At 36.4% G+C, this 72089-nt stretch overlaps 3 protein-coding genes across 7 annotated transcripts; all 3 read left to right on the top strand.

The window, feature by feature from the left end:
* The first annotated feature begins 44204 nt into the window (after positions 1-44204).
* On the top strand, positions 44205-53170 carry LOC120772897 (early boundary activity protein 1-like). 4 transcript variants are annotated; one of them, XM_040101776.1, is made up of 3 exons: positions 44207-44236; positions 49201-50146; positions 51447-53170. In XM_040101776.1, exons 2-3 carry the CDS (start codon positions 49273-49275, stop codon positions 51461-51463), a joined length of 891 nt encoding a protein of 296 aa, XP_039957710.1. In that variant the 5' UTR covers positions 44207-44236; positions 49201-49272; the 3' UTR covers positions 51464-53170. The 4 variants fall into 4 exon arrangements, with proteins under 4 accessions (XP_039957708.1, XP_039957710.1, XP_039957707.1 ...); XM_040101774.1 differs by lacking the exon at positions 49201-50146 and having other exon boundaries at positions 44205-44236; XM_040101773.1 differs by lacking the exon at positions 51447-53170 and having other exon boundaries at positions 49201-50468.
* Positions 53171-55575: 2405 nt separating this feature from the next.
* LOC120772898 (uncharacterized protein PB18E9.04c-like) lies at positions 55576-57002 on the top strand. Of its 2 annotated transcripts, XM_040101778.1 has the most exons (2): positions 55576-56212; positions 56441-57002. In XM_040101778.1, exons 1-2 carry the CDS (start codon positions 55808-55810, stop codon positions 56921-56923), a joined length of 888 nt encoding a protein of 295 aa, XP_039957712.1. In that variant the 5' UTR covers positions 55576-55807; the 3' UTR covers positions 56924-57002. The 2 variants fall into 2 exon arrangements, with proteins under 2 accessions (XP_039957712.1, XP_039957711.1); XM_040101777.1 differs by having other exon boundaries at positions 55578-57002.
* A 2890-nt stretch (positions 57003-59892) lies between these two features.
* On the top strand, positions 59893-61571 carry LOC120772896. Its single transcript, XM_040101772.1, has one exon. It carries the CDS (start codon positions 60080-60082, stop codon positions 61511-61513), a length of 1434 nt encoding a protein of 477 aa, XP_039957706.1. The 5' UTR covers positions 59893-60079; the 3' UTR covers positions 61514-61571.
* The last annotated feature ends 10518 nt before the right edge of the window (positions 61572-72089 follow it).

The following is a 72089-nucleotide window of genomic DNA, read 5'->3' as shown; positions in this document are numbered from 1 at the left end:
AAGTAAATGAAAATCAACTCTCGCCGAAATGAGTGAAAATACCTTAAGCTGCTAAGCTAATAAATCCACGTATTGAATAGCGAAAAGTTTCCTTATAAATAACTTTGATATACCGAATACAGCTTTTAACCTTTTCTCCCCACCTGTAAGCAGTGCGAAACTTTACTATTGTCACCATATGCCATTCAACTAAATGTCAACGCAAGGCACACACATCACAGCAGGTAATAAAATCGTGTCAAAAGAATAAACAACTAACCAAGTAGTATCAACAAAGGCAAGTCAAAGATGAAGCGCAACTGAGAAAGATGAAGCTGAGGTACGTATAAAGGAGAGGAAGTGTGCCTAAGGAGAAAAATGCGGCGTAGAGGGTAAACTATTTACCGTAGGCAAAACTAAATGATAAATTATATCGAATACAGCACTGAATGATACTTGCAGAATTGGTGTGCGGAGCAAATTTAAGATATCTTATGACCTACTTTTTCAGATATGAATATATATATGTTATAAACGATGATTTTTATTTCAATTATTTATAGACTTATTTACAGATACTCACGAATAAATCTCTTGATTTCAGCAACTACTTTCTTGGACTAAAATTTCCTAAACGGCTGCTAAAGCACGAAAAAACTCACGCAGCTCACAAAAAAAAAAAGAAAGCCAGACTACACTTTGTTTGCTTTTGCACTTTGAACTCGTCTAACGTTCATTCATTTATCCATTGTGTCAAGCGGCGGATTGCGTGGCAAGCCGCAAACATGCGTGCTCCTTAGATAATGCGCGCGAGAGGAAAAAAATCTAAAGAAAGGCAACAGAAAAAATTGTATTGGCAAATAGAGCGAGTCGTTGAAGAATGAGTGAGCAAAAGCAGCCGTGCAGAATGAAGCGTCGGAATACCAGCGAGTGGGTGCATTGTCTACAAGGTCTGTATGCAGTGTGGCTCAAAGACAGGCAATCACACATGAAATGGGAAGAAAGCGAATAACAGCGAGCGAGCGGAGATTGATGATATCAAGATGCAAGGAATTTGCAAGGCGAAATGTTTGCGCGCAAGAAAAATGTGTTAGCGCTAGCCAAATATATTTGGAGCACTTTGTGGAAGCGACGATATGCAAACAACGCCGTATATGCATGCATGTGTGTTAGTGAGAGCGATGCCGTACCTCGTCTTATGGGGCGGGAGCAGGGAGCGCGCCAAACTTCATTACAGCAATGACGCATCGAATTACCAAATGCAACCAATTGCTACTCAGCGTGCTTGTATATATGTATGTATGTGTGTGCAGCAGTCAAAAAGCAAAGCGCCCAGCCACACTTTGACTGAGGCAAAATCATTGCAAACTTCAGCGGTTGCATAACTTTCCCAGCTTCTTCGCTTTTGTTATTTGCGTTTTCATGCATTTCGGCGTGAAGTTCATTTTGCCACCGCCGCCACCGATGCACGGCACAGCAGCCGTCAGCCATCTTTCAAGTTGATTTAATTTGCTTGCAGACAGTATAAAATATTTTTTGCAAATTAGTTTAATTAATGTTGGCGAATGTCACCACGTGCAGCAGACAACATCAGCGTTGGTTGTTGCTTTTGTTGTTCGTGTTGTTTGTGTTGTTGTTGTCAACACTTTGCATAATAGCTGTCAGAGTTTTGTGCATAATTTAGCATCATAATTAAGTGCAAGGGAATCTGGAAATACGCGCACACAAACATACACACAAAAGCATACGCACCTTCGTGGCGCAAACAAATTTCGCTCATTTTCGAGTGAAATACGAATTAACTTCGAAAGTGACTTTTCCCAATTTGTTCTAAGGCATGCTCAGGTTCAAATGTGTGCATCTGTTGTGCGCTTGCAACTTGACGCGGGGCAAATCTTCTAAGTATGTATTATATTTTCAACTACGGAGCTTGTACTCCTAGCTATTTTAAGTAATTTGCTAAAATATTTAATTTAAATTTATTTGCTTGCGCTGTTTTGTGGTAGCAAGCTGCTGCTGATGACATTGTTGCATCGCAAAGTGTTGAGAGACTGCTGTCAGCTGTCAAATATTTTTAGAAAATGAGCAATTGGCGCTTAAATTGGCAAAAGCATTAAAATTGTATCCAAAAACTTTTAAACTGAAATATTTCAGAGTTAAAATATATCTTAAATATTCCAGAGGGCGATTGTAACCTTCTGATGTTCGACACATCTTTTGTAATATTGTGTTGAATTTTAATTTTTTCGAGAGGTGAAAACTCCGAACATATATTTGAGTGAAATGCTTCTTAAATACTACATATACTATTGTGCCCAAAAAACAATAATACATTTGAATTTAAACTGCGCGCGTCGAAGGATTTGGAGAACTATTTTGTTTTTAGGTTGGTAGTACTGTCAGTCACATTTGTGTCAAATTTCATGTCAAAATATTCATTAGTGTTTGAGATACGTGTCGTTTTGTGAGCTGCTAAAAGTGAGTTTTTCGTTTTTTGCGATGTCGAAATTTGTTGAGCAAAGAATTTGCATTAAATTTTGTTTTCGGAATCAAATTTCTGCTGCGAATACGTTGGAGATGGTGCAGAAAGCCTTTGGTGATGAGGTTATGTAAAAAAAAATGTTTACAAGTGGTATAGAGAGTTCCAAGCCGGCCGTGAACGTGTCGAAGACGAAGAGCGTCCAGGGCGACCATCAACCTCAACCGACGAAGCTCACGTTCAACAAATCAAAGATTTGGTGTTGAAAAACCAACAATAACAATTAGAGACCTTGCTGATGAAGTTGGCATAGAATTGACATGAAGAAATGCTCATCCAATACCATTTTGAAGGATGTTTTGGGCGGCCTCAAGCGCGTCAAATCTCGAACATTTTATTAGTACTATGTGGCATATTAATAGTATGTAGTATTGATAAAAAAAAAATAAAGTCGTGTCGATATTATCCCAACTGCATGTATAATGATTTTCGTTTTTCGAATAAGCATTTTGTCGAATATATAGATCTGTATATACATTGTTCGGGTAATTGGAGGAAATTTGTAAGAAATTTTACTGATGTTGCCACTTCGCGGTTATCCCTAACCAATAGAAATCAAATTTCTTACAATTTTCTTCACATAACTCGAAGTTTCTCTAAGTTGAAGTTTTTTTTTTTTTGATTATGGTGATTCGAGTTTTGGAAACGAAGTTCAAATGTATATATAATTGCTTGAATTCCGATCCCCTGGTTTACTTTTTGCACCTTAAGATATTTCCATGGTTCAGATTCTTGCAAGTTGCGAGAGCATGAAATGTCCGTTTACAACAGATCTCAGCCCTTCCTGACTTGTTTATTTTTAACTTTTACAAAAAAAACTTTTTTTCAATTACGAATTTTGCTGTAAATTTATCTTTTAGATCTGAAACACACTGATTTTCTTTGTTTGATTTAAAGTATTTTTTTTCTCACTTTATTTTGGCTAACATATTATCGAATTAACGAGAAAGACTCTTATATTCAATCGAAAGTTCTTACATTAGAATATCTACTTATTTTTCAGTTTTCGTTTTTATCTACTTTTTTCTTTTAATCAGTAGACTTTTTCTTTGCTAAAATCTGTACTTTCTAATGGAGAAGGGAAGTAAACAATGCTATTAAATCTTTAGTCAAAAACGACCTAACGATTGAGAGCTACATTTTTATTTTATGTATTTTCCTGTCCACTGAAGCAGCGAATTTGGACACACATTAACACATTCGTAGTAAAAATATGTATAATGTTAGTCCCACGCATAGTTTATATAATGCACCGGTGCGTATGAGTTACATTTTTGTTAAGGAATAACAGTTGCTGGAAACGCCAAATAAACTATTTTATTAGCTCATTTAGCACCACATACAAAAACAGTCTGAGTAGGCATATATGGCGAAAGTGCCCACATTAGATTCAGTTTACTATAATAAAAATGCACTTACATGAGCGTTTTAGGCGCACTAAACAGATATCTTAGCAATAAGCTCGGACGGTAACTGTTATGAAAACGCAGTTTACGAAAAATGGTAAACTTGACAAATAATTTACTAGGGATTTTATGATAGGAATGTGCTTCTTTAATATGTGGTTTCCTTAGGACGTTGATATAACTCAGGGTCCTTATTTTTTAAATTTTTTAGAAATCTTTACACACAGTTTGTGACATGTGGCTTAATTTTAATACTAAAATCTAGGAATTAACAAGTCTTGGAAATGCCTCCGAATGTTGAAATAACATAAATAGGAATTAACGAGTTTCGAAGTTGCCTATGAACGCTGGCATTACTTCATGCAACAAATTTTCAAAATTGAAAGACAATCCAAGGTTTTACCAAACACTACTTGATGAGTTTTCCAAGAAAAGTTCGCCTACAATTTCAAATTTTAAATTTTGCAGCAAAAAGAACACAATTAATATAGTATATTTCCTTCAGGTAGTCATTATTTTGCAAATTGTTGTTAAGTGAACAGCAAAATGCAGCCAATTACCAGGTAACAATATCCGGAGTGCAATCCATAATTAGCCAATAACTGGAAGGTAAACAAGGAGCCAGCAATCAACAAAAGGCAATCGGAAGCTGCTCATAAACACGAGATGAAAGCTTTTCAGAGAAACGTACACCAACACACAGAAGACACACAGACACCAGGCAGTAAGTTATTGGCAAACAGATCGATGCAAAATGCATAGATCCAATGCAATAGCTCGTGGCCAATTTTAATAATTACTTTTACATAGCAATAAACTCACACACACACGCACACTTGCTAATACTTGTATTTGCAATATAATAAAGTATTTATGCGCCAATTGTGGATGGTGAATGAAATGTGCAAATATCCTGTTGCGGTGAGCGTGCAAACCGTTCACCAGCAATCTATGCAGCACATAGCAACCTAAACCATTCCATTAGCGCATATGTGTCTGGGTATATGTGTGTGCCTGTGTGAGTGCTGCCAAAATACCGACCGACATCCGCCATCCGCTTAGTGGGCGGTCAGTGACCACACCAAGCAGCAGCAAGTGCAAGCAGTTAAAGCCAACCAAAAACAATAAAAGCTCTACAATAACAGAACAACAACAAATACAGCAACAGCAACAAACACACGCCGTAAATTTGCAATTTCGCGCTGCATTTGCACTGCTGCATTGCGGCTTCAGCTGCGGCTGCGGCCGAAGCTCCGCAGCCCCAAAGCCGGCGTCGACGTCGCCGCTAACACAGGCCACGCTACGATAACAGCGGCGCTTGCGATGCCAGCGGGCGCAGCACTAACGGCAGCTGGATGCAGCAAAGTAAGCAATAACTTTAGAATCACCGCAAGCAATTTGCATTTTACAACCAAAGCAAGCGAAATAAAAAAGCGTTGCATTAACAAAAAGCTGGCGAAAATGTGAATAAATAAAAATAAATAAAACGCTTTGCAGTAACGGGCGAATAACGGTAGTGAAACGCAGGCAAAGGACTGTGGAAGTGCAAATGGCGGCGTGGAAGGCGGCGGCGCCGGCAACTGCTAAAGAAGCCAAGAAAACGGCACGAGATATAAATGAAAATAGTTGACACCATTCTGGCGTAATCAATTTCCTGCTTGCGGCCAGCAGTGCAATGCCAATAACTGCAATAACAACAACTACGTTGTGGATAAAAGGTTAGCGCGAAGAGCAAGCCACCGGTTTCCATGCAAACCAGCCTGTTCTTGAACGTGGTATTGAGTCACAGCGTTCGAAGGCTTTCTGGCTATTTTATAGATTTGTAAAAACAACAACTTCACTTATATGGTTTTGCATAAAATTGCTCGATTTATTGCGTGGGTTTTGTGTTTCGCAATTATTTGAAGCAGCAGTGAAAGTAAATTTGAGAATTGATTGCCTTCTGGAAAACACATAAAAACAGTAAATTTTAAAGATGTCTGTATTATTTGCATTCAATGCCAGTTTATTTTTTTAAGAAAAACACCTTTTATGATTTCTACTTGTATAATGCATTTTATTCATGATGGACACACGATATTCGATTTAATGAATATTCGTGAAATATGAAAATTTATGGCATTGTTCATTAAAAAATTCTCAATAAAATACATTTATACGAGATGAGCACAACAAGTAAGACCATTTTTATACCCTGAACAGGGTAAAATAAGTTTGTCACGAAGCTTGTAACACCCAGTAGGAAGCGTTGGAGACACTATAAAGTATATATATAAATGATCAGTATGTTGAGCTGAGTCGATTTCGGCATGTCCGTCTGTCTGTCTGTTCGTTCGTCTGTCTGTATATATACGAACAAGTCTCTCAGTTTTTAAGATATCGTTTTGAAATTTTGCAAACGTCATTTTCTCTTCAAGCAGCTGCTCTTTTGTCGGAACTGCCGATATCGGACCAATATAACATATAGCTGTCATACAAATTAAACGATCGAAATCAAGTTCTTGTATGGAGAGCTTTCACATTTGACAATGTATCTTCACAAAAGTTGGCACAGGTGAAGGGTATATCAGCTTCGGTGCAGCCGAAGTTAACGTTTTTTCTTGTTTTTGTTTTTTAATTCATTTAGGTACATGCACTAGTTGCTACAGAGTATTACAGTTTTGTTCACATAACGGCTATACGTATTCCCGTCTATCTGTACGCGTAAGGTGTAACTAGAGTTGAAATTGATATATCTGGTTGAACTCGGCTCACATATTCCTAGGCAAAAGGTAAGGTGGAGATCATAGATAAGCGTAATCAAACCTCTGCTACGCCCAGAAATCGTCCTTAACCGAAATTGTTAAAGTGCCTAACTAAGCATTAAATTACGCTATAGCACTGTGGATCATTCTAATAAGAACTTTTGTCGGCAGTATGAAAATGAATGAAAACGGAAGATAACCCTTCTCTCTCCCCATGTACTGTTAAAAACTACTAAATCAATAACTAAACACGCTATAGACATAAGTTCTTACACTCGAGTTGGTATGAGAGGCATCATCAGGAGCCGGATAAAAACTGAACTATATCGCGCCGTTAGACTTGTTCCTAAGGGGATATGTAAAATCTAAAGTCTATGCGGACAATCCAGCTTCGATTCAGGCCTTATAGCAAAACATCACGCGTGTCTTTCGATGGTTACCAGTCGAAGTGCTCGAACGAATCATCGAAAATTGGACTTAACGGATAGACCATCTGAGAAAATTGCCAATCAATTATTTGTAAAAATGGAATTTAGTAATCAATAATACATTAACTGTTAATAATTTCACACCTTCTAATTTTTTAATCTGAGAGTAGGTTAAAGAAATGCTTCGCTCTGATAATTTCAGAATGCCTAGAGCGATAGAAAATGTTGAAAGAGTCAGGCATTTAGTAGCGAATTTTCTGTAGAGGACTTTCCGATGATGAAAGCTTCAATAAATTCGAAAGTTTTGAAGCAGCTGTGCATTTTAAAATTTGTGATTAGCAAAAACAGTTTTGTGAAGAAAAAGACTTCTGACCAAAATACCTTTCGCTCCAGCAATGTGATGAACTAAGTCGCTCACCACCCAAGCTGCAGACTCATAAAAGTGTAAAATATAATGGTAACCTAAAGTTTTCAAATAAACCAAGGCATTTTGTTGTAACACTTACTTAAATTTGGTTAAAGGTGTGAGTGATAAAATTACGACAGAAAAGTAAGAATGTAATAAGTTTAGTAAGAATGCGTTTGAAAGTAATCACTAAGTCAGGTTTTATAATGTTTTCAGTAAAAAAAAGTTGCCTACAATTTGGCGCAACTTTTCTGTATAAGCCAAGTTCCCCACCTTATGTGAAAAAAGCGCGACTTCAGAAAAATTTTATCAGTTCGATCACAAATTCTTATAATAGCGCACGTGTCAGCTTCAAGGTGTACACTGTTAGCGGTTTTGAAGTTGTAAAAATCGAATTAATTCGTGATAGCTCTGAGAAAACAGAATCCGCTTCAGAAACTGACACTGGTGAAGAAGCAACCATTAACAAGAATCAACTGTGAATCCTAAGTAGAAAAAGTCTACTGGGTAAATGCCACTTTTGAAAAACATCCAGATTTCAAGACAAACTATTAAGGTAAATCTCAATGTACGACAAAAATTTTACTTCACGTTTCCCATCACTGCTTTACTTGTTTCAAACTTTTCGCAATCTCTCCTCATATAACTAGGACGAACCAGAGATTAATTGTTATTAATATTCGCTTGAATTCAAATCAAAAGCTCAGAAATGCTGATGAAGTTTTATAGCGGGATTCTGTAACCAGTCTCTATTTAAGAAATTTTGAGGTAAAGTCTCAATTTGTGACTAGTTACTATTCACTAAACAATCTCTAGAGTTAGTCTCAAAATATTGCCTCAAATTTGAGACCTGATAGCTAGCAGGTCACAAAACTAAAAAGAACTCATGTCTGTCATTTTGAATGTACTGAATAGAGATCATTATAGATATTAATCGATTGTCGTTTTTTTATATTTTGTAAGCAACTCAAACACAAAAGGGTTAAAAATAAATAAATTTTACATAAACTACATAAATATTATGAAACAAAGTGAACATATATTTTTATTTTTATTGATAATTATGTTTTTTGACTATGTTATAGAAAATTTAATATTTGTTATTGACATATTTATTTTCATTCAAGTGTAAAAACATCTCTGAATAAAGAAATGTAATAGATTTTGTGACTGTCACTTACAGAATAGCAAAATCGTCTCAAGTCTCAAAAATTGTCTCTAACTTAAAATCTCAAATTTAGAGACTTGATACTGTATCACAGTACAGAATCGCACGGTTAATCTTTCTTGGCATACACACTGGTATACAAGTAAAATTAAATAAAATGCCATTACTAAGGACCGAATTCGAGGTCTGTTACCAGCATCAAAGCTATATTTTAACGACAGCCAAATGGCAACAATGAGACTAAAGACTATGGCTAATATTTTACGTTTCTTCAAATGCACATTTCATTTCATTTTCGTAACGATAATCCTTTTCAGGCTATTAAAGCTTAAAACAGTGAATGCTAATGCAGCTGGAATAAAAGGATGATTTCAGGATTTTCAACTAAATACATTTTTTTTAGAAAATTTAAATTTTACAGAATATGAATTAAATGGCGAATGACACCTTTTTCAAGGTGCCTCACACAGCAGACTAAAAATAAACCAACATTTTTATAAAGAATATGAAAATGTGTTAAATACACCAGACAAAGAATTTTTCGCAAGAAACTCATAAATTTTGCAATTCAATTCGTCGCGCCCATCTCCCCAGTGGCTGTTCTCTGCATTGAACTGAAATTTAGAACTCCTCCTGAGCGACATGCGAAAGTTAAATTTTCAGCCAGACAATACTTGTCGCATTCATTATTGAGTGATTCAGAAATTGCGACACTTTCAATGACAATTGCTACAAACACACACACATATACACAGATTGAAAGTTGCCGACGATTTATGTCAGTAATAAAAGAAACTATGCCGTCTATGAATATTAAACATAACTGTATTAACGCCATGTTTTTCAGCAAGTATGTGGCTGTTTTCAACAGTTTTCAGACGAATTTTGTGGAGTTTTATGCCAGAATGTGGCAACGAATAAAAATCCTATGAATTTGTGAGCTGGTACATGCTTATGTAAATAAATAATGCAAGACGTTGTTAATTGCTTCTAAAATGGGATTGGCGGGAGTTTATCTGTATGAAATATTCAAATTAGAACAATATACGAATATAATATTGCTTAACTCTCAATGCATCATAAAAAGGGCTGTTTAAGGTTGATTGCTACTTAAGTCAAAAAATGGGCGATTATTCTCCTCCTAGGTGGCACTTTCGGATCAAAATTGCTATTTGATAAAAAGCAATAAAATCTTGTAATTATGTTAACATCAAATTTGGAATATGGAAGTCTTGAATTTTCCTTATTTAGAAATAGAGTTGCCACCTATTAGCGAAAAAATATAAACAAGTATCTGTGAAACATGAGATATTTAAGTCAATTTCGGAAATTATACAAGACGCACATAATTTATATATTGCTAAATAGAGTTGCCACCTATTGAAATTAAAAAATATATATTAAATTGTTAAAATTGAGCGACAAACATAAGGACTTAAACAAATTATTCCAGTAAACACACGCATATACTTTATTTTTTAAGTATTTCCAAATAGAGTTGCCACTTTTACAAATATAACAGCGTGAAAATTTCTAAAAAATTCCTGCCAAACGTAGGTCGTTTGAAAATAAATCGTACGAGACGCATTTAATTTATATATTACTAAATGTGGTTGCCACCTGTTAAAATTTAATAAGGAAATCTATAACAATTATTAAAATAGAGCGACACACATAAAAACTTAAAGAAATTATTCCCCTAAATATACGCACATATTTTATTTTTTATTTATTACCAAATAGAGTTGCCACTTTTACAAAAATGATTCCTAGTAAATTTCTTAAAAATTCCTGCCAAACGTAGGTCGTTTAAAAAAAATTATACGAGACTAATTTAATATATATTTATTGCTAAATATAGTTGCCACCTATTAAAATTGTTAAAAATTATTAGAAGTAAAAAGTCCGAAAAATTTTAAATAACTTGATGAAAATCAAGCATTTTAAGTCACGCTTAAAATATTTATACACTGAACAGGGTATATTAAGTTTGGCACGATGGTTTAACACACAAAAGTAAACTTCAGAGACCTGTTACCTGTTAGACCTGTATATACATATGCCATATAGTCACTCAGTGTTTGAGATATCGAGCTGAAAATTTGAACTGCACTTTTTTCACCAAGAAGCTGCTCATTTGTCGGAGCGGTCGATTTGTATATGTAGGACCAGTATAGCTATAGCTGCCATACAAACTGAACAATGTAAATCAAGTCTGGTATGGACAACTTTTTCATTTAACGAGATGTCCTCAAAAAATTTGTCATGGATTACTGTTTATAGCAATGCAACAATCTCCGAATAAATCGCTTAGAAACCTACCGATCAAAGTCTAGTACTTTTATGGAATCTTTCGTATTTGAGAAGATATCTTTACAAAATTTAGTGTGGATTATTATTCGAGATAACGGCACACTCTCCTCAGAAATTTTTCAGATCGGACCACTCTAGCAAATACCTGCCATACAAACTGTACTAACGGAATCGAGTACTATTTAGGAATATTTTTCGTTTGTGAAGGGTATCAATGTATATTATTTATCTTACTAATACTTTTCTTTTTTTAGACTTTAGTAAGAAAACGTCCAATCTCTCAGAGAATAAGTGTAAAGTATTTACTTTGCTTTTGCTTTTGAGCGAATGAGCCACGCCTAAGTTCTTGACATTGATTTTAACCAATCAGTGTTGTATGAGGTATATTCTGCAAATATTTAAATGGTGAATTCACCACAATCACACACATTCAGAATTCTTTAATAAATTTATAATACCCATTTTCTGCCATATGTCCTTTACATCAATGAACCGCAGCTTGTAATCGCGTAAATAGAGAAAATTGCATTAAAACTCATTTCGAATGTCACACACACACACACATACATGTATATATGGGATTATATTTTGGGCTTTATTGAGCATTCGCGTGTCACCAGGCCCAACGTTATAAAAGCTCTTGTACCACAAAGCGATTGCGTGGGTCAAACGACTTGCCGTGACACTCACTTAAATGGCGAAATTCATGCGATTTCGACAAGGGCCAATTGTCGTTTTTTCCACTTGTCAAAGGCGATTTCCAAATGAATAAAAAATGTGTGTCTTAAACTCACAGTGCTGAAGAATTGCTGCTGTGTGGGTGTGCGAGAATGGGAAGCACGGGGAGCAGGCATTGTGGCCTTTCTTGCGGTGCGAACACTGCCTGCACTGATTATTTTTTAGCATTTCAATAAAAATGTATGTATGTGTGTGTGTGCACAGCCGCAATTTACTTCACTTCACCGAATGTAATTCCCATTTCGCTTGCATGCTTTGTTTTTGCATAGCTTGCTCTTACACGTCCACACACAAGCACATCAATCAGTTCGAAATCCAAACAGGCGGTGGTTGGCAAGCCAAAAAACCAAAAGTAAAAAAATAAAGTAAAAAATGAAAAATGTACAAGTGAATATATTTCAGAGGCAAAAAATTAGAAATGGAGCAAAAAGCGGAATTGAAAGCCCAACGTTAAAATCTGAAAATAGCCTGCGAATAAAAATCGAGCTGTGCGGGCCAGCAACCAGTCAACCAAGCGACGGTCCAAGCGACCGCTCGACCACCGCACGACCAATCAGGCCGTTATCCAGCCGGCGCAGCAACCGCTCATTGTCAACGCCATCAATATGAAAGCTGAGCTGAGCTTGGCAACCATTTCAATTTTATTTTTATTATTATTTGTTGTCTTTTTTTCAAGATTATATGCAGCTTTCGTTATTTTTTCTACACTTTTACATATTTTATATTTTTAGCGCACTTACACATATGTACTACAGCGGGGCGCAAGAGCAGCATTTGTGCTGCCTTCTTTTATGCCGCCGATGCGTTCCTCAATCACATTTTATGGTAATTGATTGAATTTCATTTCAGTACTTTCTGAATTGCGAAGTTCTTACTCACATTTTCATTTTTAAAATTTTGCTTTTTTTCAGTTTTTCGTTATTCCGCTCAAATTTACTTGCTTTTTCATGGGATTTGTTGCACTTGCCGTTTTTGCCGTTATTTGTGTTTTCCGTTTTTATTTTTATTTGGTGCTCTCCTATGGTCATGTTATTCCAACTATTATTATTATCTCTGTCATGCTGACATTTTCTCAAGTGAGGCGAGCCAATATGTCACAACCTGGTCAATGGCACACAGGAAGAGGAAGAGTGTGGGGCATTGGCAGTGGCAAGTAAGTGCAGCAAAAGTAACAAACATTCCATCAACTTTGGCTGTCGGTCATCAGCTCTGCTCAATAACCGGACGTAGACTTACTGCTATAAAATTCAGCACAATGTGTCGAGCTCTACTTGTCGATTTCTCTGGCCGGCCGAATTGTTATGTGCGCATATGTGTGAGGTTGTGTGTGTGTGTGTGTATAAGTTTTGGCTCTTGCCGTACCGACTTGATTCCAATTTCTTCGACTATTGCGGTGCGTTTAAGTGAATGTTATCGCCACACATGCACGTAGGTCCGGGCAGTGTGAGACAAAGTTTAATATATACATAGATGTGGATATGTTAGATACCTTGATATATCTTGGAACCCTCCAAAAGTAATAACTCGGTGGAAAATTCACTAACAGAATCGATTTTGCGTACCAAGTGCGAGAAATGTCAGATACTTTCGATTAAGAATCCTGAATTTAATAGTACTCAAGGGCATAAAAACGACTTCTTTTTGTATCGTTCCAACAGCATTTCTGACATGCAAAATCGTGTTTTGACGTCTTTTGGCTTAAATTCATATTTCACCAAAATTCCTTGCATTTGAATGGATCAGGCTGCTTTTAAACGTTCTGACATGGTTGTTTGAATATCTGTCAAAGATTCTACGAGCTCTTCTTGTGTTTGGCGTCAATATTTTAGAATAATTGATCACAAAATAATAGTTTTTCCATTTTTAAGAAATCAATACAACATATACAACCCTTATATGGTTGCCATGGTATACAAAAGACCTCAAACTCTTGAAAAATCTTAGAAATAAATACTACAGAAAATTCTCTTCAACTAAATCTCATATTTCCTTTGTTCAATTTCAGCACTACACAAAACTGTTTGTTGACTGATTTTCTCCATAAAAGATTTATAAATAGCACGGAGTCTAACATTAAGTCAAACCCTAAGTTTTTTTGAAAATTTCCTTGCAAAATTTCCAACTTGCTAAATTCTTCAATTTAAATTATGTACACGATGAGCTTAGAACTGCTACCACTTTTTCGGCTAATAATTTTCCATCCATAAATTTTGACACACTGTGTCTTTCGCAGAATGATATTGCCAACGCTATTTGTGATATTAAGCCTTCTTTCAAATTGGATCTGGATAGGCTGCCGCCTGTACTTATGAAAAATTGTCTGGCCTTAGTATATCCTCTCATGCTTCTCTTCTATTAGTCTCTGTTTTCTGGGAATTTTATTTCAGACAGTAAATTCACATGATTTACACCTATCCTTAAAGGTGGTAGAAAGGATGTAGTCTCCAATTACAGGCCTATTTCTAAACCTTCCACTATTATGAACATTTTTAAGTGTTCTTCGAAGAATAAATTATTTTTTTGCAGTAAAATCAATTGTTGTCTCTGGTCGCTCCACTGTCTCAATTTTAGCGGTTTTTAACGATTATTACATGTCTGTCTTCTCCGCTGGATTTCAAGTTGATTGTGTTTAAATAGATTTCTTTAAAGCCTTTAATAAAGTTTCACACAATTTCTAATTAAGAAACTATCATCTTTAAGATTTCACTCTGTCTACTTTCAGTGGATTAAGTCATATTTGCACAATAGACGAAATGTTGTTATTGTCCATAGGGTGTCATCCGATTCTTGTATTGCGTCTTCGGGAGTGCCACAAGGAAGCGTTTTAGGTCCTCTTCTCTTTGCGCTGTTTTTCGATGACAATTCCTGTTGCTCCTCTTTTGATATATGTACATATGTAGATGACTTATTGCCTGAAATCGAAGTTTTTTCTGAATCTAGATAAATGTTCTCAAATCTCATATGTGAGGGGACAAATTTTCAAATTGTGTTTTAAATGCGTAACTGAAATCAAAGATCTTGGGTGTAATCTTTGATAATAAATTTTCTTTTATTAATCACATCAACTATATCACTTCTAAATCATTATCTGTGCTTGACTTTTTCCGTCGAAATGCTTGTTAAGATTATTGTATACATCCTTTGTTCGGTCGGTCTTGGAGTTTGCAATGTTTATTTGAAGACCATATTGTCTATCGTGAATTAATAGGATTGGACGCATTCAAAAGATTTTTCTTAAATTTGGCCTCCGCTGTTTAAAGTTTGTTGACCCAATACCATCGTATACATCTCGTTTATTGTGCTTACAAATCAAATCACTGGTTTATCGACGGTCCGCTCTCTGGTTTTCATTTGTTTTCAATGTAATTAATGGAGCTATTGACTGTCCTTATTTACTAGGGAAAATTAATTTCAATACTCCTCAGCGTTGTCTGAGATCTACTTCTCCAGTTTTTTGTAAAAAGGAGAATACTAAATTTGCGAATTATGCTCCTCACAAGCATGCTATGCGTGAGTTTAACTCGATTTCCGAGAAAATTCTTCTTGATTTTTCTCGCTCTAGGGATTCCACCATTAACACCCCTTATTTTGTTTTTTATTTTAAGTTAACTATTTGTTTAATTGTAATTTTATTATATTAATATTCTAATTTAAAACTTAATTTTCTATTGGTCTGTAAGAACTAAAGTTCATAGACTTAGGTAACTAAATAAATAAATAAATAAAATATGAGTTAAATCGGAGTTATATCTCTGGCATATATACACCACTAATTTAGTACTGAAGGACATCGCGAGATACTTAACTTATCTGATGCGATGAAATTAGAATTTTCCTATTGGCATATTTATATATACCTTTATATATACTTTTACGTTGTCTATTTTCGGGCATTTATTTGTAAATGTCTGTTTTCGTGATTATTTGGCCTAAGGTTGCTTGTTATTATTCTCATATGCTTCACTGCTTCTGCTCTGAACTTTTGAAGTATGTTTTTGGTTTTTTTAGTTGTTATTTGCTATTAAATTTTTAACTTCATATAATCTATTTTTTATTTTAGCTCATATTTTCTCCTTTGATTGCCGCCTTCATATGTTAAAATTTTTCAAATTTATATATTTATATGTATGTACATATATTGCTTAAAACTGGCAAATTCAGCAAACAAAAAACTACAAAAATAATTTCAGTCAAGTTGCCACTTAGCTTTGAAATAAATATATCGAAGAGCAGAAATAAAGTTGATTTTCAATTTACAGTTCCAGCAAATTTCAAATTTTCACTGCCTCAACAACCGATTGATGCAACATGAAGCAAAGGGATAATTTTAAAAATCAATTTTAGGTCTCTATTTCTGCATATTCACTGTTTATTGTTCTCAACTCAATTTGTTTAAGTAAGTAAGTGTGTGTAAGTGCAAATATTCGAGAATGAAAGGAAGGCGGCTCTCTATGGCTTTGTAGGTATGTGTTTGCCAATATTGTATTCACTCAATCTCCCAACCCTTGTTGCTTGTCGGCAATGTCACTTTAAATGGAGTGACATGTTAATTAAAGCATTTTCCATTATTTAAATAATTCCAACTCAACCAAAACAACAATAAGAAGCACGCCAAAAAATTTTAATAATTAAATATTCCGCTTCCAACTAAACTTGAAGACACTTCACTGACTGGCTTCATAAATTATTGAAGTTATGCCCTTTTCAATGCGAAGTGAACTGCAGCAAACTGCTGAAAATTGTACCTAAAAATAAGCGGCAATAAGTTAAAAATATGTATTTATTGTAAGGAAGTATGAAGCGAAGAATGAATGGGCGCCATTTTAATTACGTATACGCCTAGGCAAAGGGTAAATGCCTCAACTTTTCATTGGCTCCTATACAAAATACATCCTCTCGATATGTATGAGCTTTAATAATTTGAATTTTACCAGCCAGTTTAGGCCAAGAATGGTCAGTGAATCTTTGACTTCCGTTTCCGTGGCATTCCCAAAACAAATTGTCGGCATTGGTTAGCTGGCAAGGGTTAAGCGGTATTTGTGCGACGATGTGGCAATTTAAGTAAGGAGAGAGCTGAGTGTAGACATTGAAAGTTTATGAGTATATGTTTTGTTGTTGCATTAAGGAGTTAAAAATTCATTGGAGATGATTGATATTGAAAATTTAAAGCAAAATGGTGATGAGAATACGACCGCGAGAATAAAAGAGATGCTAAACCAAACTAGGTGAGAGTTTTAGCTAGCCGTATTATGGTCGAAGAGCGAATAAATTTTACACATGTAACGCTATAACACAGCTTCAATCTCTGATATCTTCAAAAAGGCACCACACTATTAGAAATGATTGTTCTTTCTCTGTCGCATGAGTGAACTTAGTCTTATAGAATGAGCTAGCTTCTTTCCCCGTATTTATGGCAATTGTTGTTGTAGTTGCTTCTTAGAGCACTCACAGTGAAGTTAATTGCTTTTATTGGCAGTAATTTGCGTCCATTAACAGCAGGTAGTGCAGAGAAAGCTAACAAATTAAATGCCGCAACGCTGAAGGAAGCCTGCAAGTTTGTAAAGAATATAGGAGAAAGAAAAGCAAGAAGCACAGCTAATCGGAGAAACGAATTTAGAAGTGAAGTATACTATCAAGGATGTTTCACATTTCGCATTTAGCATTTTTCCCTAGCACAATTTTTAGATTGCTTATAACTGCAATAAGACCTGATCTGGTCACGATTAGTGAAGTCTTGTTTATACTCATTAAATTTGGACAAAAGGAGCACTTTTATCATGATTTATCGGTAACACTGCTTCTACATTCCCCATAAAGTTTGATGACATTAAATTGATAAAGCATTATAATTTGTAAAATATTAATCCCGAATAACATAATTCGGGATCCCGAAATCAAAGCGTTCAATCACTTGAATATATCAAAATTTAAGGCCTTAAGATAAAAAACTATGAATCCCGACTTAAATACAATAGGATCCAGAAATTAATTACATCGGGACCCCGAAGTCTGTGTCACATTAAACTTATCAAAATATAAAGTCTTAAGATAAAAAACTATTAATCTCGACTTAAATACATCGGGATCCAGAAATTAATTACATCGGGATCCCGAAATGTGTCACATTAAACTTATTAAAATATAAAGTCTTAAGATAAAAAACTATTAATCTCGACTTAAATACATCGGTATCCCGAAATCTGTGTCACAATGAATGCATTTAAAGCAGTACGATAAAAATTATGGATCCAGACTTACATATGTATGTACATATATCGAGATCCCGAAATCAGTTTTACATTAAATACATCAAAGTATAAAGCCTTAAGATAAAAAAACGATAAATCGCGAATTATGTAAATACATATATCAGGATCCCGAAATCTGTGACACATTGAATGAAACAACATACGTATGCATAAAACATTAAGATAAAAATTATGGATCATGACTAACAGCTGTGTCATATTGAAAGCATCAACGTATAAAACCTTAAGATAACACAAATAAGAATAACTTACATCGAGATCCTGAAATCTTATAAAGCATTGCAATCAATTAAAAATGAATCCCGAATAACATAGATCGGAATACCGAAATCAGTGTCCCACTGAATATACCAAAATATAAAGTTTTAATATAGAAAAAATATGAATCCCGAGTAACATACATCGGGATCCCGAAATCGGTGCACATCATTCACATCAAAATATAATAAACGAATTAAAGTAAACAAAGTATGAACCCCAAAATCCTTCAACGAGAATTTTTGATTTTATCGTGTCTCGATTTTCGGGATTCCACACTGTTTTAGACAACTAAATATACATACAGAAATGTTATATTTCCATCTTGCTGAGCACTTCAAAATTAAATGCACCTATTAAGTGTATCCTTAAGTTCGGAATCAATAAATACACACTTAGCACCAAGTGAACATAATCACGCCAACACTCATCTTCATTGTACATGAGAAGTATAGAGTTTCCAATGAAACCGCTTGAACCCATTAAACATTTTCCAAGATATTTACAAATACGCAAGTGGGAAAAAAGAATAACAAACTCATCAAGTGAGCGTCTTACATACACTTCAAGTGTTATTTACCTGCTTAATTAAAGCGATTTAATCACTCATTGCTGACAATGAAGAATGCACAAGATGAAGAAGAATATGAAGAAGAGGCAAGCAGTTGGCTGGCAAAAGCATTAAATGCTCACACCTACTCAAATTACTATGCATGCAGGCGCCTAGAAGTATGCATGTACGCAGAAACCGGCTGGCAGACAAGTGTGGCAACACCAGCTGCATGCTACTTTGCTCACTTACGTGCAACGTGACTGTGCGAAAGCGCACCGATCAAGACTGACACACAGGCTGGAGGTTGGTCGGTCGGACGCGCTGGGTGGCATAGGCGGTAGAAAAGTAGACGACAGGCTCAGCTGCTTTGAGGGAGCGATGTGCACAGCTGGGCGCTAAGCGCCATGCCCACAGAGACACGCACACTTACAAGTACATGGCTGGCTTTAAAGTGTGTCATAAATGTGCAGCCTTTGATTGTGCAACAACAATGCGATAAATATGCAATCTTAAAGCATAGCGTTTCGTAATGAATTTTTACGCGTGCAAATTAGTGCACAGGGTATACAAGTTTTGTGCAGCTAACGGTTGTTTTGAAACTTAAGGGTATCGGTATATGGTTAAACATAATATATTATATGAGAATTATCAAGATGATGGGTAAAATCTTGAGATATATTTTCCTGCCAAAAATTGGTCAAGTTCCAATCTCAAATAAAAGGACCTCAAAAAATTAAAAAGTCAGTGTATCTCCTATTCAACATAACCCGCACTTAACCGTACCTTACTTGCATATTTTATTTTCTTCTTTGTCTTCTTTGCTCTTATCTGCAACATCTAGCTCTTCTGCATTCGCTTGACTTACTTGTAGCATTCGTCACGTGCATGCATTTGAATACCTGATTTTTTGTTAGTACTCTTTCTTGTTTGTCAGCCATACACACAAACACAAGCACAAACGCGTGTATGTATGTGTGTAGCTTGCTGCTCGCACACACCGACAATTCTTGAAATTTTTTCACGAATAGTAATGTTTGCTTGCTTGCTTGCTTGCCACCCGACACAAAAAACGCTCAAGTCTTAGCTGTTTTTACAGTTATACACTTACACTATATTAGTGTGTTTTAATATGTGTGGCTATATGTATATATATATATATATATATGTGTGTGTGTATGTGTGTGTGTGTGTCTTTGCACTTTAATACCTTCCACTTGAGTTGATAAGAGATTTCCACTCAACTTGTAACGCTCACTGTGCTTATATTTGCTGAGTAAGCTAAATGGATAGAGGCATGTATATTTACTATATGTATATATATGTTTACAGTTACTTTTGTACATATGTACCCTTCATACTTAGTTAATATGTATTTAAGCATTAAGTTTTACTTAACGAACAAATGACGCAAAGATACCTAAAATATGTAATATTTTACATGGAATTTAATGCAGTTTTACCTAAAAACATAACTTAAAGTAAAATCAGTTAAATTTCTTTACAATATATTAACAAACGTAGAAATATTTAAATTATAAAATTTTTTTCCATTTAATATTCGGTGAAGTAATATTTTTTACACTTCGTAATTTCTCCTAGCCGAAATTCGAATATATTTCGTTCAACAGAATTTCGCTCAAAGACAAAATATTATATGTTTTTGATATATTTGTAAACTGTTTACTCGATAAGACTTCAACAATTTGCTTTGATGGACATTCCGCTCAAACGCGGACATTTTGCAATGACATAAACATGGGTACAGGTATTTCCAATCATTTCGAATGCATAAGCAGCATATTAAAGAAATTATGTGTTTTATTAAGAAAAAAGCATATTTTCATTGGTGCTGTTAATAGTACCGAGGCATTTAAAAATTAGTTAAGCTTTGTTAAGAAAAAATATGTTTCGTAAAATAAGCGATAAATCAATTACTTGGTTATTTGAATTTTCACACAACTTTTGAGATTAAGTGAAAAAACTGTTAACACAATAGCTGCAACCCTTTTTATTACGTACAAATGCGTCATTAAAGGTTCTTCCATAAGATTTGAAGTTTTGCCGGTAGTCGAGATAGACCTGTTTAAGGAGTGACATGGGTTTACGGGTTTCAAAAAGTCAATTTTTTATTGTTTTATTAAATTCTAAAATATTGTTCTAAACTTTCAAGTTAATCCGAGTAATAGTTTCGGAGTTACAGCCTTGAGAACTTGTGAGCTCAACGCTTGCTGGGCTAAGTGCGCCGTCTTTAAACGCGTTTTTCTCGAAACTGTGTTTTTGGAGCCGGTTTTCACGATTTTTCGAGAACTGAATACTCAACTGATCTTCGCAAAATTTTACACATGCCTTCGAGATACAATTCTTAAGGGCTTGTACTAATAATTTTTTTCGATTACAATTATTTGAAAAAAAACATGTCGCGAATTTTTTACTGAAATTTTAATATTCTGTAAAATTGTCTCCCAAAAATCCAATTTTCAATTTTTTTCCTTCGTCTAAGTTCAAAGTTAAGGTTTTAACTACAAGAAGTATTTTTTTCACTTTAGATGATCCTGCAAGGAGTTACCCTGCCAACGCGGGCGCATCTTTTTTTCGAGAGGTCACCGGAAAATATTTTTTCCCAAAAATTTCAGAATTTCTTTCTTAATAGTTTTTGTTTTTTTTCTTCCTTTTGCAATGAATTACATATTACTATGATTTTTCTGCTTGCAAAAATTATCGATCCTGGCTTATATTATATATTTTTCTGATAAAACTTTACAAGAATAATATTCTTTGCTAATCGATGCAGTCAAATTTTCGAAAACCGGATGAGGGAATTTCGAAAAATATTTCAATTTGCAGCTTATGACTTCATAATTTTTTTCGAATCGAATTTTAGTTTCAGTATTTTATAGCAGAACAGTGGTGACAAATTGGTGAAGAAATACTCCTCGAAAACAACATTTATTTCCCAAAAATTTAAAACAATTAACACAACGATGCTCAAAGTTAAATTGAAACTTCCATGAAGTTGAAATTCTAAAGCCACTAGAAATCACAATAAAATCACATCAAACACTGAGAAAAGTCATGTTGCGCCTGACAACACTAAAACTTCCAAAAAGGTAAAATTTTCATCATCTTTTCAGAAGAACTTGTGAAACGAAACAACAAGAAGGGCACAATAGATCTAAAGTCGCGGTGCATTTCTCGTCTATCAACCAAAGAACAAGAGAAGACTTTAACATCGATTGCACCAAAGCTAAAATATCCATCACAAAAGCAAAAGATTACTTACAATAACTTTGTCCATTCAGCTTGTATGAAAAAGTTGTAAAGATCCAATCTGAACCATACAACCGCTGTAGTGATCCCATATCGACAATCGAGCAGCTTCTTGTTGAGAAAAGGAAGAGTGCAAGATCAATATCTCAGATCAATATCTCAGAAAAATGAGGTACTAGTTCGTATATATACTAACAGATGGATGGACGTACAGACGAACATGACTATTATTATATTTCAATGTTTAAAAAAAATATTTTTCTTCTTTACTGGTGTAGACACTGCTTACGCTTTTACAAAAAATATCACTCCAAAAATATCGAATTGAGTAATGATTACTACCTGTCAACATCTGAAAAAGGTTCGATGTCTGTAAAAGTAGTTGCAATAGGTGAGCGATAATACTCAATCTATTCAGAACCGAATTAAATGTATTGATTTGTGCAAACAATATCCAGTGACGGGTTTCTAAATCAATAAACAGCAAACAAAATCAGAGCCCACACAATATTCAACAACAAACAGCGCTTGTCAGTCACTCCACGAACTACATAGTCAATCACCCAATTATAAAGTCAAGAGGGCAGCAAATTAACCGTTCAATGGTTCAACAGTTCATTTCAATGTTGCCACACTTATGAAAAGCTCGACTTTTAAGAATGAAAACAAAAAGGCAATCAACTAAACGGAGAAAAGCAGAAGCAAAGTTGGCTGACAGCAAAGCAATCGAGCAGTCAAGCAGCTAACTGATAGCAACAACAACTATTATTACAACAACAACACCATTACTTATGGCATATTCAAAGCAGGCAGCATACACATTTAGTCACAATATTTAAACTCTTTCACAGTTAAAAGTGGCAGCAGTCACTTGCCACCTACACCCCGCCTTTCTTTATATATGTACATATAGCATATGTCTGGGGCACTTAATAGACTACTAGAGCCTATCGAGTATTACTTACTAATCCATTTTCATTTCATTACATTCATAATTAACTCAGAAAAGTCAATGAACACAGAAGTGCGCAGACGAAGAGAGGCAAAGAGATAGAGAAAGAGTTTACTGTAGTGCGAGTGTAGCTGGGGTGAAGCTGAAGGGGAGGAAGCGTAGTAAAAATTTAGTAGTTGGATGCTTTGCTGAGTACTTATGGGTATACCAAGGCAAACGCTTGCATGAAACGGTAATATTAATGAGTGCTGGCTCATGCCACAAGCATACATATACGAGTATGGGCGCATATGCCGCTCTGCAGAAAGTTCAGCCTTTGCCAAGTTTTAGCAGGTCATTGCAGTCTATTTGTGTATGTGTATTAATAAAAGAGCCTTCATATGGGGGAAACAACAGTGAAAACAATAAAGCGAAAGCCTTAAACGGCTTAGTCAAGCGTATGTATATATACATACGAATCTAAACACCTGCACACCAGCCAAATGGTGCAAATCACGCATACACTTGTAAACAGCAGCTTACGCCAGTAAACAACCATTGACTTTTCGCCGCCTGCGAACCGCACTTTCCAGGAAACTTTGTTGCTACGCCAACACACACATATGTAAGTTGGCGTGTCGCTGTGTTTGGGCATTCCAGGAAAGACATAAATTTGTTATAATTCCTAAGCAAAGCCGCTGCGGCTACCATATGGTGATAGGATTTGCCAATGGCTTAACAGGACACAACTAATGCCAATAAGGTGATGTATTTTATTGTTTGCCCTCTCGTTCTATTGCTTTTTTCTGTGTCACAAGCCAAAAGGCAACTGAAAAAAGCGGCAAGTGTGTAAAAATGCTGAAGCACACAAATCAAAGGTTGGGTTGGTCCAGTACACACACACTAAAATCCTCACTCTACTGTTACATGTAAAATTTGCAATTTCAAGGCGGTAAACAGCTGTTTGTAGTATTGAAGAGCCAGAATCACAAGTGTCTTAAAAATAAAACAAAGAATGGCTTATGGTTCCTAATAATAAAAAATGTATGCAACGATAAAGGACAAGAGTGATATGCGGAAATCTGCTCATAACATACATCAGACTTTGAAGAAGACCTTAATTAATCGGCTTGTTTACGAAAGTAAGTACATAGAAGGCCAACAACATAAGCGCCTAAAGCTAATAAATAGTTGCTTGGTTAATTTAGGCAAAGCATTGAAGTTTTCAAAGAAGTTCTATTTTTCGTCTCAAAATAAGAAATATACTCGAAATATTCAAATTTATGCATTTGTATGCAGTTCCCAAACAGCAGCTTTTCTTGAATTATTGTCCGTGAAAAAAAAAGAATTTGCAAAACATCCATTTCAAACTCAAAAGTAGCTTAAATGTATTGAAAAAACATAATGTTATTTATCCCAACATTTGTGTCCATTCAAAAATATACGAGATTTGTTCAAAAAGTATCGCACATTTTGTATGTGCTTATTTACTCATGAATATCAATTTTGTCCCTTTCAAAGTAATCACCTCCAGATAGATTGAACTTCTTCAATCTTCAAAGCACTTAAAAAGTCAAATTTTTTGGGATCTTGTTGAGCTCATCCTTCAATGCAGTTTTTATTTTCTCAATCCTAGTATGACATCGTCTTTTCATGAGACCTTCAATTTTGGGTACAATAAAAGTCACTGAGGGCCAACTTGGGGAAATATGGTGGCCGTGGCATCATTAATGTGTTGTTTTTTGCCAAATATTGGCACACGAGTAACGATGCATGAGTAAGGGCATTATCATGCTGCAAAAGCTGGTTTTTGTTCTTTCACAAATCCGGGCGTTTCTGACGGATTGCGGATTGCTGAAGGTCGTGAAGACATCAAAAACATAACTCATCCCCGAGTCGTTTTTGCAGCAAAGTGCGATAAAATTCAACATAAATTATGGATCGGTTCAACACATTTTGGTAAATGCTTTGGGTATGAAGCGTGCCAATGCTAGACTCGTGGCATATGTATATTTTTTGCAACACAATGTTGAATAGAAATCGTCGCAGGCATGCTTGACAACGTAGCTAAGAAGCTACGTTCAACAAACGCATTATTACTGATGACGAGACATGGGTTTATATATATAAATGATTCGAAACTGTGCAAATTTCTAACGAATGGTGCTTCAGAAATTAACCGAAACCAAAATCAAACAAAATTCGCCGAATTCGGAAAATTGGAGGAAAACACACTTCTAGTATCTCTGGAGCCTATTTTAAATACCATAGCAAAGACATTTATTAAAAAAAGTGATAAATTAATTTATTTTTTGTCAACTAGGTCAAATTTTATAAGTTGCAGAAACAATGTTTTCCAAAGTAAACGTTCTTAAAAATATTCCAACGGCTCATTTAATTCTTCCCTTCGCTTGCTCTCTCTAAAGTTTGATGAAACGCGATTTAAAAAATTGTAATTTAAATTCCTCGAGTAAATGATATTTTAAAACAATTTATTTTGCTAAGTTCACGGAATAGAATGGGGATTCAGTTTTATCAAAAACACAAGCCTACGAGTAATACAAAGCTTTCAAAGAAGGTCGAGAGATCGTTGAAGATATGCATCGTTTTGGCAGACCTTCTTCAACTGATGAAAAAAACAAAAAAATTAAGGATATGCTGCTTGAAAATTGTCAGGCAATTATTAGAGAGCTGGCAAGAGAGCTCGACATCTCTCGTGAGTCCGTTCAAATAATGTTCGTGGATATTTTGGAGATAAGACGCGTTCTTGCTCGACTCGTCCCGATAAAGCTGAATCTTTTTCAAAAATAGTGCCGTTAACAAGCCTCTTTGCACATGCTTGATCGTGCGAATTCCGATCCCACATTCATGGAGAGCATTATGACTACCGATGAGATATGGATTTGTGAGTTTGACATTCAAACAACTCAACAATCATAGAAAGAGAGGGGAAAAATGTACCCAAAGCCAAAAAAAGCTACGCCAAAGCCGTTCAAAAATCTAGCTCACGCTCAATGTTTTTTTCGATACTCGTGGTTTGGTGTATCGAAAATTATATTCATAGATTTAACACGATCATCGCATCGACTAACAATTACGACCGAATCTAAAGCCAAAAACGCAATGAGTACCATCGATCAATTACCGTATTCACCAGGTTAACTCTGTGTGTGTTTTTTTAGTAGGAATATAGAAAGCACTTTCTTTGAGGAGTTCAAGCTTTAAAGCAAACTAATAAGTTAAAGAAAGCCATCTAAAACCCTACTTCCTTGGTATGAAAGCAGGTGCCAATGGAAAAACTTACTGAAATCGACCCAAGGTCGCCATCGATTTTTAATAAATTACTTATAGTCTAAATTGGCCCGTCCAAAAATCATTCGAGAACTATATATCCCAAATATATAAGTGTTGTATAGATTTACACATTCTTTCTTTGTATTGAATCCGACTGGAAAGTAAAAAAGTCTCGATTGATAATTAAAGAACCCAATCCCTTCATCAACAGTTATGAAAGCAGGTGCCAACTGGATGGCCTAAGAACTGAGGTGGTCGTTAGCTAGACCGTGCGCCATCGATCGGAACAAGTGGTAGTCAGATGGAGCAAAGTCTGGAGAATACGACGGGTGGGGTAAGATCTCCCATTTCAGCGTCTCCAAATATTTTTTGACCACCTTTGCGACGTGAGACCGAGCATTGTCATGCTGGAGAATGACTTTATCGTGTTTTTCCTCGTAGCGTGGCCGTTTTTCTTTTAGTGCTCGACTCAAACGCATCAATTGCGTTCGGTATCGATCTCCTGTGATGGTTTCACTTGGCTTTAGCAGCTCATAATATATCACCCGCAGCTGGTCCCACCAAATGCAGAGCATGACCTTGGCTCCTTGAATGTTCGATTTTGCCGTCGACGCAGAGGCATGTCCAGGCTTTCCCCATGACTTTCTTCGCTTACGATTATCGTAGTGGACCCATTTTTCGTCGCCAGTTACAATGCGATGTAAAAATCCCTTTCGGTTGCGCCTTTGAAGCAGCTGTTCACATGCAAAGAAGCGCCGTTCGACATCTCTTGGTTTCAAGTCGTAAGGAACCCAGTTTCCTTGTTTTCGAATCATCCCCATGGCTTTGAGGCATTTTGATACGGCTTTCCGTGTCACTTGCAACGATTCGGCCAATTCCTCTTGGGTTTGAAACGCATCTTGGTCGAGTAATGCTTCCAATTCAGCATCTTCGAAAATCTTCTTCCTTCCACCACCAGTCTTCGACTTCATAATCACCATTCCTAAAACGTTAAAACCATTCGCGACATGTTCTTTCACTTAGGACAGCCGCACCGTACGTATCCGAAAGCATTCGATGAGCCTCAGCCGCACTTTTCTTGGAATTAAGAAAGAAAAGCAAAATTTCCCGCAAATGTCGAGAATTCGGCTCAAAAAGTGACATTTTCCGTTGAGAATAAGTTTGGGATGCAAACAGATCTCTACAAATATTTTGTTGGGTTAATGTTGACACAAATATCCAAGATCGATATAAAACGATTTAATCGATTTCATCGACCAGTGCTTGACCCCAGAGACATCTATTGGAAAACGGCGAAAGCAAGGTTGTAAAACTATTACTCTCACCACTAAACAAACGTTAGAAAACAGCTTGAATTCTTACACATTGTGAATGCGGTCAAGAAATCATTTCCGGCTTTTAAACAGCTAAGCAACAAGAAAATGGAGAGCATATTCAAAAGAAAGCATAACAACATTTAATATTTGTTGTTTTTATGTAAAGAACTCGGCCGCCGAATATCTGTTCAACGCTGCCTATCCTAGGGATAATGTGACTTTCTCTATCTCACCATTTATTTGGTGTCAAATTAAAAGGCATAGTTTAATTTTCGCTTTCAGACAAATGTCAATAGACAGGCAGACGTCGTTATGTGTGAATTTAAGTGCACTCATGTAAGTATTCACTTGGCGTTTGTAGGCGCACAGCATTGTTATTGTTGCCGCCTCACGAAAACTAGCTTTGACAACAAATGTGTCTGTCTGTCTGGCAATGTGGCGCCTGTCGCAAACACGCACACGCAGGCAGCACGTACGGCATGCGATGTCAATGACAAAGAATCACACCCGCCATATACACACACACACACACACAGAAACAAGTGCAAACACTGGGAACACACACACAAAGGAAGGAAGAGTTGTATGTGCGCGGATGGATCAGCAACCACAATGAAGTGTGATGTGGCAAATATGTAACTGTATGGCCGCACATTTGTTTGGATGCGCTGGTGCGTGTCTGTCACTTGCTCCATTTATCCGCGCACACAAAGCCAAAGCCAAGCCCAGCACGCACTCTCACACCTACAAAAATACTCAAATATGTATATATGCTCACTGTCAACTGTGTGTGTGTGTGTGTGAGTGTAGTTGAAAAACAGCTGTCGCCATACTCGTTTTCGCCTTAATCGCTGTGCTGCCTGCCTGGCAGCCTTTCAGCCCCGCCAACCGATTTAACTGTCTATGACATTGTCTGGCTTACAAGCGGTCCTTAGCTCTTCCTCTTTTGATTTTACAGCTCTTTTTTGTAGTTCTTCTATGCCTTTGGCTCTGAAATCATCTATTAGAATTTCCTATTGACACAATCATTCTGGTGTTTATAAAGTAAACTGCCACGGCACACTTACTTTGGAGGTATAAACATGTGTATTTTCTAGTTGACTAAAAATTTTATTGGTAAAATATTTATTCTCATTTTGAGGTTATTAAAATTTCGTGTAGAGACGGGAATCCGCTAAGCCACCTTTTTACTAAAAAACCGAACCAAATTTTTGTGGAAAACTGCGACTTTTTATTCATTTTAGTTATACCGTTTTTCTGTATCAGTCGATTTCTTTCCAAGTATTTTCGTCTTGAGGACTGAAGACAGAAGTGATATCCCTGTGAGTCAGATCCGGTTAAAATTGTGGACATTGCGGTCGATGGTAAGCTCACTCGGCTTATAAATTGGAGGCATTTATACAAAACGATCGCACTCTCTTCAAAAAGTTATAAATTTTGCAAGATTGAGACAGAAACTCTAAGGCACTTGCTTCTGGAATGCGCAGCACTCAATAGAAGCTGGATTTGAATCACAAATTGGAAAAAGGTGCACATTGTCTCTCTGACAACAAGCACGATCCTGGTATTTTTTCCTAAGCTAGCGTGGCACCCACTTTTTGGGATCATCCTACCCAAATGTTCAAGTATTCGCATGACCAATACTCGAATTAATTTCATTTTGAGTTCATCTAAAATCTTTTGATGGGTTTTTATTCTCTTTATACTAGGCTTGTCGAACTTTGTAGCACTAAGGAGGAACCGTCGGAGACGAGATAACGTATACGTACAAATGATCAGCGTGACAAGCTGAGTCGACTACAGTCCTTGTATGGAAAACTTTTTCAGTTACCGTTATAAGTGACAAAGAAAGTCATGAGACGGACTACGATAACATATAGCTGACATACAAACTAACCGAACAAACTCAAGTTCTTTTATGAAAAACTTTTTCATTTGACAAGATATCATCACCAAATGTGGAGTAGACTAATATCAATAAGTAATAATCAAGTCTTTCCTACAAGCTCCAAAGAAAATTTTTGAGATCGGGCTACTATAACATATAGCTGCCATACAAAATGAGCTATCAAAATCAAGTCCTTGTAGGGAAAACTTTTCCATTTGAGGAAATATCGTCACCAAATCTGGCACAGTTTAGTATTCAAGACTTTTCTACAAAGAAATTTTTGAGATCGGTCTACTATAACTTATAGCTGTCAAACAAACTGACCGAACAAACTCAAGTTCTTGTATGAAAAACTTTTTCATTTGCTGAGATATCGTCACCAAATATGGCAGAAGTTAATATTCTAGACTTTGCTACAAGTTCCAAAAGAATTGTTGAGATTAGACTACTATAACATATGGCTGTCATACAAACTGACCGAACAAAATCAAGTCCTTTTATGGAAAACTTCTTCATTTGAGGAAATATCGTCACCAAATCTGGCACAGTTTAGTATTCAAGACTTTGCTAAAAGCTTCAAAGAAATTTTTGAGATCGGTCTACTATAACTTATTGCTGCCATACAAACTGATCTATCAAAATCAAGTCCTTGTATGAAAAGCTTTTTCATTTGAAAAGATATCGTAACGAAAGCTTGTACAGATTAGTGTTTAAGGCATCGCTGTAAGCTCCAAAAAAAATGTTGAAATCAGACTACAATAACAGATAGCTGACATACAAATTAACTGTTCAAATCACTACATTATAGCTTCTCCGCAGCCGAAGTTAACGTTTTCTCTTGTTTTTATTTATTTTCTTCAATTATATTTGCTTTAATTATTTTCCTCATGAAATTTCTATTTCATCTGCTTAATTTGTTTATCTTAACACAAGCATTAATTAAATTAAATAATAATTAAACTTTAAATGATTTCAAAAATTAAAAAAAAAAAAAATGCCTGTTATACTAACATTTATTGCAGCTCATTAATTCTTATCCGCATTTCATGGACACACTTTCACTCCATATATTCAAAAACGTACTTTCTACTACTTATGATGTCTATTTAGCTTCAGCAGTTCCCCCTCCTCAACGCACTTGTTGTAAGCATTACAATTCGTGATTCACGCACACACTACAAGGTCAGCCATCTTTAGGCTTCTACTTTGGCATTAAAATATTTCAGCGCACCAGTGTATGTTTGTATGTGCGAGCATCCAAATAAATTTCGAATGTGCGCTTTTTAGCTTTCAGCCATATTTCTTTGACTCCTCACACCGTCCACAAGTAGAATACGACGCAAGCCGAATATTATTCTATGCTAAATATGTGTATGGCTGTGTGCACTAATATGCGTGGAAAGCCTAACAAGCATATCAGGCATTCATCTTAAAGTTTGCTGCTCCCATCACTTCCGCCCCCAGCCATAACAAATACTAAACAGCTGCCAACGCTTTGGCGAATTCTCGCACGTATTCCGTTGGTTTCCTCAGCCTCGGCGAAGGCACGGCACATTTGTTAAGATAACACACAGTTATACATAGCACTTCATGTACATATGTATGTGTGTTGGTGTCTGTGAGATTGTCATGCAAAGTTGGCAAGTCTTTGCCCTTATCGCTCTTTTGCATTGCGTCTTTTTGTTGTGCGTTGTTTTTTGTTGTGCTTCGTGTTCTTTTGGCGTTTTGTCGCCAAGCTTTCAATCACACTCCCATCGAGTTCTTCAACTTTTCAACTATCCAGCCAAGCAATTGCTTTAAATGGCACTCACATACAATTCGTTAAGTGACAACTGAAAAGTTTGCCTCACACCACGTCAACACATAACGGTCACGGATGTTGTGCCTAAAGTTGCTTAGTTGTTGTTTGTGCCACTGATGTCTTCCGCTTTTTACGTAATTCTTGCTTTGTTTTGCCAAATGTACACAGCGACCGCGTATGCCCCCTCATCACAGCAGCCTTATTAGATTATCAAGTTTGAATACCTCAGCGTCCGTTTGTGCGTCTCTCCAGACCTATTCAACTGTCATTTGGTATGCGGATGCGCAGTTAGAATTATTTAGCACTACAAATTCTTGCAATTCATTCGAAAGCGTGATTCTGATGCTCCCGTTTGGAACTCTCTATTGTTAGCCGCGATATTTATGCAAGAAAAACGCGAACCACAGTCCGTAGCCTCTACAGAGGCTAGTGGGAGCCAGCTATCGTGTAGAATCAAACTCACAAATTAAAATTCCAATTATAGCTGCTAGTGACGTTGTGTGTGTTGTGAATACTGAATGTTGTTGGAATATAAAGAAATTTATATTAATTCCCGCTTTATCTACGAAAAATCTAAAATAACAGTGGATTTTATAAAAATTAAAGCACTTTCATGTCTACTTGAAAACTAGGTTATGTTACGGTAAGTTCAGAGGTCCAAACTACTGAGAGTTTTATTTCTTAGTCTAGCAACGACTGGGCAATATAGGAAAAAGTTTCGGGATGCTTCCACCACACTCACCTACATAAAACTCTGACGATTCGCATCCGGCAAAATTTTTGGGTGCATGAATGCCTATTGGTCAGTGTGTAGTTGGAATCCCTGCGATAACAGTAAGACTAATTTTTCAAAGGATCGAAGGATCAAGATGTCAATGAAGAACCAACTCGGTCTCATTCCGATAAGAGCGAAGCAAGGGTATCCGCTCTGGCTAGCTCATCGGCTTTGCAGTTGTCAGCACTGCCGCTATGGCCAGGCACTTAACGTTTATTAGTACTTGGGGCTTATCCTTGATAAATACTCGTAAGCTCTCATTTAAGCGAAGTATTGACATGAGAGAGAGGAAGACTTCAGTCGCCTAATATTCTAGTTAATTATGGTATAGAGTTTCGAGAAAAGTAGAGCCCCTCATGAAAAGTTCTGACTCTATGAAATCGTAGTTGCTAATGTTTATGGGGTCGTTCCTTGGAGGAAGACAGTAAGTTTTTTCACGGATGTACTGAAGTTGAGATGCAGAATGGAAGATGGAATGTTTTGATCGTAGCTCCTCATTAGATCAAGCTTGAGACTCTCAGATCACTGTGGCGCTTCCAAGCGGGGTTGGCTGTAATCAATGTAGCAGTAGATACCGTGCTCCAAAGTACTGCTTCCTTCAGAGAAATGTGCATTAAATCGTATAGCAGAGCGGTTATACCGGGTTTCAGCTTGCTGACTTTCAACTAGTCAAGGAGTGCATGACTTTATTAGCAATAGCCATCAATCTGCATGAGACTTGTTTGAATGCCCGGTCACAGTGACATCGTCGGAAACGGCAAAGACGATGAGCTTGCTAAGGAGGTCATCCTCATCTAATTTGATACAATTGAAAGCAAGTTGAGACTCTGGTGTCCTTTTACATTCTAGCGCTGGACCTATGGACCTCCCGTGAGCTCGGTAAGCACTATTTTATAACCAGAACTTATGAGACTGTGAATTTCTTATGCCCGAGAGTAAAATAACTTCCTATTATCTATACTATTTGCTCTTAGCAAAGTCAATCACGCCGCAATTGTACGTGTTGTGACTAGATTTCACACTCGGTGCGACTTCGTGGGAACTTGGACACTTATTAATGGATCATCTTCATTCAGCAAAGGGGAACAAGAAGGGTTTTGAACAGCTGACAGGTTTTACAATGTAGGACGGAAATAAATGTTCTCTCTACGAGCTTTTATATACGGGTATTAAAACTATAAAGACCAACCACATACAATTTTTTCTAAAAGATTCTTTAATAGTAGAGCTGAAGTAGAAAGTCAGAAGATGTTATAAAATAATAATAATATTATACAAAAATCAAAAACCATTAATTGAGTAATCAAGTACATACTCTTTTCAAACCCTTGTCTTCCCACAAAAAAACTCCAAAGCCATTGCATCACGAGATTTACGAAAACATACTACCGTCGCCTCCATATATTTTGAATCTGAGCTTAAACGCAGACATTCCAACCGGAAAATCACCGCCAATGTCGTAAATCAGCCGTTGCTGGCGGTTTGCACCGCTTGCGTCGCCTACAGCTTGCCAACCGCGGCCAGCGTTAAACGCCTAACTAGCTTAACGCGCACCACAGAAAAAAAATTATTGCAATTAGCATGCAGAGCCAAAAAAATATATGGCGTGAAAAAAAGCAAAAATTACGACACACAAATAAGTGCAAATAATGCAATTTCGCAGCAAAACAACGCCGGCAACATTTAATGGGCAACACGGCGTATGCGGGTGCTTATGCGGCTTAGCTTAATGGCTGCCGACAGGCTGACTGGTCGACTAAGTGGCTGACTATTGCCATGGTTGCACGGCTGGCTGGCTGAATGGCAGAGAATGGCTGGCAAATGCCATTCAAAATAACAGTAATAACAACAACAACAGCAACAGTGAGTGAGACAAATACCATTTGCGGCAAAATGGCAACAATTGAACGATAAGAGCAACAACAACACAAGCAAATAAAGCAAAAGTGCAAGCAACAAAAATAGCAAACCGACAGCAGCGGTGCGGGCGGTGGTAAGGACAATGTTTTGAAATTTCAATTGGGTCAGTCTAGCAATTAACGGGACAACAACGTACAACTGAACTTTGCGGGCGCTGACAACCCAGAAGAGCAACAAAAAGTGCCAGCCGGCCTGACAGTCTGTCGGTCAGTCAACGCAGCAGTCAGCCTGCCCTGTTATTGTTGACTTGCTGCGATGAAATGTCAGCAGCAGCAGCACAAGCAGCAGCAAAGCGACACGGGCAATGAGTGGCAGCAACAACAGCAGTCTGGGAATGAGGCGGCTAGCAGAGATCAATGTAACATTTTGCATATATGATTGGCCAGCTGTGATGTGCAAATATGCGCACAACCGATCACGTGTGTTCGTGTGTATGTGTGTATGTGTGTTTGGGAGTGTGGCTCCATCGTCATCATCGTACTCATCGCAGCTGTTGTCATTGTCAACGTCAGCGCCACAGGCAATGCGAAGAAATAACGACAAAATGTAAGCAAATGCACCACACACACACACACCAACACTTGTGTATGTACATACATACACTAACACAAACACACACATATTCACTCATCAGTCGCCACATGCAATATATTCATCCAATGACCAGCTGTCCAGCTGCAATGGACCTTCTTGGCTCCGGCTGATGTGGCTGAGTGCAGGAAAGTGATTCAAGGTGGCCGATATGCCATATAAGGGTGTTGTCCAAGTGTGCTTGTGTAATCTAAGTGTAACTGCATATTGACAAGCAGCTGTCATATTTAGCCCTCGGCGTTATGTTGTCGTTGTCATCACGCCACACACCTGTGAGAGGTTGTAAGTATGCGCTATTTTACAACTATTTTGAGTAAATGCATTTTAAAAAAATAAAATTTTTAAAAAATTTGAATTACCTTTATCAAGGCACTCAAATAGTAATGATTAAGGATTCAAAAAAATAAATAAAAAAGAAATGTCCTAGGTAAGAAAGTGAAGTCGAAGAAACTATTTGTAAGTGATTTACTAAATTTCGTAGATACAGTATGTATACCGACTACAGTAAACTCAATGGACCTCAAATAGAAGTCCGCGCTATGACTTATGGCTTAAAGCCCCCTCTTCTCTTCACAAAATCTCACTTAATCCCAGTTTTCTGATATGCTTGGATGAGCTTTATTCCTCTCCCTGCTCGAATTTGTGTATTCTAGCGTTTCACTGCTTCCCACAATATGTTTTGTTGCATTCCAAAAATAGGTGCTCACAAACTTCTTCATGCCTCTGCTTTGCCAGGTTCATGCTGCGTTCATACGTTCTAAATCCAAGCTGCTCAGTCTTATTATGGAATGAATCACAGTGGTAAAGGTTAAATTAAAATAACAGACAGTAAAAATAAGTTCTGGGGACATTCTTGTGAAGGTTCTTGTTCACAGATTGCTGGCACCGTCTTTACTTGCACCAAAGAGATGCTAAATTAAATGAAATAACGCGACTAATACATTCCAAAGCAACAACATTTTCCAAACGCTTAATCCGACTCACTAAAAATAACCTTCAATGAAATGCATAAAGAGAATGGAACAAAGGACAGTTTCCATTGAAAGCACTTTACCGCTGTTCCTGTAACATTGCACAGTATTCCGTTGCATCTTTTCCCGCAAAAACAAAAAACTAAACGGGAAACACAGAAAAAGGAATCTTTGTACCCAACGACGGAATATTCGATGTAGAAAAATTCCCACCATTCGCCTTCAGCTGGTCAGCCTGCAAGTAATTCTGTTTACGCCCACACACACACAAACACATATACAGGCAGTCATTGTCGCTTCAGGGCAGTAATGCAATGTACAGGTGAACTGAACCAAAACCTTGGCTTTGATGGTGCTGTATGAATGCAGCAGGTACAGACACACTTGCAACCTTTCCATTTCACTTTGGCCGCCCACTTTTTTCGCATTTACGCCACCTTTGCATTAGGCGCCCAACAAGCGAGCACTATAATACCAACTGCATGAAAATCGCTTGCAAATGTGTTGATGCGTTCGCATCAGCACAATAGCAACAACAACAACAGCAGCAAAGGTTGTGTGTGGCGCGCTAATGCGTTTGTTTTTCCAAAGCCTTTATACGCGGAAAAGGCAACTACAACAACAAAGTGGCATGGCGTATTATTGGTCTGCTAGCTGGCATTCGCCGTGTGGCAGCTGTGCGGCTCATGCAACACACACACACACGCATGTATGCATGCACGCAGGCGAACACATGCAATGCGCCTAATTCACTCAGCTTCATTGCGTTGCTGATGCGCCAGTTTCGCCGCTGATGCGTGTTGATGGCATCCGCCAAATAGCGGCGGCACTTCGTCATGCATATTTACACACACGCGCAACCACACATACACATACAGAGTGAACAGAGAAGTGTAACGGTACTACAGGCGGCTAGCCGCAGCATCCACGCGGCCAACAGGCGCTTCGAGTTACTTACGCGCAGTGCAAACTTGATTATGCGCTGGTGCTTTTTTTCCATCTGCGGCTATGTGTGTGTGTGCGCGCATATGAAATTGGCGTATACGCGTGCGTATGTATGTATGTGTGTGTGTGAGAGCGACATTTGATACAACGACGTGATAAGAATTTTCAATTGCAGGCTTTCGCCAGTTCATTCGTTGCCGCATTTGGGAAATGTGTGTGGGCGCGTGTGTATGTGCAACATGTGGCATTGAGTTGGCATCTGCCGTATGCCACAAAAGTCCCGAAAATTTCACTTTCAAATTTCCTTTGCGAAAAGTCACTTCTTGCCATTTGCTAATTTCTGCTTCACACATTTGCTAATTTCAACTTCACACCCCTTCACTCACAGCTCCAGCCTTTCCACAGATCCACAATTTTCATTTACATTTTCATGGTAATTTTTCTAGTCACCGACTTTAAGCATTTGAAATTACCGTTTCATTTTCATTAAAATTTGCCGCGCACCGCTTGCAGCAAACACAAGTAAATTAAATAAAGTCACACAAAGACGTTCGCAAGCAAATTGCCGTTGGTGGCTCGGACCGCGTGGCAAACGCACAAATTTGTAATCCTCTTAAACGAAAACGCTGAGTGGGCATCAAGCGTCCGTCACTTAATTTGCTTCTTAAGACAATTACGCAATAAATTTTTGTCAAAGGCAAGCGATAGAGTACAGCGACTGGCTGCTCGAAATGGTGGCAAGATGTGAGAAAGGACATTTGAGAATTCGCTTGCAATCGGACGCTGGTTGGGCGTGTGGCAGCATGTCAGCACGTACTCAGAAGCGTTTTTATTTTTTTCTTTCTTTATTTTAATTTTTTCGTTAACTTTTTAAATTATTTTTAATATGATTTTTATTCCCTTATTAATGTTGGTGAAAGGGGTACTTTAACAGGCATAAAAGTTAAAAGAAGACTTTAATTTATAGTTGATACGATTTTTAACTTCTTCACAATTTTCGAAGTTCGAAGTAATTGAAATCAATACATCGTACCACACTCTATTCGTTATTCAACCAAACTAATCATCAACAAGATATACAAGTACTGTGAGGAGTAAAAACTGATGAAGTGAGTCATCAAACTTCGAAAACAAAGAAATTACTTTACCTCAATCTCTCGAATTAGTTTTGGAGAATGAGTGAAAAGTGATTTTTCCGAAATCTCTCACATTTGTTTTGAAGACTGAGTGAGAAATTAAAAACTGAAATCTCCGAAATCTCTAAACTTCGAAAACAAAAAAATTACTTTATCTCAATCTTGCGAATTCGGTTCGGAGGCTGAGTGAGTGAGGAGGCTGAGTGAGCAGTAAAAAGGATTTCACCGGTTTTCGAAACATTTACTTTGTATGGTTAGTTCGAAATTGAGATTATTTCAAATAACAATATTAATTATTGTAAACAAATAAAAATTTAAGAATAAAAGACATGGACATAACGTACTCATATTGTAATGGTTTAAAACATTTTTAGGTCAATATGATATGAGAGATATTATGCGAGATAATCTGGATCTTAAAAAAAATTATATGTACTTCGAAAACCAGTAGCCAGATGTTCGACGTTTTAAGCTCGAACTTCGAAAGCAAATATTTCGAAATGATGTTCGACGTCTCAATTTTGAATTTCGAAGGCAAATATTTTGAAGTGATATTCCAAGTCTAAATTTCGAATTCGAAGGCAAATATTACGAAGTTAGCCACAAAACTTCGGAAACGAAGAAATTACTAAATGTATGTACATCGAAAATCAGCAGCCTGAATTGATAAATGATATTCGACTTCTTAATTTCGAAGTTCGAAGGCACATATTTCGAAATCAGTTCGATGTTAGAATTTCGAACTTCAAAGGCAAATATTTCGAAGTCGAATTTTTTGAAAATCACCCCTACAAAGAAGTAATTACTTTACCATCAAACAACTTTACAACTTAAAAGTTTCAAGAGATCCTTTGAAATATTACTGGATTTCCTTTCGTAAAAACTAATCTTAATGGTACATGAACAAGTAAAATTTGATATTAACATAACTTTTAAAATAATTTTAAAATTTTGAAGGCCTAAATACTATCAATGTTTGATGTTTGTTGATTTTAGATTAGATTTTATGTTTCGAATTTAATCTTGTCTAAGAATCGATGAAACTATTGGTTGTTTTGAGGAAAGCAAATATTGAAAGTCGTGTATTTTGGAAAACTGGCTTCGCGCGAGTCGTCCATTCACCTCTGTTAACGAAAATAACATCAAAATTGGTAAAGGAACAGCGCTTGAAATTCGTCGTGTTGCCATCAGAGAAATATGTATGTAGAAAAGGATCTTAATACTTCTTACCCAAACATTAACCAAAATCATCGTGTGTCAAACAGAAAAATAGCAAAGGATCTTAATCATAAGAAGTATGATATTTCTCTGATGGACAAACGATGATTTTGATTAATGTTATGGATATGAAGTGTGGCTTTTACAAAAGCGATCTCTAGTATAGATAGATCGCCAAAGAGATGTCTGAAAACGTAGCTGAGGACCCCATAATCATCGCACATATCGAGGATTGAGTTTATGAATATGACTTGGAAACTGTACAACAGATAACGATTGACGGTTCAAAAGTTTGCCAAAACCGAAACAAGTAAAATTCGCTGAAGGTGTGGAAGACCAACTCAGCCGAGACTTAGAAGTATAGAAAATTTAACGAAGCATTGGCATGCCTGTAATGATGCCAAAGAAGCCTATTCTGAAGGTTATTAGATAGATTTGTATTGAAACATGTGAAAATGATTTTTTGTCAGTTAAGTGTGGTCGGGTTAAATTTTATGAAATGGTTGGTGTAGAAAACGTAAGCGCCTAAAAAAATTAACCACTAAACGCTTTTTTAGAATGGAAACTAACATCGCGATCAAACATTTCCATTAAAAAATCGCTGTTTTGTATCAAAAACTAACTAACGTAAATTCACCTTTACGGGCAGTTCTTTCAACTAGACACCTCAAATAATTGTACAAAGTTCATGGACACAACGTTTTCAATAATAATTTCATACAAAACCAATTCCTATAACCGGACATAAGTACGCTCCAGTGACCGGACATGGACACACTTTTATCGCCCTCTTCTGTGGACAGCTCCTATAGCCGAACAAAAACACAGCGACGGAGGGTATCCGGTCATGAGGAATTTCAAAGTAAATGCATTTTAAGAGATTTAAAACGAGTCTTTGAGCTTTGAAGGTTTAGTCTTGAAGAAAAAGAACATAATATAGTGTTACAATGAAATAAAAAAAATGGACGAAGGCCTAAGCAGCCAGTTTTCCTTTGTTTTTCTAGTATGTCTGTACATTTATTTACAGGTTATGTTAAAAAAATAAATAAACAAAAACTCAAAAACGATGCAGACCTTCAAGTAGAAGAAAACAAAAAGTCCTAAAATACTATACTATAGATTGAGGGATCGTACACTTCTCACCCTTTTAGTTCAGAACAAAGGTAAACACAACAAATGACCCATTCTAGGTATTTTAAACACAATAGAAAATGAAAATATTTGCCATAATTTTTTATGTGCTGTTTTTACAATCCCTACGACGAACATAATAATGGGTAACAAGTAAGTCTGACATACTTGATTTGGTACTCTAGGAACAGATGCTCCAAACTCTGAGTAGAGCAACAAGTTATGAGAGTAACAGAGAGTAAATGAGCAGAGAGATGATAACAAAGCCGAAGAGAATATTGCAAGTAGCTAGAAATGTACCAACAAAACCGGCATAAAATGGACAGAATAAGCAGAGACTGAGAGAGGCAAATGGAGAAATAAATAAAGGAATGTTTGGCCTTGGCTTACTTTTATTGTTAGCACTTGCTTGATAATTTACAGCCTTTCAACTGCTGCGATGTTTCACCTTCCTTTACACGTCAGATTTACTTTTCTTTTCCATAATTCTTTTGTTTTGTCTAGCTTTGCTTTTGATGTTCTGTTTCGGTGTTACGCGCTCAAGAGAACTTTCATGACAGCGCGTCATGTCAGTTTAGTAATTTCATTATCATAAGTAAACGCCGTTATACACACACAAAACTTTGATCAAATTTGGTGATATCAGCGAATAATTTCATTAAATCGAAGGCGTATTCGAAGCAAGAATATGAGCGCAAGACAATTTCGCCTGCCGGGCGAAAGCTTTCAATTAAATTTACCAAATACTAGAAATCAACTTCCGATCAATACGTCTTTGCCGCATCCAATATTGTTGGAACAATCGAGAAGTTATGAACAGAATCTAAAAATGAAAGGTTTAGTACCACCACATATAGCTCCAGTACCCACCCATGTGCTAGCGCCAAAGCGAAAAGCCTCACAATGGGAGACACGCAATTCACAGTTTGTCATACCAAACAACCCAGACGAACCTTTAAATTTGGCAATAAAACAACACCACCTCAATCTGCCAGCAAGGAGTGAAAGTGAGCCAATCGATTTGTCAAGCCATGCTGTTCATGTTTCCAATGAATGTTCACCTTTACCTGCTTTGCACTGTGAGGTTACATATGACAATGATGTGGAGATGGCAACAGCGCCAACCAATCCAAATAAACGCAAGCTATCATTGGACAATAACGCAGTTCAGGAAGAGCCAATTTGCTTGACAAACTACACGAAATACTCCGTCGTCAATTCGGAGTACTTGCGCACCAACAAAGCACCTATTGCACCCATAAACTTTAGCAGCAAGGAAGAAAAACCGCCAGCAACTCCAGCGACAGCCACAGCAACTGGACCCGCAATTGAAAAAACATTCACTATCGTCTCAGATAGTGCTTCCAACAGCGACAGCATTAGCTTCGGTGGCACCGTGCATGAAGCATGCAGAACAACATGTGCCCAAGAGAAACAGATCGAGCTCTACAAAATAGCGCATAAGATTACGCTAAAGCAACCAGAGCCAGACGATGATGTTTATATGGAACTTGGACCGGAAGGTACACTTGTTCCATTGAATGAATTCAAGAAAATTGACTGGACAAATGCCGTGGAAGCGACACACGATTTGCTCTCGCTTGTATTTCCAATGCACGTGCTTGAGACCCATGGACTTAGCCGCAAATTTATGCTACCGGAACTTGACTATGATTGCAAAAGTAGACCATATTTGGATGATAACAAAGTGTACGACATTAAGGACTATGTTATGCAAAAGACAAAGATGAGCAATGAAGCTTTTGCATACATTGTCGCAAGGAGACTTTTGAAATTAGCCAAGGCCAAAGGATACAATCCCTTCGAAATGTCATAATATTGTGGGAAATATCATATTTAGTATTTTATATAAGAAAGAGTTTAATTTCATGTAAATTTTATATGTAATTGCTAGATGGTAAGGTAGAAACAATTTTTTTTTATTAACATAAATGTAAATTAATATGGAATAAGAAAATTTCTGACAAAAAATATTAGTGTCTTTTATGTAACTAGGACTTCAGTGATTCTAAAATATAACTGTTTTTACGCTGAACAGGGTATATTAAGTGTGTAAACTCCAGACACCTCAGAGACATTATGAAGTATATACAGTGTGACAAAAGAGCACACAACGGGTTAATGATATTTCAAAAATTCTAAGTTAGTCGGACTATCCTTAATTACCATGCCAAACATGAGCGCCATCTGTCAACCAGTTTGTTTACAGCAACTGCTTAAGTCGCTACACCTCAGTAGTGCTTTGCGACTTTAACAATGGATAAAAATATCGAACAAGTAATTTGCCTCAAATTTTGTATTGCTATTGTGATTGTGAATGCTGGAAAATACTTAAGGTGATTCAGTTTTAACAGAAACAAACGCCTAAGAGTGGTGCCAAAGCCTTCAAATACGGTCGAGATATTATTGAAGACGTGCCTCGTTCGGGACTACCTTCTATCTCTTCAACTGATGAAAATATTAAAAACAAGTGAAGGATATGATGCTTGAAAACCGTCAGACAAGTGTTAGAGAGATGGCAAGAGAGCTGAACAGGGCACGTGAGATGTCCATTTGAATTATTGCAACTGCCAATGGGACATGGGCTTAGGAGTTTGACATGCAAACAAGTCAACAGTCATCGGCATGGAGGGAAAAAAACGAGCCGAAACCAAAGAAAGCACGCCAAAGCTACTCAAAAAGCATTTTTTCGATATTCGTGGTTTGGTGCATCATGAATTTCAATAAGGAGTTCTATTTCAACGTATTGAGGCGTTTGCGTGAGAAAATTCGTCGAAAACGGCCGGAATTGTGGAAGAATAATTCATAGATTTTACGATTTTACACGATGATAATTCACCATCGCATTGAGCCACGATATTCCACCGTATTCGTCAGATTTGGCTCCGTGTGATTTCTTCTTGTTTCCCAAACTGAAATGGACGCTCCGTGGAACCCATTTTCAGTCCATCGAAGTGATAAAACAAAATTCGCTCAAGGAGCTGATGGCCATCCCAAAAACTGCTTATGAAAAGTGTTTCGAGGGTTAAAAAATCGTTGGCATAATCTCCAGATGGGGATTACTTTGAAGGCGACAAAATAAATATTGATGAATAATTAAATAGTTTGCGTTTTATTTACAATTTCATTTACACAACTTATAGTCTACCAAAACATGTTCGTACTTCACTCTTGTATTCCTGGCTAAGGCTAAAAACGCGGAGAGTCCAAGCAAGCCAACAAACAGTAGCTAAGATCGCAGTAATATTTACAAGTTTCTAAATGTTTATTATGCTTTAGTCATTAATTTATAATATTTTTTACGTTCGCTTCATTAATTTTAACGAAAACTTTCAGTTTCAGTGTGCGCTCAGCCTAAGCAGTTATCGAAATTTCCGTTAATATGATTGCCATATGCCTCAATTTGTGTGTATGAAAGTCAAAAAAGTATCTTTTTGTGGTAAATAAAAGTTTTTGCAAACTTTTCAGATATTTTTAAGTGTTCTTGCTTTAATTGAAAGTCGAAAGTTATTACTTTTGGAACTTTAAAATGAAATGGCACTCTATTATGTTCAAAATTTATAAGTTTATAGATAGACAGATAGATTTAAGTTGGCGGTACAAGTATTTTCTTTTATTTTAAAAAGTATGTTTTATAAGTTTTTCTGTTATAGAAAACTTCTTGCTACATTGAGTATAACAATGAAAAAATAAAAAAAAAATACGAAAAGTTTTTTGTAACCCCTGTTTTGTTTCTATTATTCCTTTTTTATAAAAGATGTTATCTCGCAATAGTCAATTGATTTGTAACGAGAGTAAACGACAAATAAATTATTTTGTGAAAAATTTTCTATTGAAGGCAATAAAAACTTTCACTTCATATAATACATATTTTGTCTGCCAAAACTGTTTTATCGACATTTAGTAAGTTTGTTTGTTCACATTGTTTTTGTTGTTTAGCAGGAACCGTTTTTTATGCACTTTTGCAATTCTTGCACTTCGTGTTTTCCTCTTCCCATGTTTTCCTCCGTTAAATCTAAGCTTTGTCATGTGCAGTCTCTCGTGATCGGTTAACTTAACCACACCCACCATCTGTCCACGTTTAATTGTGTATTTGTGAAAATTTTCGTCAAAAATTTTAAAACTTTTAATTTCACTATTGTCTATGTGTTTTTAAAGAAAAACAAGTATTATAAACTAAATATTACAAAAAACATTCATTAAAAATAATTTAGATAGGAGCTTATTGAGGTAAGTGCGACACCACAATCCTGACTAAAAAAATACATTTGCTAAAAATAAGAGATAATAATTTTAGTTTTTTTGCTTTTTTTAAATGGCTGTACTATGGATCAGTTATAATTTAGTAGCTGAAAGTTGCATATAACTTACTCATATCAAATAGTATTTGGAGTAACTGCTCTGTATGTACAAAGATTAGTTGGTTGTAATCATCTAAAACAATAGCAATATCTAACAATACTTCCGCCTTTCTTTACAAAAGTGTGTTAAGAGAAAATTTGTACTTGAAAATGAAAATGGCATTAAATGCTGTGAGGAAGAAATTTTAATTATTTTTAGGGTCTTCAGCGGATATTATGAAAACATGCTGAAAACCACTAAACTAACTGTTCTTTTAATTAGAATTTTTTATTATTTTTGTTCTCCGCTATGCAGTAGATTAAGCACCGGTAGTTTGTATTGAACAGCTACAACTGTACCCATCACGAATTTTTCTAGTATGGCCTATTTTACAGTAGGAAAGATACGTTACCTAAATAATGTAACCTGCTTGTATATTTTGAAGAAGTAAATATTTTGTGTGGCAAGAATGCTTGACCTAAGTAAATATACAATTCCGAAATTGTCAATTACAATTATAAAACCAATAACATAGATAACTATAGCAATAAACGCCAATATCTTGGAATATCGAACAGTCTTTCCTACATATACAAATTGCTGTTAATAGTTGTCGAATTGACTCATCTATTCTGCAAATTTTGGTGATGGCTTTTAGTTAGCTTCCCAAATATATTTTCGTTTTATATGAGATGCATTAATTAAGAAATTCCGAGCGATCTTTTCATTGAAATTACTGGCAATATTTCAGTATTGGAATTTCCCGTTACACATTCAATTAATTATACCGTTACTTACTTTATACTTAAATTCAACAAACTTGGCCAACAACTTGCATACGTTTATTATACGCTTTCCATTATTTAATCAATACTTTCGACATAAATACAACGCTGATTAAAAAAATCACAAAACTGTCTGAGGAGTAGGAGATCTGCTGATCTTTCTATCGCCATAAAGCGTAACAACCCAATCGCAATCATTCCGCGCAGTCTACAATAAATAAAGTCATCATACGAAAAAAAAAGAAGAATTTCTTTTTATTAGACCTTATCTTTTGACACTTTTCAGAAAAAGATTGTACTTCGGTGGGTTGAATCAAAAGATCTTGGTAACCAGTTTCTGCCACATCGTTCAGATGTTAGGTGAAGATTTTGAAACCCATAAAAGTCAAAACTGCACATACTCGCTTGAATGCATCAATGTGAATTTCATTAAATCTTTCTATTTTGTGTGAATATCATAGAGTATATTTAGAAAATTTGTAGATCTTGATACTAATTTATAGGGAACTCGAAGAATATCAACGGAAATAATTTTCCGATTCACAATAAGGTGTGTACTAGATTTTATACTTGCGACACCTTCAATTATTGGATTTCCTATCAGCAAGTCAGTCAGTTTGGGTAGCCACTATGCCACTACCCATTCCAGATATCAAATCTATAATTGTATTTCTGACTAGAGGAATCACCTCACGACTTAAATGAGAAGCTCCCCCGGCATTAGATCAGCGCCCGTTTTGAATGATACTCATAAGTAGTATTTGGTGGCAGAGAATAAGTATTTCATACCCTATGCTCGCAACACTAAATAGAAAATTAATTGGATTTACTTTGTATTATCAACTTGAAATTCTAGGAATTCAATTGCTAAATAACAACAGACCTCCAGAAGACATAATCCAAGAAATGGCGAAAATTCTCAAAAAATCGAATCTGCAGAATAATATGTTTGAGACTTGTATATAGCTTCCTTTTCGGTAAAAGTTTGAGGGCAATTTATGAATCTATTATAGTAGTAAAGAGTCCAATAGCCAACAAAAATGTGAGCTCATGATGGTTATAATTTTTGCTATGGGGCATGTTTTCAGGCAACATGGACATCAGTTTTGTCCAAAGGCTTTGACATTGTACATATTTTCGTGATTCTGTTAAGCCACCTTCTATGCAATGATAAATGGTTATGACGTCAAGTATCTCTCCAACTCTCGTCAATCTTGATACCCCTAATAATATTATATAGTATTGACTGCTCAGTAAGCTTTTCTTTGAATCAGCGAATCAGCGATGAATACTACTCTCAGTAAAGCTCTAAACATGAACGATTTATTATAAATTTTCAAGGGATTGCAGGAATTTTCTGTGAGGAAGATTGAAAAGATGTGGCACTAAAACTAAATCCTATAGTTGAAGATTTCTGCAATAAATGACTTAAATGCTAAGGACTAGAATATATATATAATAGTCAATTAAACCACATATGTACTTGTTTTAAAAGGAATAAAATTTGGTATATATGACTGTAGTATAATCTTAGCTATAGCTAAATCGTCAACGAGAAACTACACAAAATAAAAGATAAAAGTCTTTATTAAAGATAGAAAAATCACAATTCTATTTATGTTTGCACTAAAATAAACTTTTTTTGACAACTTTAAACAATCGTCTGTAAATTTGAGCTTTGAAACCGATCAGATGACATTACTAGTAAATAATATAAGACCTAAGTCGCTCTTAAAGTGTAAATTTCATAATAACGTGACATAAAATTTCTACTTACAAGTTCTTACTAGAAGGACTTAGTGGACTTTTTATTATATGAAAATTCATTAAACATTTTTCTTTCAAAAGAGTTTCCAGTAAACTTTAAAGCAGAAGGATTTAAGCCTTCCAGAGCGTCTGTAGACACAAATAGCTTTGAAAGTGAAGCTTTCATTGCGTTTAGAAGAAACTACATATGCGCAAGCATTGAAAACAAATCTCGCATACACCTGCACGAGCATTTGTCTGTGCGCCTGCTCGACTGCGAGCGCTCAGCGCCGAACAACTGAGACGCGCATTCATAAATGTCAAGCTGAAAGGCGGCGTAGCAACCGACATTATGTTGGGCTTAGTTTGGATTGAGCTGGAATGAAAGCCAGCAATTGCAATAATAACAACAACACAAATAAATAGCTAAATGCGTAGGCATGATGGATTTACAAATGCATGTGTGTATGTGTGTGTTGCCACTTACTGAAAATGTATGTATAGAAGATATTGTCAGTGCGAAAGTGGACCGGTATTCGCAATATATCGAAATGTGTGTGTTTGTAAGGTTATCTAACCGCGTTTCTGATATTTATATATACACCGACATACAAGCAGCGCTCGCAATGCAATCGCGTCGGTATTTGTGTATACATACTAACACACATTTATTTCTTTTATGCCATCCGTTTATGCTTTTATATGAAATCAAATAAAAGCGCTGACGTCCTCACCGCCGCGTCGTGCGTCGTCAGCAATGCAGGCAAGTGAACCTTCCACAGTGGCAGTTGAAGGAAATTTTAATGGACTGTGGTGGGTTTTTATTTGCAACATAGCATAAATAGCGTCAGCTAACATACAAACTGACAACTGGCATCCAATGTAGATAGCTAAACATCTGCATGTACTCGGCAATAAACGGTTTTGTAATGGCGGTGTGTGTTTCTAATGGCATAACGTTAAATGCTTAAGTGCTTGTGTGGCGGCTCCTCCTAACGGATATGTGTCTGTACAGTTGCCTAAAGCAAAGGAAATACGCCAATGTTTAATATTGTTTGTTTGTGTTAATGACATTTAATAGCCGATAACATTGGTATTGAGCGGCGGCACTTGCCGAACCCCAGCACAGAAGTGTTTTGTTTGTAATTTTAGAGAATTTTCGAATTTTTAAGTCATTGCCTTAACTCCACAAGGTAAAAACTTGGAGGATGTTTCATCCTCGAAAATGCGTACTCATAAAAAAAAGAAAAAAAAATGAGTTCGGCTCAAATATTGGGTAGTCGAAAAAGTCTTTTCGTCTTTTGGCCGTTTTTTTTTTTGATTGCTTGCTTCAAACTTATCAGTTATTGACAGTAAAATATAGAGTCAATCTTTCGACCAGGCTGGATCAGTTCATAGTGGATAATTCCTTTCCAATCCCAAAAAATCTGGCTTTGCGACCATTTGATGAGTTTCACCAGGGTTGGACCATGATATTTTTCGCACATTATTATCGTATTCGATCCACATTTCGTCTCCTGTTACTATTCGCTTCAGAAATGGTTCGATTTCATTTTGTTTCAGCAAAGAATCGCAGATGTTAATGCGGTCCATTGAATTTTTCATAGACAATTCATGTGGTACCCAAGCATCGAACTTCTTTTTGTAGCCAGCTTTTTGTTAAAGGTCCAAAACCGTTTGATGATGAATATTGAGTTCCTTAGCGATGTCGTGGCTGCCTATGTCAATGTCAATCTTTTCCATAATTTCATAGACTTTTTCAACGATAGGTCGACCAGAGCGCAATGCATTTTTCACATCGAAATCTCCAGAATGGTGGCTTGAAAAAAATTTCTGGAAATCTAGTTTTGCTGGATTTCGTATTATGCAACCAAAAAACCGTAATGAAACTCGAAATTTCCCTTAAATTAATATAAAAGTGATATTAGTGGAAAAAAAGTGTTAGTTCTGAGATTGAAGCGTTGCCTTGGATAATAACCTATATCAAATTTCGTGAAGCTGTCCTGTAAACTAAAAAAAGTTTTCCTTAAACGGCTTTCTTTTTTTGAACGATCAGTGTGTATGGCAGTCCCATCTAAGCGATTCCGACAAATAAGCAGCTTTTTGGGAAGAAAAGGACTTGCGCAAAATTCCATATCAATTCCCGTATACACAGTCAGACTAACGGACAGAAAGACGGAGGTGGCTAAATCGACTAAGATCGTTACGCTGTCCATTTACATGCAAATTTTATAAGAAAGTTTTGTCGGAAACTTAATATACCCTCGATCGTTAAGCCCTCGGATAAAAGCTATTGATGCACTGTTTTCTTTGATATTACAGCAACTAAGGTGAATACACGACTTCTGAACAAATATTCTATCAGTGGTCCACTCTCTAAACTTAGATATTTAAATGGAAGACCTTTTGAACTGGATAACTAGAACAAAGCCTTCGCGAAGTGTACCAGGTATAGATACGCACCCGATACTTTCTAAGGCTCAAATTAAATACGAAAATGAGATGATTATGAATGCGGAAGAACCCGAAGAGCTCAAACCACTAATAAACAGATGGTTGGTAGAGTATCAGAATCTTACGAAGTCAGAACTTACCAAATTCAACCCGGCAACTCAAGAGGCGCTTAGAGCAAAATATATTTTAGCTAGGAAAATGCATGAAACATTAAAGGAACGTGCCATCAGGCGAAAACAAGGACTGCCAAATCCTAAACTGAATAAAAATCTTTCCGACTTCCCCGAAACACCAGAGCGGCCGAAAACACGCCATAGTATAAATTCTAATATACAGCAAAATGAGGAGAGACGAGAGCTTAAGGTATTTGTGGAGAAAGCTTTCAGTGTCATCAGCAACGCGAAAAAAAGAAATACTTTATTGGAGGAAATATTTGATGAAAAGAATGTGTCAAATAATGCAGACTCCTCTACAAGTGAACCAACTACGAATATGACGACTTCTAATGGCGACTCACACACAATGCATGTTGAGCCAAGTACAAGCAGTTCCAGCTCAACAACAACACCTCTTCGTCGGTCAAGTAGAAGGAGCACGTCGCCTCGTGTCGGGAATCCACAAAAGCGTGTGCTAATAGAAGTGAGTGGAGAAACTAACACAGGACAACGGGGCATAACAGTGCCTGTACGAAGAAGGACCGGCTTGCCCACTATTGCCAACGGCGATATCTACACAGTGATCGGTCCGAATGGTACAAGAGTACCCAGCAAAAAATTTAAAGAACTATCTTTTACGGCAGCAGGTATTACCACACGTAAGTTGCTATGTTTGGTTTTCACGGAAGAGATCCTAGCGAAAAGTACACTTAGCGGCAAGCCATCACCAGCATTTGTGGGCCGTGAACGTCCTCCTAAGATTCCATTGAATCCGGAAAAGGTTGCGGACATCGAATATTGTGTTTTGTCCCGCATAGATACGTCCAAACTTACAGTCCGGAACGTAATCACCACTAAATGTTCGGATGTCGGAAAGAAGTATAGGCACCTCAATAAGGCACCACGACCGATTGATCGAAACGAAGAATGAAGAGGAATGATCACATGACAAATACCCTTCTAATTTTTAAGTTGTAACATTATTTATAAAGAAAATTTATTGCATGTAAACACTTTATACTCTATAATTATATATTTTAAACAAAAACGATTTTCGTGCTCTGCTTTATAGTAAATTTCTTTAAATCCTTACATAAATTATGCAAAAGACGTCATTGTAAGCCCGACAAAAAATTTATAGGTTTCGTTTGTCAAAGATTGAGATAAAGACCAAGACAAAGATAAAGATAAGATAAAGATAAAGATAAAGATAAAGATAAAGATAAAGATAAAGATAAAGATAAAGATAAAGATAAAGATAAAGATAAAGATAAAGATAAAGATAAAGATAAAGATAAAGATAAAGATAAAGATAAAGATAAAGATAAAGATAAAGATAAAGATAAAGATAAAGATAAAGATAAAGATAAAGATATAGATAAAGATAAAGATAAATAAACCAACTTTTTTTATTTTTCTTATGGTATTTTCCAATTAAAATTGTAAAATTAGTAAATTTCTAGTAAGCTGACGTTAGCTTCTGTTGAAGTTAGCTTTATCGAAGTAAAAGTTAATGAAGCGTTATTGGAGGTAGCTCAGCTCAAAAGCTGGAGAGTTTTCGAGATTTCGAAATTTGATTTCTATAAGAAAACGCAAAAGCCATAAATCTTATAGTTGAACAACAACACACGATAGAGAAGTAAGCTATTGCCTAGGTAGATTTCATACCCAAAAATTACTGTAAACCCGATTCTATAATTGGAGATCGAGCAATCATCAATCAATCATTCTTTTTCGAAAACTGAGCTAAGCAATTATCTAAATAACAAAAACAAAAATTTACTATTCCTTTTGCTATTGTTCGATCAATTTTACGAACTCCTGAATGGCGAAGCTTTATAAGTATTAAATGTAACAAAGTATTTTACAACTAAAGACATTTCTCAATACAACAAACCGATACGAACACATTGGTTTCAAGGTCAAACAATTAATACACAATTTTCTTTGGAATTACAGCGCTGGAGGCGAATTAACGATTACCTGCACGGCACAACAGTATTTTACTCACCTTTAGTACGACTTATAAAATTTCATATCCATGAGAGATTGACAACAAATACACCACAGAGAGAACTCAATAGATACCAAGAAAATACTAATATAAAATCATGGTTCCTACTATAACTAAGGCTCAAATAGCAGCTGAAAACGAGATGATTCGAAATATCAAGGATCCCAGACAAATGAGAGGATTGATAAACAGATGGTTGGAGGATTATCCGAAGTTAGAGCTTGGAAAACTCAACGCAGCAGTTCAGGCGGCTATTATAGCAAAATATGAGGTAGCGGAGAGAATGGCTGCTGTTTTAAATCAGTATGAGCTCTTGCACCCGGAAACAAACTTTGATAATGATGATGTATCTTCAACAACCGACAGCGGTTATTCGGCTTCTCCAAGCAGTCTCGCTTCCACAACACCGCCTCGCGTGTCAAGCAGTGCAGCATCATCAAGCAACCCTACTAGGCCTCGCGTGTCAAGCAGTGCTGGACCAATTAGCCCAATCAGCCCAATTAGGCCAATTGCAAGTAATCCAACATTCCCAACAACACCCACACGTTGGTCAAACAGCAAAAAAATGGTGTCGCGTCGCATTATTTATGATAGCGTTACTACCAGAAGTAGTGTTATCACGAAAAATAATCGTTCTCCTCATGCGCGTTTACCAAAATTTACCTCCTCAATGCAGGCAACAACTTCAACACCCATGCGAGTTCCAGCCTTGCCCCAAGCTACCAACAATATTGGCTATACTGTGATCGGTCCGAATGGTACAATAGTACTAACTACAGACTTCAATACCTTATCATTCAGTTCGCCGGGCACGGCCACACGCAACTTGCTCTGTTTGGTATTCTCGGAAGAGGTTCTGGCGAAAAATACACTCACCGGCAAGCCCCCGTCAGCAATTAGGAAACGTGGGCGTCCTCCTAAAGGTCTATTGAATCCGAACAAGGTTGCGGATGTCATACATTGTATTACATCGCGCACAAATTTCACCGAACACGACGTTCGCTGCACAATTACCACAAAATGCGCGGATAGCGCAAAGACACTTATACGACTCAGTAAGATTTCTGAATCGCAAAATTAGAAGAAATGAAGAAGAAGCAGGAAAAAATTACTTTCAAAGAAATTTAGTTGTGAAATTGATTGCTGCTTTAATATTTTTATTAAATGAGGAAGAATATGATGTAAGAAGTATATTGCTACAGTTTATATATAATTTATATATCTAAGTTAAATTTTTAAGTTATAATTATACTATTTATAATTAATGAAGTAATAAACAAAGCAAAATGAGGGGGAAGCATGTAGAGAATACTATTAGCGAAAATTAGTTCTACGCTTGATTTATATATAATGACTTGTGAGTTATATAAGATTTGTCTCTTGATATGATATTTTATATATGGTATTTTATATATTTATGTAACATTTACTTACCCGATAATTACATTATTTATAATTAGTGATTTTATAATTTAAGTTATTACAAAAATAAGAAGGAGTAAGGAAAACGAAGAAGAATAACGGACATAGGAGGACAATTACTTTCAAGCAGGATAAGTCTAAGCAGGATTAGGTTCCATATTCCGATATGTGAGTTATATATGATTTATGTTTATTGTAGTATTTGTAAGAGTATTCTATGTAATTTATGCTATCTGCTGTATATTTTTAATATATATTACTAATGATTTGAATACATATTTTAATAAAAAGTTTGTGAGTACGAAGAAAAGTTAAGAAAAAAAGAAAATAATTTAAAGAAAAATTTGTTAAGAGCTCGATTGATATTATTATATATTATGTATTATCATTATATACATGAAAGAAGTATGATCTAAGTATACTATATTAATGTAGTATTTTATAAATTTATGTTTAATTTTCTCACTCTAAAATTATATTATGTGTAATTCTTTAAAATGTGATTTAATAAAAGGAATAAAATAAATGCTCAGCTGGAGCCGAACAAAGTAAATATCTTTGCTTTTTTACTGTTACACTTAGTTCAAGACTTTGTAATCGTTTTTACAAGCGTTGTATTTGAAAAGATACCTTTACGAAATTTGACAAAGATTAACAGTTGTTTTCAGAACCAATTATACCACATTGCCGAGACAGCTTAATAAAGCCACATTCTACAAAAATATTAGATTTTTTGAACAGCTGTTAATCATATAGGCTGTATCGCTCTACCTACAAGAACAGTGTAAGTAATCTGACCCGCAATTTGGCAGACACAACTGAAAAAATTTTACTAACGCGCAGAACAAAATTTCCATAATTTTCTTTAGGGGTTATGTGGGTTTCAGAGTTACAAAAAAGAGGTATTTTTGCAATTTTTTTTTTTTTAATATTAAGAATCATACATATATTTCTAAAATACAATATGGCATATCAAAGCAACATATTTGAACAATGTTTCCTGAAATTTTGATATAAAAATATTGAAAATTCAGACGTTGAGACCTCATCACTCTGAGTGTCTCAGAAAAAAAGTGATCTCGCCGTGGACAGCAGAACTTATTATTGGTTCATCTTAAATTAAAAAATATGCCGTTAGTACATATAGAAATTTCATGTAGTCACATTAAACGAAAAATCTAATTTTTTGGTCAATTTTGCCATTTAAATACTTAAAAAATAAGTTGTAATAGAAAAAATTCTTCATCACAAAAAATAAAAAATCGTTTTTTTTTAATTTTCAAACCCACACATTCTGCTGATACTCATGCCTTTTTCTGAGTCACTGCTGACCATAAATCCATCAATGCTGAAATTTGTACATAATGACTGAAAAGCTACCAAGCTTGTCAGTTATGACTATAAATCTAACACGAAAAAAAGTTTTATTTTTTAATACATTTATAAGTTTTAATTAAAGTAACATGTAAAATGTATTTAAAAAAGGATTGCCAATATATGGAATTAATTATGAACAAACTTTCCTGCAGCGGCCTGCAACTTTTTTGGATTCATGGATACTTCAGAATTCAAAAATGCTTAAATAACAATGAAAATTAGCAAACAATGTATTTTTATTTGAAACTTTTATAACTTACGTATATTTTAGTTGAAAAATCCTCTCTTTCAAAAAATGTTTTCATATTTGTAATACAAAGCTCAATTCGTTTTTTTATAGAATCATGTAACAGTTTTGATTTATGGCAAGATATAGATATTTGACAACTTCTCCAAACTCCTATGGATATGTGTGCTATCTCCTTTTGGTGTACTTTCATTACTTTGATTTACTTTCAGAAAAACTCTATACATTGACAGTCATTTTACTGTTCATTTAACTGACAGTGGTGGCAGTACTAAAGCATCCAGCAATGTCATTCTCACATATGCAAATATGTAGCAAGGATTATGAGTTGTAGGATTATGAGTCGAAGGTCTCTTGTGTCAGGTAGCTGTCTGCTGACAAATAAACTGCCCCATCAACAGTTTATTGTAGGATAGTTACTAGAAATTGATATTATTATAAATATTATTTTAGTATATTCTGTAGGATTATTCCCATTTCAGTGTTTTAGGACACACCCTTTTGAAATGAAAATGTCATTCTCACATAAAAGGGTTTTAAAGATCTCTTTAAGCACTGGTCATGCCGTAATCCTTACTCATATGTGTTGTAGGAAAAGGTTTACATAAATATACACAATACTGTGGATTAAAGCAATTTCTATGAACTTAAACACCACCTCTTGTCAACAAGGTCATTAAACAACAAAACCCTCGAAAAACGCCTCAACTTTCGACACAATGCTAGGGTTATGCAGTTGCTATAATTCCTTACCTTGATCGAATGCGAATAAGGCAATAAATATTATTGTTATGCTCATAATATTTGAATATGTGAACGAAATATGTACATAAGTAGGTGTGTCCGTAACATTGTACTTCGCTGAAGGAATAACTAGTTAAGTGCCGTCTTTTTTTATTGTTCTTTGTCAATGGAAGGATGGGATAACTTCACAATTACTCAAAAAGAGAGGCGGAGAGTAATTTCAATACAGAATCCTGTATTAAATGTCATGGGTGTGTCACAGGATAAAAGCTACAGGATATACAAAAGCCATTTCAATGTAGCAACCTTCAAATTTAAGATTGTCGGAGCCACAACAACAAATTTACTATTTTCTTTATTTCTGCAGCGCTTGAGGTGGATAACTGATACACCACGTCATCACGTACAACAATCTACCTGTGGACCACTCTCTGAGCTTATTTTTCTGAACTCTGCTCACTGTGAATTTCAGAACAACTGCTTTTTCACAAAGTAAATAAAATAAAGTTAAAAAGTATGGACCACCTGCTACCGATTCTTTCTGAGGAGGAATACGCAGCTGAAATCGAATTGTGTGATAAGGCCGAAGATCCGGATGAAGTAGACAATGTGATAAAGAGATGGTTGAGACTATATTTACCCGCATTGACGCCTGGTGAACTCACTCAGGAATCCTTAGATATTATTAAATGCAGAGTTACACATACGGAGATAATGACTAAACTTTCAAGAAGATATAGAAGATTGATGGAGGACCAAAAAAGCTCTACCAATCAATTAAATGTCACTGCAAGCGACACAAACACGACACATGCTGAACCAAGTACAAGTAGCTCCTGCGCCACAGCACCCCCTGCACACAGCACAAGTACACCAACATTTAACCCCCCACCAACCACGGCAAGTTCATTGCCTATGCAAATACCAAATTTGCCCACTACAAGTAGTTCCAGCGTCATAGCACCCCCTGCACACAGCACAGGTGCACCAACATTTAACCCCCTACCACTCGTGGCAAGTTCATTGCCCATGCGAATACCAAATTTGCCCACTACAAGTAGTTCAAGCGTCATAGCACCCCCTGCACACTGCACAGGTACACCAACATTTAACCCCCCACCACCCGTGACAAGTTCATTGCCTATGCAAATACCAAATTTGCCCACTACAAGTAGTTCCAGCGTCATAGCACCCCCTGCACACAGCATAGGTACACCAACATTTAACCCCCCACTACCCGTGGCAAGTTCATTGCCTATGCAAATACCAAATTTGCCCCCTACTGACGACTGTGAGTACACAGTGATTGGTCCGAATGGCACAACGGTATCCACCAGAGTTTTCCAAGACATATCATTTAAGGAGCCGACCGTGGCCACGCGCAGCTTGCTTTGTTTGGTCTTCACGGAAGAGGTCTTGGCGAGAAATACACTCAGCGGTAAGCCCTCACCAGCATTTAAGGGTCGTGAACGTCCTCTTAAGGGACAACTAGATCCGGACAAAGTTTCAGATGTCATACATTGTATTGCATCGCGCACAGATTTCACTGAAAAGAATGTTCGCACCGTAATCACCGCAAAATGTTCGGATAGCACAAAGAAGATAAAGAAACTTAAGCGGAAGCAAGAATAGAAGCCACGGTGGCTTGGTAGCCACAAATTATATGTTAAATTTTTTTATAAGGAATCGGTTTTATATTTTATTTTATGTTATCTAAAGATGGCTTATGTTACACATGTATGTATGTATGTATATGTAGATATAATTAGTTGATTTATACGTTGTGACAAGTGATCTTTGATTTGTCTATTGATAAGCTTTTTCATTTATGGTAAATTATATATTTATTTAAAATTTTCTTACTCAATAGTTATATTATTCATAATTAGTGATTTTATAATTAAGTTTATTACAAAAAAATGAAGAAGGAGTAAGGAGTAAGTTATGAGTTTTGCTATATATTTTTATTATATACTTGTATAATTAATAGTTTTAATACGTTTAAAAAAAGTGTGGATGTAAGGACAAGTTGTGTTGAAACACAAAAGAAATATTTTGAAGACAAATAAGTTGTGAGCTCGGTTGATACTATTATATGTTAAGGAAATATAATCTAATTATACTATAATAGTGTAGTATTTTATATAATTTATATATTAATGTTTAGTTTTCTTGTTCTACAGTTAAGTAATATATAATTATTGTTTGACTTTAATATGTAATTTAGTTAAAGAAATAAATGCTGCAAGTATTAAAAAAAAAACTACTTTTTGTATTGTCTTATTAAAATCTACAACACCTCTAGAATTTTGACCAAAGTTTTCAAGTTGATCCGAGTAATAGTTTCGAAGATACAGCCTTGAGAACTTGTGTGCTGGAGGCTAGTTAGGCTAAGTGCGCCGTTTTTAAACGGGTTTTTCCCGTAACTATGTTTTGAAGATGGTTGGCAAGATTTCTCGAGAACTACTCAACCGATTTTCATGAAATATAACACAAGTCTTTGAGATACAATTCTGAAAGGCATGTATGAAGGAAGAAGGATTTTGTTTCCATTACAAAAAAATTAAAAAAAAAAATATCGCGATATTTTCGCTGAAATTTTCATTTTTTCAAATCAATCATCTGATTTCCACTTTATCTTCGTCCAAGTTCTACTACATTTTTAACTTAAAGAAGTATTTTTTCACTTTAAAATATCTTATTAGGACTTATCTTGACAACGCGGACGTATATTTATAAGAGGTGTCACCGGAAATGGTGTCACAATGGCCGTGTTTCAAATATTTTTTCCAAAAATTTCAGAATTTCTTTGTTGTTATTGTATGTTTGTAGCAAAAAAAAATATTAATAAAATATTTCATTTTTTTTATGAGAAAAAAAGTTGAAAAATACCTTGTTGTTACTCGAGAAAACTCATGTAACCCCTTAAAACTTGCTGACCAAGTTCTCAAGTTCTTGTCTATAAACTTTTATATTTTTGAAAGGTATTATGACAAACGAAGTTATGGTGTTTTTTCTTATCTTTGTTATGAATGACATAACCTCAGTCGTTATACATATTTATATATTTGGCTGACTCTAATATCGATATATGCGGTATAAACTAAACTAAAGGTTATAGTATAGTCCAATTTCCTGCTAATAAAAAATACAAACTAATAATTCGTCGATATCTTCAACATATTTTCAATCACAGTATAAAAGTGTGGACAGTCGGTATTCGGAAGCTTTTATTTAGGCGAATACTTCATTAGAAAAATCCTTCACCATTAATAAGAATAGGTAGGTATTACTTGCCGCGATGACAGTACTATAAAGTGAATGCATAAGAACCTCTCAACTAAACTTTCGGAGCTCCTGGCAGGCCACTATCGATCTAAGTAGTCTTTCGTTGGAACACAATTCTCCTGCTTTTGCTCCCTTCAGACGGTTCAGTGTTGACAGTACATATCTGAATTAGTAGAGGATCTTCTTATTCGATGCTATCTACCGATCCTACCAAACTCATAGCAAAACCTTCCAAACCGTCGTCAATACTGGCTTGACCGACGAGCGCCTTTTTGTATCCAAACTTATATATTTAAATGATTCCAAAGGTTTTTTCTGCAATGTTTAGCTTTCTCTTCGAACAATTTAAGCTATAGCATAAATTGTCTTTGCTGAAGTGCATTTTGGACGCATGCTGAAATAATAATACTCAGTCAAGCAATCATAGAACTGTTAAAGATGTATTTTTAGCACGAAATCACCTCTTTTTAATGTCATATTGTGTAATCATATCACATTTATACAACCCGAGATATGGATAATCTACTATAATTGCTGTTTATAGAAAGCTTAAACCAATTCTTGGATGTAGCGATAGTTTGGAATTTAAGCTGTATGGAATCGCGAAGCCTGTATCACTCTAGGTAGACCTTAGTTACTAGGAAATGCTATTATTATAAAATATTTGAAAATATTTTATGTTATTCTCCCCATTTCAATATTTTAGAGCCCACTCTTATGACATTAAACGTAATTCTTAACGAAAACGATATGGTCTGCTTTAGGCACTGGCTAAGCTGCATTCACCTTTTCATATGTGTTGTAACAAAGGTTTACATAAATATACACAGTACAGTGGATTAAATGCAATTTCTATGAACTTAAGCACCACCTCTTGTCAGCAAGGTCATTAAATAACAAAACCCTCAAAAAACGCCTCTACTTTCAACGTAATGCTAGGGTTATGCAGTTCCTATAATTCCTTACCTTGAACACACTCGAAGAATGTAATAATATTATTATGCTATAAATATTTGGATATGTCAGCAAAATATAGAAGTAGGTGTGTCCATAACATTGTACTTCGCTCAAGGCATAACTTATTAAGTTCCGTCTTTTTTATTGTTCCTTGTCAATAGAAATATTGGGTAATTTGAAAATTACTCAAAATGAAAGGCGGAGAGTATTTTAAATGGAGAATTCTGTGCTAAATATCATGTGTCACAGGATTAAATAAAGGATATGCAAAAGACATCTTAATGTAGCAATTTTAAAATTTAAGATTGTCGGAACTAGAAGAATAAATTCACTATTTTCTTTGTTATTACAGCGCTTGGGGCAAATGCGCGACTACCTGAACAGCACGACGTCCGGTGCAGCATTCTACCTGGCTGCGAACGGCCTATAAAAGCTGGTGACACGGCCAACTATGGTCACAGTGAATTTCACAGCCACTCGAGATTGACAGCAAAATAAACGGAGAAACTACAAAAAATATTGAATAAACTAATACTAGAAACTATGGACCGCCACCAGCTTCCGGCTATTTCTGAGGAGGAGTTCGCAGGTCAAGTCGAATTGTTCGATAAGGCCACAGATCCGGATGAAGTAGACAAGTTGTTAAACAGATGGTTGGAAATGTATCTACCGCCATTGAAGTCTGGAAACGCACTCGACGAGGAAGCGCAAGAAATCATTAAAATTAGATATGCATATACGGGAAAAATGATTAAACTTGCAAAAATATGTAGAAGAATCATGGAGCACCAAAGAACTATGTCGTTAAGAAATGTGTTATTAGAACAGCGCCAATTAAATGTCTCTACGAGCGACTCATATAGAACGCATGCTGCACCAAGTACAAGTAGACCCAGTGTCATTGTCCCTGCTGGTTCAAACAGAGAGCAGAGCATGACGCCTCGCATCATTTATAATGGCAATTACTGCACTAACAACAGTATCATCAGAAATTCAGTTATAACCGGAGTCAAAACCCAACCGAACAGCGGAATGGGTGGCATTCAATCCATAGCTGCATATGAAACTGTTGCTACAAGTTCAGGAACATCACTCGTGACAAGTTCAACAACGATGCAAATGCCAATCTTGACCAATGGTATCAACAGTACCAACAGAGTGGAGTATAATCGCGCTTCCAGCACCAACACTTCAATTTTTGCTGCCACACAATCTATGACAACTTCAATGCCCACTCAAAACAACACAAACAATATTGTTGACAGCAGTAATATCAGAAAATACATAAACAATGGAGAAGCCAACCAATCTACAAACACAATTGAAACCGTTGGATCTGTAGCTGCCTATGAAACTGTTGCTACAAGTACTGGAAGCAGTATCGGTATTTCTAATGCCATGGAAGTCGATCGCACTGCCAGCACCAGTACACCGGTTTTTACCTTCTCTCAACCCGAAATAAGTTCCACCTCTATGCAGATGCCGATCGTGCACAATGGTATCCGGTTTTCGAATGCCGCAGAGAATAATCGCGTTACCAGCACTGGTACAGCCATCTTTAACCCCACACGACCCGCTGCAAGTTCAACGCCTATGCAAACACAAAATTTTCCCTCTACTGACGACTCTAATTACACAGTGCTTGGTCCGAATGGCACAACAGTACCCAGCGAAAAATTCAAACTCATATCATTTGAGGCTCCGTCCACGGCCACGCGCAGTTTGCTTTGTTTGGTCTTCTCGGAAAAGGTGCTGGCCAAAAATACACTCAGCGGCAAGCCCTCACCAGCATTTAAGGGCCGTCAACGTCCTCCTAAGGGACAATTAGATCCGGACAAGGTTGCCGATATCATATATTGTGTTAGACAGAACACGAATTTATCTAAGAAGAATGTACGTACCATAATCACCACAAAATGTGCGGATAGCACAAAGAAACTGAGACGACTCAGTCAGCCACCGAAAACCATTGACTGAATTGAAAATTAAGCAGACGCAGGAATAGAAAGCCGCGGCGGCTCCTTAGCCACAAATATTGTAATATATGTATATATTTTATTTATTTATTTTATTTATTTAATTTATGCACCTGGATTTGAGTTTATATTTTATTTAATTTGATGTAAATAGGATTTATGTATATAGATGTAATGGTATCTTATATAATTTTTTTCCATAACACGTTTGTATATAGTTACAGATTTAATATTTATAAAAAACAAAAAAACTGTATATAAAAGCTCTACTGGAGCGCCAAAAAAACAGAATTTCTCAGTGTTTTTAGTTCATAGCTGATTTAACGGGGTTTTCCATCCATATTTTTCCCCGCTGTTTTGAAATTTCTCTTTAGTAAGGTTTGCCATTTAATCATGGAAAGATATACGATCCAACAACGAGTCGAAATTATAAAAATTCGAAACTCGGAGTCAGTGACCTGAACTTTAAGAGCGCTACGTGTACTTTATGGTCGTCATAATCGTCCTGTCAGATCAACAATTGAGCGTCTTGTGGAAAAATTCGATTCCACAGGCACAGTACAAACCGTTATCGTGCCAGTGAGACAAGCAAGTGCCCGTTAGTCTAGAGAATATTGCCGCCGCTAGGCATCAATTGAGGAAGACACAAACCAGTCTCTCACACGTACGTCGTTCTCAAGCGTTGGGCATCTCTGTGACGTCGTTGTGGCGAATTTTGCGAAGAGATCTTGCCCTACATCCTTACAAAATCAAATTGGCCCAAGAACTGAAGCCGCTTGATCGTCAAAATCGTCGTATGTTCGTGAATTGGGCTGAGCGACCACTTGAAATTGATACAGATTTTCATCGAAAAATCATTTTCAGCGATGCGGCTCATTTCTGGCTAAATGGCTTCTTTAGTAAGCAAAATATGCGTTATTGGTCAGGCAGCAATTTACACGTACTCCATGAATCACCATTGCTTCCAGAAAAAAGTACGGTTTATGAGTCGGCGAAGTCATTGGGCCGCTCAATGGAAACCGAATATTTTGGGCCCAAATCGGATAGTATGTACTTGGACAATATGTGGTTCCAACAGGATGGTGCCAGAAGCCACACAGCGAATGTCACAATCGATTTATTCGAAACCAAGTTTGGTGAATGTGTTATCTCACAAAATGGCCCTGTCGATCGTGCGATTTGACGCCGTTAGACTGATTCCTGTGGGACTACGTCAATTCTTTGCTAAGAAGCCAGCGACGATTGGCTTCATACGCTCTGTAGATGTGCGACGGTCTTTTATACACGCCTAGGAGCTCTGGGCATCATAACGAACAGGCGTCTCTAGTTATATAAGTGGGACTTGAAGGTCGTTTATATCAAAGAATGTGGCAAAAACGATTATGCACATAGTTGCTGTAAGGAATGTACCGGTGAAGGGTATCGTAGCATCGGTGTGGTCGAAATTATCTTATTTTATTTGAATTCCTAATTTGAGTAAATTTTCGCTTTTGCCTCTCGAGCTTTATTTCACTTTTAAAAGACACTTATTGCCCAATTTTTCGCTTGCAAAGTCCAAACGGAAAAAATTTCATTTCAGTTAGCAGCGTGGAAATACATAGAAAAGCGGACTTAAAAAGGAAACAATGACAAGCACACAAGAAAATGTCTTTCCTGCAGAATTTTTGGTGCACAGTCAAACAATTATAGAAAATAATTTATGAAATAAAAACTTTACTAACTGCATTAGAGTGCCCGCTAAGGGCACGCGCTGCACAAAAACAGTAAAAAATTCAAATAGTTTGCTGTCGTTCGCCAGCAGTAAACAAAATGTAGGGAACTTCGACAGCAAGCAATCGCCTCGTTCGCCCTGACTCCTCATCCTTTTGTCTTTTATGCTGTTGTTTTTTTCTCCTTTCTTTATAGTTCAATTACAAATGCGCACTCCCGCCCGAAATCAGTTGCTGAACTCTACCTTTTTAGAAACTTCGTGCCACTCAATTCAATTCTAGCGCCCAGTTGACCAAGTCGCTTAACTTTTTTGCCAGCTACTGTGCTCTGCGTCCCCTTGTTTGGTAGACACGATGAGTGTTTGCCGCGTCGCAGTTCGTAGATGGCTGTTGGCCGGCAGCGAGTGCTTGCGTTGCCAACTACGCGTACGAAAATCGACAGACCGCGTATTGTGGCCATAGCGGAAATTAAGTCAATTTTCGTGCTGTTAGCCATTGCGGTGTGTTCCATCCGCTCTTAACGGCACTTCCCACCAGGCGCCCTGGTCGCTCTCCCTCTCCTCACTATATCTCCGAGGCGTCTATATTGAGCTGTTGTCCTGCAAGTGACTGGCTGTGCGTGCCTGCATTTATGTACAAACGAAAAATGTTGGGCATTTTGTTCCCGGTTCAGGCCGAAAGTTCGAAAATAAGTTACAAAATTAAATATTCCAAACACATAGCCATCGAGGGAAAATTTAAATAGCATTGTGCTTGTTCTTACGTACAAGTATGTCTGTGGGACACAAGAAATGAAAGCGAAATTGGTAAATAAGAAATGTAGCAGAAGCAAGAAAAATTGAGACGCCCTTAATTTTTGACAATTTTTTTCATTTACTTTTCATCTATGTATGCATCTTCCACAACGCCGAGGTGTGAGTCGCAAAAGATAATTAAAAATCCTGTTTATTACTTGTGTAAATTCGGCCCGTAAACGTCCTTGTACATATTTTGCGTAAGGGATATAAGAGAATGCACACTTAAACAAGTGAAGCAAAGTAGATTTTCGAACCATTCCGAGAGTTTTTAGTTCCGAGCATAATTACTATTATAAATCTGAGGACAATAGTGGAGTATTGTGAAGAAATTATCAAAAACATTTACATTTTATTTTTTACCATAAATATTGGTTTCCTAAACTATTTGTGTCACTTAGTTAATATTTTGTCTTTAAATTTAGTTTGTATGCCATAAGGTTCCAAAGACTACGTAGATGTTTTGTGGGTATGAGGACTTGTGTAACAATCAAGTTCATTTAATAAATAGGCTTGTTATTTGCAAATGTTTTTTTTATTATTTTTTAAACACTTAGTTAATACAAATTATCGTTACAAGCATACTAATAACCACAAATTACCACGAGCTGGCAGCATTTTCCGCACCACACCCACAATATGGGAGCATCAAGACAAGCCACCGTCAAAATAATTGTAGAAAAAGTTAACTACATAAAAGGAAGTGCAGTAATAGAGCGTCTTCCCAAGGCCTGTATCTCAGAGACTCACTTTAAAAATTTTCTAAAAATCGAAACTTACCAATAAAAAAATATGAGAAAAACAGCATCTCCTAAAGTATGAGGTCTAGAAAAGGAAATCAATTTCTGGAGCGGTTGAATTGTGGCGATGAAAATTGAGCCAGCGGGGAGCCAATAGGATTGGCAGGGACATCAATGACCAGCTGCACTCCTAAACTCTTAATCACTCAGAAACTGCCAGCTTCGGCCAATGGAAGAGGAATTGTGGCAAAAGGCAGCCTATATTCACACATATAAAATGACAGTGACTGACGAGAAGCTCAGAAAGATAGGTTGGCAGGCTTTTAGTCATCCACTTTATAGCTCGAACCTAGAACTAAGGTATTTCTATCTATTTCTGTTGGCGGCGAATGAGTTTGCTGATGAAAAGTTAGCCTCAAGAGAAAAGAGACGATGGTTTCCATGGTAGTTGCATTACTTTTAAAGCAAAAATACTGTCGTTAAGTAATCTCGCGCTTAATAAGTGATAAAAAAAGTGAATATATTGCCTAACCTTCAAGTTAATGCAAAATCGATAGACTTCTTTTCACTATATCTTATATTAGTAAAAAAATTTAAAAAGTGCAAAGTTCATACATTACAAAAAAACATTAACTACTCGTATAGTAACTAGCTGTACCATGAGCGCGTTGCTACATCCTCAACTCAAATAAATATAAATGAAATACATTTTGAGTAATTTGTCCAAAATTAGCGGTATCAACTCAGTAATCTTAATTGGCTCATGCAGAAACCTTTTGCTAAAGAGCATTACATGATCAAAAGCATAGTTTACTGAACGATATGATTTCTAACGATATACACCCGAACAATGTTTACAAATTATTAAATTTTATTATCAAAGTATTCGTCCTTCATTTGGAATTTTTCGTGCGCTTTTGCCATTTTATGGTCGTAATAATCGTACACCTGCGCTCGCTACTCGTCGAGTTGTTGAAAATCTCTAGCGCACACTTTCTTTACATAATGCTCAAGTGCCAATAAGACAAAGAGCCGCCTGAAGTAAGAGAAATATTACTGCTGTGCAGCCAAGTGTTGCTGAAGAGCACAATTTGTCGATTCCAAGACATTCTCAAGAATTGGGACTCTCTCAAGCCATAATCTGACGGATTTTTAGAAAGGCATTGAGCTTGCATTCATATAAAATTATTCTTGCAAACTGAAATAATTGGACTACCGTAAACGTCGTGGATTAGCTGATTTTGCCTCAGAACAGAACTTGAAAGCGACATCGATTTTTTTTTAAGAAAATTTTCTACTCCGATGGGGCACACTTTCATCTGATTGTTGAGGTAAATAAACAAAACTGTTGATTCTGGTGCGAAGACTTTGAAAAGATTATTCATGAATAATCATTACATTCACCTAAATTGACAGTTTGATAGGGTTTTTGGTCTGGTGGAACCATCCGTCTGTAAATCTTTCGAAATGAAGCTGTCTCCAGCTGTTACTGTCAATGAAGAGCGGTATGGATCGATGATAACCAACTTTTAATGGCCGCTATTGAAAGCAGTTGATCTTGACAACATTTGCTTCCAACAAAAGGAGGCTACGTGCCACTCAGCAAGTGCAACAATGGAATTATTGTGAGAAAAGTTGGAGATTCGATTTTTTCAAGAAATTGTGTCATTGAATGGTCTCCAAGAAATTGTGGTTTAACGCCATTAGAGCAGTTCTTGAGCAATATTTGAAGTCATTGATCTTTAGCAATAAACCAGACTCTGTTAAAGCTTTATAAGTCCATGTTAAGCGTGCAAACAAAACATACGACTTGATCTAGTGGAAAAAGTAATTGAAACTGGGTTCATCGAATTTGTCCCAGAAAAGAAGCAAATTGAACTTAATTGTATCGATTGCACTTCACACTAAATAAAAAAAATTTAATTCCTCAAATAATACTAATTTTTTTCAAGTAACCGTATCAGCCTTATTGGAACACCCTGTATTTAGGAACAAATTTTTGATGACTATTTTTCTTTATACTTAATAATCTCGTTGTTTACTTCAGCAATCACTGTAAAAATCTTGTTTTTTGAACTCAAATCACCAACTCTCCGCACGTTTGAACACCAGTTTGTTTATTTTGTTTTAACTGTCTTTTATAACTTGCTGTTGTTTACTCATTTTTAGCTGAAATGAATTCAAAATCCGACAAAATGGCATAAACACACGCCCACAAACAACAAAAGTTACGAATTGTACACACAAATCTTAACCAAAGTCGAGACAAGTTGCCACACGCGTTTCCTAATTTTCAGCGATTTCTTTGTTGAGTTGCCAATATATTAATTTCGTTTACATACTTTTAGACTTTCTGCGCCTTTTTGAGTGCAGACATTGAAATTGAACTTTAAAACTTCGCTTTTGTTTAAATTACTTGTTGTTGTTGTTTGCTTTAGCACTTTTCCCCAGCGCTTGCATCATAATTATTTGCATATACCCTTTTTAATGCAAAGTAGCTGTCATTTTTCATTGGTATAATTGAAAATTTTAGTCAATTATCTGCGCCATGAATTTATGAGAAAAAGTTTGCCCCTGATTAGGTATACGCCGTGGCGTACGCCTTTTTACTTTTCATTCTCTTTATGAGCACTTTCGCCACCAACGCGCTTGTGCTTTTCAACTTTCTTACGTATTTGCTTGCGTTTAGTGCGGGGCCAAAGTGAGGGCAGTGAAAATGCGCAAATTTGGGCGCAAAAGCAACAACAAAGATGTGTTAATTTCGTTCGCGAAGGAGTTAATGGCTGCAGCGTGTTGTTGGAAGCCAGTGAATTTGGTTTGCGTTGGCGATTTCAATAAATACAATTACATATTTTTGTGTAAGCAAATACCAGCAAGAAAGGGTTACGGCAATGCGGTAAGCAGGCCAACAACTACGCCGGCGACTGTGGTCTATATCCAACAAGCGAGTTTGCGTCTTCTTCCTGCACCTCTGTTGCTTGAGGTTTGCGACTTCGCCATGCGACTTTCGTACAACAACGCTCCCTCTCTGCGCTTCATTTGCTCACCGTGCTCTGCTTGTCAGCAGAAAAATGCGTGATTTATGCGCTTTGTTGAATTTTATATTACGTAATCAGTCATTTACTTCCACTCCACTCGCCGACTTTTATACACTCCAATGATTGCGAGTGCGTCTGTGTACTTTTTGCTTCAGCTTGTGCCTAGTATTTACATGTTCAACATAAGTTGTTATTTTTTTCAATTTTCTGCTGCTCTTCGTTGCCTTTTCGCATTTCATATGACGGAGAGTTATGAAAAATAAGCGTCACAGCCGCAGCATAAAATCATTTATTTCTTTGCGTGTGTGCGGCGGTGCAACGACAAACGACAAATTGTGATTGTTGTGACTATCTGAACATATAGATCGACTTGCTAGACTATAGCTTTAGAAAAAAAACTTGATTAAATGCTGCGGTTATTTATAGGTTAATGACATAGGCGCTCATAAGCGAAGACAGTCATTAAAATTATAAATAACTTAAACAAAATGTGTTTGTTAGTGCAAAACAGCATTTGGACTCAAAAATAGGAGAGCATACCATATCATTATCAATTCAATGGCATCAGTGCATATATTTTGGTGGAAATTTATGGCGGACATGCTCTAGCTGACCGAATGTGTGAGAATAAGTTTTGTCGTTCGATAAGAGAAGGCGTTGCTACTAGGCCAATTTTTTTTGTTGTTTTGTTGGTACACTCGTCATCTGAACGTATGTGAAGTTTCATTTCAATCTGTCAATTCATTCTTTACTTACAAGCCATTTAGTGTCATCGAGTCACAGTACTTTTTCAAAATGGAAAAATCGTGCAGTGATGAAATTCTTATTTTTGGAAGGTGTACCACCAAAAGAAACTCACGAACGAGTGTTAGAAGTGTATAATGATTGTTCACCTACAAATAGAACAGTAGAAAGATGGGTTGCTTAATTTAACGTGGTCGTACAAGCCTTGAAGACTATCCGCGTGAAGGACGTCTAAAAAACGCATCAACACCAGAAATCATAGCCAAAATGCAGAATGTGGTTTCGGAAGATCGTCAATTGACTGAGAGATATTTAGTAGAGGCTCTGCACATCTCATTAGGCAGTCTGAGCCATATTTTAAGTGAAATTTTGGGTTTTAGAAAGCTGTGTGGACGATGGCTGCCGCATTCGCTAACAATGGAACAAAAACACATTCAAAAGCGACTTTCTCAGCAACATTTGGAGCGTTTCAAAAAGGATAAAGTGGATTTTGTGCGTCGATTCAGCACTACGGATGAAACTTGGATCTAACACCATGATCCTGAATCAAAACAAGAGGCTAAAAAGTGGAGGGAACTTGGTTGTTCGGCTTTGAAACGAGTTCGTGTCCGGAAATCGGCCAAGAAGGGTATGGCATCAGTTTTTTGAGATGAGAGAGGAATTTTGTTTGTGGATTACTTGCAAACTCTAATTTTAAATACAACTGCAACCTATAACGACCAGTTGAAGGAAAAAATTCGTGAAAAAAGACCTGATTTGCAGAGGAAAAAAATTATTTTTCATCAGGACAAAGCACCGTGTAACAAGAGCATTTTGACAATGGCTACAATCCATTTATTAAAGTACGAATTGTTGAAACATCCACCGTATTCACCAGATTTAGCCCCCAGTGACTTCCATTTGTCTCCAGAACTCAAAAAATGTATGCGTGGCAAGTGTTTTTCATCAAATGAAGAGGTCATAGCGGCTGCTGAGGCATATTTTGCAGACCTTGCGGATTCTCACTTCAGGGATGGGGTCCACAGATTGGAGGATCGTTGGAGTAAATGCATTAATGTTCAGAGAGACTTATTAAACAACCTGGGAGTTGACCTCAAGCGCGCAATTTTTCAAGTCTGTATCTCCAAAAATTTTTCACGGATCAACTAAAGAACTTAAAACAAAATTCTAGAGATGTTATAAAATTAACTAAGTCAAATAAAATCTTTTTTTCTAGCCGCGAAACCCATGAAACTCAAATTTTACAGCCATTTTTTTCTTAAATTATAGTACAAGTTTCCATAAACCATTTAAATCTCTTGCTAAAACACTGGATTCAGAGCACAGAAAACTTTTTTTCACACAAATTTTTAGTCATTAAAACTGGTATGCCTTTTTGAGAGGTCAGTAGAGCGCACATAAAAATTACCATATTTAAAACATAAGCAACAAATAAATTTCCACTTAAGACCACAGATCTGGAGTAACATAAATATTATCATTCTTCCAATTCGCAAGAATACATGACTATATGTTTAAAAGTGTTAATTTTCAGAGAGCTTAAAATAAGGTTTTCAGTATTTTAGTTGCCTTAAAATACGTTAAAATATCTCCTCACATCGAAGGTTTCTCTTCTTAAATTGAATAAGAAATGCATCGCCTATTAGCTTCACTCCAATAACTTTCTTTTAAACTCTTTTTCATATTTATGTCCTATTTATAAACTTTTTAGCGAGTGCAAGGAGCCTACTGCAATCCAACCACTAAATATCATCCGACTATACAAGGTGTGTTCCAAAGTAAACAGGACTTCAAAAAAAAAACCGAACAAATGTATTTTTCGGCAAAATCAGTAGTCTCCTTCTGCTTCAATACAGCTTTTTGCACGGTCCAAAAGCCTGTCGAACGAGTGTTTTGGCTCGTTGGCTGGTATGGCCGCCGGTATGCCGGTGCAAGCCTTTTGAATGGCCTCTACGTCTGCATAACGCTTTCCTTTCATGGGCAAATGCAATTTTCACAAAGGGAATCAGGTGAATACGGGGAGTGGTTAATGGTTAGAATGTGATTTTTGGTCAAATAATCGGTCACAAGCGTCCTTCGAATGTTGGATTCTGAGCAATTTTTGGTCATCAGTCAATTTGTGTGGAACAACCCGTGCACACACCTTTCATAAGCCCAAATGTTCGGTCAAAATGCAATAAATCGATGTTTTGGAGATGTTCAATTCTCTTTCAATGAATTTCAATTATGATTTCGGCTGATTTTTGATGAATTCAGGCACAGTTTCGATGGAATTTCCGGTGTTCACGAATTTTGATTGACCCACATGTTGATCGTCATTTACATATGTTCTCACGACCACTTTGAAAACGTTGAAACCACTCATGCACTCTGCCACGGGATAGGCAATCATCGCCATAAACTTGTTTCATCAATTTAAACGTTACAGTAAAAGTTTTACCAATTTTAAAACAAAATTTAATGTTGGCTCTTTGTTCGAAGCTCATTTTCGCACCGATAACACAGGCATACCGACACTTAAAACGCAATAACTTCACTTCCAATCTATGAAATGTCATGAAATTCTCACTGGACAATCGATAAAAATAGCAGATTCTAACGCATCGACATATAGATGGCGCCACCAGGGCGCGCTGGATTCAAAAAGTCTTGCTTACTTTGTACCTTGTATGTACATATAAAGTCACTTCCAGTGAATCCAACCAAGCCAATCAACTTTTATGTAACATTAATTTATTCTCTTTACATTCAGTTAACAATATGTGCGATACAACACCCCAGAGTATTTATGAGAAATCATTGATATGCAATAATACCCCTTCACAATACCTAATTGGCTAGCAATACACACGCTGTCAGCTTAACGTCCAATATGCTGCAAGTACACCTGTCCATATTGAAAACATATTTTTCACAACAACTAAATACATATGTATGCTTGTGTATGCGTGAACATGCCACTAGAGTAATAAATAAGTTGAGCAGAGCATGCCAAAACAACATCGTTTCTTGGCTTACATTTATAACGAACTTCATTACGGCCGGAATTTAATGTTACTCATACGCCCCATCAATTTCGATTGCGGTGTACTACAATACCAGCAGCTGCACTCACACGCATAAGCTGCAAACTCAAACAAAATTGATTGCTTATATGCCACAGCGTGGTATATATGAACTGTGCCGAGCATTTTATTTTAGCTATTGTCAATGTGACAGGTCATTTCCGGTGCACACACACACACACAGGCAAACACTTGACCGCACACAACAATAGAGATTTTTGCGGTTGAGATCATGAAAAATGACTGCAGTCTTAGGTTTTCTATTGCTTTCACAATTATTTTAGTTTCTGCAATGCCTGTGCGGCCGGCCAATCTATCGATACGGGCATTGTTGTTGCATCATTGCCGTTGCCAATAAAGCGCTGTGCAATTTGGTCGGCTCGGTGCGATGTCAGAGGGAAAATGTTTTGTTATTTAATATGAAAAATTGCTGCATAACGGTAGTAAAGTGCATTAATATTCGATATAACTGCAGCATATCAGCCTG

Source organism: Bactrocera tryoni, chromosome 3 (assembly GCF_016617805.1).
Source record: "Bactrocera tryoni isolate S06 chromosome 3, CSIRO_BtryS06_freeze2, whole genome shotgun sequence".
NCBI lineage: Eukaryota > Metazoa > Arthropoda > Insecta > Diptera > Tephritidae > Bactrocera > Bactrocera tryoni.
The sequence above is the reverse complement of the archived record's forward strand: the minus strand, read 5'-3'. Positions and strand labels throughout refer to the sequence as shown.

Bases quoted from the DNA above. Each gene is read 5' to 3' on its own strand.
- LOC120772897 (XM_040101773.1), top strand. From the start codon at position 49,273: ATGGAAGACCTTTTGAACTGGATAACTAGAACAAAGCCTTCGCGAAGT.
- LOC120772898 (XM_040101777.1), top strand. From the start codon at position 55,808: ATGGACCACCTGCTACCGATTCTTTCTGAGGAGGAATACGCAGCTGAA.
- LOC120772896 (XM_040101772.1), top strand. From the start codon at position 60,080: ATGGACCGCCACCAGCTTCCGGCTATTTCTGAGGAGGAGTTCGCAGGT.